The following is a 72,089-nucleotide window of genomic DNA, read 5'->3' as shown; positions in this document are numbered from 1 at the left end:
GATCGGTGTTTCCCAGAGAGCGCGGATCCGCTTTTACCAGCCTGGACAGACAGACTTATGAATGGCCTCCAGGCTCACTGCTGGAGTGACAGTGCGCTTAGCCACATATGTGAAATATGGTATGTCTTGTATGTGGCGGTCAGGTAGTGCAATTTCAACCCTGAATTTACTTTAGAATTGTTAATACTAGTTCGCAATATGGTAGTTCTGGAGATGTAGTTCCTAGCTAAAATAAGTCTTAAAAGAAAGCTATGACAATAGAAAGAAATGTGCATTACTGAAATGTACTGAAATGTTCTCATTCCGACGTTGTCCAGCTCATGTCTTTGGCACATATCACTATTTTAACCCACCACGTCATAGAGTCCCTCAGGCGGCAGATCTAGGAATTGATATCTTCTGTATCGCATAAAATATGATTAAATGGTGATTAAAACTTTCGGTATCAATATGTTTCTTTGTCTCATAGAATGTAAGGAAAACATAGAAATAGTTTTGTTCATACACTCTATTCCCCTAGGGTCAATTTACTTTCTGATCTTGGCTGTGGCTGATTGTGAACTATGGTTGACCTAACCATGCATGTAAACAGACAGTAAAATGTAAGTTACACTGGGTAACGTATATTTCACCAGAGTATCCCGCTATTCATGGACGCTTAAAGTAAACATCAATTTCATAATCTTTAAAATTATTAAATTCTTAAGGATGTTTAACTAGTATGAAGAATAGGTTAAGCAGATATACCCATGCTGCTATTATTTTACGCCTTGAATTCAAATGTAAACAATTTTGCTAAAAGCTATTTTGGAAATCGCGCTCAATAGCTACTGATACTTGTGCATACATGTTGTTGGCTTAATTGTGTGTATGTAGCATATAAATGTAACTCCAGATAAATTCCAGAGTATTTTGGGTAAAACATGAGAATACGTAAGATGGTAACGCACATTTCAATGTGCTTCAAGTAGATGGAGAGGATAATGAAGCTGAAATATCATTTTGGAGAAATGAGTGAGTTGGGTTTTACACCGCTTTTAGCAATATTCCAGCATTATCACGTCAGGGGACACCAAAAATGGGCTTCTACACAATGTACCCATGTAGGGGAATCGAACCACGGCTCTTCATGCGATGAGGGAACGATTTAACCACTGGCTACCCAACGCCCATTTTGGAGAAGAAGAAAGCAGTTTTTAGTACCTGAATGGGATAATGAGATATTGTTTCCAGCTTCTGATGTGTTGTGCAAGATAGGTGAACCTGTTCCTGTAGGCAAATCTCGAAGAATGCCGAAATTGATGCTGCTTTGAAGCACAGAGTGTTAGATGTATTTGCTGTTAGGGGATTTCAGTTAATCGAAAGTGTTTGCTTGTTTCTGAGTCAAACCTTACTGATTGTATGGAGGATTACACCATAGAGCCAGAGTCCGATAGTAGAATGTGTGTTTCTCATCTCGACCGACCCAAATGTTCCTCCGGCGGAACCACAAAAAATAACAACTTCATTTTACAAAATGTCGCCGCCGACAGCAATAATTTCAGCCCGACACGAAATATGTGTCTTAAAAGTCAACTTAAAAAAATATAAATATTTTGAAAAGTCTCTCAAGCATCTAAATGGGCAATCTTTTGAATTTATCTTCCCTTCACCAATCCGCTTTGAGCGCTTGATCCGACGGGTCCAACCTTTAAGCTGACAGCGATGTCTTATGCACGATGTGTGAGCTGGGCCCCGCCTCACATATCACACAATATACGAGCCGGTACAGGCCAAAGAGACGATGGCTGTGAAGGCCTATGAAAACCAACATTGACAATGTTATGTCATTTTCCATTGGTTGCCATTTTTAGACGGACGACTGTCCTTTCATCGGAAGATGTCCAAAACACATTTTGTATCGCTTTAAAAATCGGTCATGCAGGTGCTTGACAGACCTCTGAAAATATAAATTGTTCTTATTTCTTGAAACTTCTTTTCAAAACTTTCACTTTCTGTTATTTTAATGTGATTTGATGTCAATATTCACGAAATAATAATAAACAGTAAATATTCGCTTTATTTATGGAAAGGGATCGAGCCAATGATACAATTAAATCTCAGATTGCAAATATTCCAAACTTCCTCGCGAAATGACGTTAGAAAGGTATTTGTGTTTTAGAGCGGGTAGGTGCGCCAACATTAGCACAAAATCAATAGTTAGTTCAGAATATGAATTTATAATATTTTGTGGCAATATATATGTATTGAATTATTAACTTAGAAAATGCTGAAATTGTCCTGTAGACACTTTAGTACAGCAACAAGAAAACTTTTGATACAATGCATCAACACCGCGACAAACTCCTTGTTCATCAATTTTCACGAAATATTAAATCAACATGGGTGGGCTTTCTAAGCAGTGTGGTCTTGTCATCAATACAAAGTGGTTAAATGAAATTGAGCAATATAGATAAGGTGTGAAAAACGAACTGTACCTGTTAAAATGTAAACAATTCATCACAATTCAGATCTTACGCTGTGTAGCATTTAGATTCATGAACGCTTTGATAATTAGTTGGTTTGAACGCATTCTTTTATAGGAAATTGACAATGTTAATGTTGTATACAAAATCTCGTATCTTTAGACAAGTGCCAGCAGATCTAAATGTATTCTTCATCTGAACATAATGTAATAGTCGGAGGACCATAGATCCAATGCAATGTTCACTTTTCAGATCCTATGAAACTGTAAGCCACAAAATACTTCTGCATCCAGTGGTTGTATTATTTTCAGTAATTTTATTACATTTGAAGATATGGCTAAAGTACTGCCGTCAAAAGAAAAACTGTTTTTAGGCTGTCACTCTGTATCCCTAAAATTTACACAATTGCAAATAGCATATGTCGAAATAACCCACACTGGCCTAACTGGGTGTTCAGTGGGATGCAATAGGATATCCATAAAATCATGTTTACTCGTGAAAATCGACAAAACTTAGAAAAAATACTAATAGCTGCTGAAAACAATAGGTAAGACTATAGATGGCAATTAGGTCACTCAGCCAGGTATGAGGACAGACCGTTGACTCACCTGGCATGAAATGCATGTGCTGCCTACAGGCACAAGCCTCATTGTAGTCTTCCTTCCAGAGCAAGACATCATGTAACCTGTCTGTCAAGTATTAAACAAGATTGTAGACACACATCGTTTGTACCAATCTTACAGTACTGTTCTGTCATATCACCAGGAAACAGTTCCAACAGTTCAAAACAAACTTGATACTTTCAATGATCCATCTTTTAATCCATTACGATGATTACAGTTTGTTTACAGTCAAGTATGCAATGTACCAGGAATTGTTTGTTGAGTGTGGTAAAACTGAAATAATAACAAAATAACCTTTGATAAGTTATAATACCTTAATACAATGCAATTATGAATGCTACTTTAAACAGTGCTAGATAACATCAAGTGTTATTATTAGCTTATACCCAATTACAATGGAATTAAAGTAAAGTTATATGAACTATTTCCTTCCCCTAATATTGTCAGAGCCACGGAGCATCTCTATGGTGGATATTAGGCTTTATAAATACATTATTATGTTTTACAGATTAAAGATGAAAATGCAGCAGAGAGGGTTCGGGTGATCCTGGCACAGTCAGGCTGGTAAGGCTCATTATCAGCCTCAGGGCCCTTGCCCCTACAGGCAGCCCAGACAGCTTAATGGGACTTCTCCCAGGAAACGCTGCCTAGTCAAACCCACCAACAACTTTCTCCGAGAATATGAAGGCTCTCTCAACACTGCAGCCTTCTGCATTACCCAGAGTGTCAGAAGGGCTGTGCTCCCGGTGGAGAACCCGGGCACTCTCCTGATCTGCGCCAAGAGATCGGGAGGTACAAAACCAAGGGCACCGAGAACGATGGGGAGCCTGACGACAGTGTACTTGGGACGCAAGCAAGACATTTCAAAGGCGAGGTCCGCATATTTATCATGCTTTTCCTGAATCTTGCCATACACATTGTTGTCAATAGGGACAGAAAATTCAATGATATAAATAAATTCATTGCCTTTATCAAAAAGAACAAGAACAAGCAGGAATTCTTCTGAGGCTGTATATGGGCCTATTCAACAGAAGTTTGAGGGTCGCATTCATGATGGACCTCACAGAGCCAAAGCCATGCCATCATGTCTCCATTTCTTAAGATATGCTGTTTGTGCCAAGGAAGGGCATCCACTGACAAGGTGTTGGACAGTCTCTGTGAATTCATTACAGAGTCGACATTTCATATTGATACACTCAGTCAAAAAAGAAACTTCACACTCATAAATTTCTAAATATTTTCTTGAAACTAAATACAAGAGTTATTATTATTATTATTAGGGGTAAATGCGTTGTCAAAGACATCATGACACACAGCAACTCAGACGCGGCACAGGCATGCAGCACGCGGCGAAGCAACATCACGTAAAAAGCATTTTTCTCGCGGTTCCTAGTCATGTGACCTTTATGAGACACGCGCAATTGAGCCTGCTAGCACGGTAGAGTGACATCTCGGAAAACAAGTTCTTACAGTCAATTATCCGTTGATTTGCAATGCCACGACTGTCAAACATTCAACGTGAACGTGCCATTGGTATGCTGAATACGGGAACGTCGGTCACTGACACGTCTCCAACAAACTGGCACCACAGCAGACCGACCTCGTTCGGGTAGACCACGTGTGACGACACAAGCAGAAGACCGACAAATTGTCTTTAGGTTACTTTTGCGTAATCGCATTTCACTGCAACGCCCACTAGGAATCAATTGTTTAGAGGTCGCAGTGACTGCCCAAACAATACGTGAATCGCCTTCGCGCACTGCTCGCCCCCATGCACGCCGCCATATCGTGGACCAATTTTAAACCCAGTTACACCGACGGCCAACGGCTGATCTGGGCACAATGACATCTCAGATGGACTCGGGCGCGGATTGGAATTGGGTCGCTTTTAGTGACCTAATCCAGATTCAATTTGCACTTTGCTGATGGGAGAGTTAGAGTTTGAGGAGACGCTGGTGAACGCAACACCCAGTGTTGTGTGCAGGAAGTGGACCGCTTTGGGGAGTGTTATGGTTTGGGGTGCCTTTAATGGTCCTGCCCGTTCCAGACTGATTATCATTCAAGGAAACCTAACTGCTGCAGGATACAGGATCAAGTGCTTATTCCAGAGCTTTTGCCATTTAAGGCAGCTCATGGCCCAGGTCTGACATTCCAACACGATAATGCCAGACCTCATACGCCAATTTAACGCCGAATTTTCTTAGGAATGCTGGCATCAATGTCATGGAGGGCTCTCTGCTGTCTCCTCACCTTTAATCCCATAGAACATGTATGGGATGTGTTGGGCAGAAGACTCCTGTCAAGTAAGGAACCCTCCACAGAATGTGCCGGAACTTGGTGCCATGTTGGTACAATTATAGCGACACATCCCCCAAGCTGTGTTCAGACGCATCATTCAATCCATGTGGTGGGATTGCTATTCTGTTCCACACGCTACATGTACACACGATGCAATGGCTTCTCAGAAAGCTTCTCCACAAGACCGACTCTCACCTTGGTTTTCCACAAAGGACTTCACCTGGTTTACTCCCATCGCTGTACCACCCAGCAGTACATCGCCATCAGCAAAATCAACCTTAAATTTCAGATTCTGTCCAACAACCTTGGCACATTTAAAATAGCTGTGGAATTCCTTGCTTTCATCATGAGTCTTGACATGCATCACCAGAGGATCATCCGACAAATAAATATGTGCAAAAGTACACAATAAAATTCTATCATGAAGAGCCTCCACATTAATCAAACCCTGACCTCCTGAATTGATTGACATATATAAACGGTTGAGAGAGGAACGAGGGTGGTGGGCTCTGTTATCAGACATGATCCTTCTGGTCAGGCGGTCAAGACTTTGAATGTCTTGCTTTGTCCAATCAACTACTCCAAAGGAATAGGAGAGGACTGGCACAGCAAAAGTATTGGTGGCCATGACCTTGTTTCGAGCATTTAGCTCCAGATTTTTTTTGCCGTAGATTTGTACTTTCGGCCCCAAGTCAATCTTTTCAACAATTTCAGCATCTAGGTCAAGTTCATGCAATACAGTTACCCATTTTGGGTGTTTCTTGATCGCTCGCTTGCCATATTTTGTTTTTATCGAATATGCTTTCTTTCATCTACAGGGTCAAGGTCGTTGTTAATGGTCAAGGTCAATCAATAGAGTTAGCAATTTTAGGTGTTTCTTCGTATGGTTATCATACTCTTTCTCTTCACATAATAGAAATTTAAACAAATGGCGCTTCCATGGCAACAAGTTCTCGACTTAGAATGAAATTAGTGGTAGTGCTCTTTTCCGAGCAGAACTCTAAAACCGTTCACGATTTCTTCACCAAACTTGGCACAAACATAGATCTGGTGTGTAGTACTGGTGCCTTTGGTAGTTTTGGAATTTGAATAAAGCATTTTTTTGGCATTTCCATGGCAACAAGTACGACTTAGAATGAAATTGGTGGTAGTGCACTTTTCCGGAGCTGAACTCTAAAACCGCTTCACTATTTCTTCACCAAACTTGGCATAGATTGGTCTGGTGGTGTACTGGTGCCTTTGGTAGTTTTGGAATTTGAATAAAGCATTTTTGGCATTTCCATGGCAACAAGTTTTGACTTAGCCTGAAATTGGTGGTTGTGCTCTTTTCCGAGCAGAACTCTAAAACCGTTCACTATTTCTTCACCAAACTTGGTACATAGATTGGTCTGGTGGTGTACTGGTGCCTTTTGGTAGTTTTGGAATTCTGAATAAAGCATTTTTGGCATTTCCATGGCAACAAGTACGACTTAGCCTGAAATTGGTGGTTGTGCTCTTTTCCGGAGCAGAACTCTAAAACCGTTCACTATTTCTTCACTAAACTTGGCACATAGATTGGTCTGGTGGTGTACTGGTGCCTTTGGTAGTTTTGAAATTCTGAATAATATATTTTTAGGCGTTTCTGTGGCAACAAGTTTTGACTTAGCCTGAAATTGGTGGTAGTACACTTTTCCTCGAGCTGAACTCTAAAACCGTTCACTATTTCTTCACTAAACTTGGCACATAGATTGGTCTGGTGGTGTACTGGTGCCGTTTGGTAGTTTTGGAATTCTGAATAAAATATTTTTGGCATTTCCATGGCAACAAGTTTGACTTAGCCTGAAATTGGTGGTAGTGTTCTTTTCCGGAGCTGAACTCTTAAACCGTTCACTATTATAGAGTGAGCCATTTTAGGTGTTTCTTTATGCCTCGTCATATTTCCTCTTCACAGAATGGAAATTTCAACTGGGTCAAACTCAAGGTCAGGGTCAAGGTCAAGGTCCAGCAATAGAGTTAGCTATTTTGGGTGTTTCTGTCCACCTCCTTACCATATTATCCCCCGCAACGCGTTTTGCAGGGGGGTATTAAAATGGACTCCGTCCGTGCACATTTGTCTTTTCAGGAGCTGAACTCTAAAACCGTTCACTATTTCTTCACTAAACTTGGCACATAGATAGATATGGTGGAGTACTGGTGCCTTTGGTAGTTTTGGAATTCTGAATAAAATATTTTTGGCATTTCCATGGCAACAAGTACGACTTAGAATGAAATTGGTGGTAGTGCTCTTTTCCGGAGCAGAACTTTAAAAACCTTTTCACTACTCTCCTTCCACTTTTCTATATACACACCTAAATATTTGACATAATCATAACTCGGAGACATAATCATGAAGAGTATTTTGCCATTGAGGGGGATATTGATGACTTTGTCTTCTTGTATTATTTTTATCGAATAACCTTTTCATCTACAGGGTCGTTGACAGACTGACAGACAGACACACACAGACACAGACAGACACACACAAACACAGGCAGACACGCAGACACAGGCAGACACGCAGACACAGGCAAACACAAGCAGACACGAAGACACAGGAAGACACACGCCGATGCAGACACAGGCAGACAGACACACGCAGACCCAGGCAGACACACAGACAGACACATGCAGACGCAGACAGACACACGCAGACATTTACAGACACAGACAGACACACGCAGACACAGGCAGACACACGCACACACAGACACAGACAGAAACACACAGACCCAGACAGACACACACAGACCCAGGCAGACACACAGACAGACACATGCAGACCCATGCAGACACACGCAGACACATGCAGACACATGCAGACAGACATACACTTGCGGACAAAGACGGACACATGCAGAAACTCGCAGACACAGATAGACACACAGACACAGACAGACACACGCAGACATTCGCAGACACAGACAGACACAAGCAGACACGAAGACACAGACAGACACATGCAGACACAGACAGAAACACGCAGACCAAGGCAGACACACGCAGACCCAGGCAGACACATGCAGACACAGACAGACACATGCAGACACAGACAGAAACACGCAGACCAGGGCAGACCCACGCAGACACAGACAGACAAAGCCAGACAGACACAGCCAGACACAGGCAGACACACACAGACAGACACAGACAGAGACACGCAGACACAGACAGACACACCCAGACACAGGCACACACAGCCAAACACAGCCAGACGCACGCAGACACAGGCACACACAGCCAGACACATGCAGACACAGACAGACACATGCAGAAACTCGCAGACACAGATAGACACACGCAGACACATTGAGGGGGATATTGATGACTTTGTCTTGTTTTATTTTTATCGAATAACCTTTTCATCTACAGGGTCGTTGACAGACTGACAGACAGACACACACAGACACAGACAGACACACACAAACACAGGCAGACACAGACAGACAGACACGCAGACAGACGCAGGGACAGGCAGACACAGACAGAAACACGCAGACACAGACACACGCAGACACAGACATACACGCAGACAGGCAAATACAAGCAGACACAGCCAGACACAGGCAGACACACACATGCAGACACTTTCGCAGAGACACGCAGAACACAGACAGACAGACACAGGCACACACAGCCAAACACAGCCAGATGCACGCAGACACAGGCACACACAGCCAGACACATGCAGACACAGACAGACACATGCAGAAACTTCGCAGACACAGATAGACACACGCAGACACATTGAGGGGATATTGATGACTTTGTCTTGTTTTTTATTTTCATCAGAATAACCTTTTCATCTACAGGGTCGTTGACAGACTGACAGACAGACACACACAGACACAGACAGACACACACAAACACAGGCAGACACAGACAGACAGACACGCAGACAGACGCAGGGACAGGCAGACACAGACAGAAACACGCAGACACAGACACACGCAGACACACACAGACACGCACGCAGACAGGCAAATACAAGCTGACACGAAGACACAGGAAGACACACGCCGATGCAGACACAGGAAGACACACGCCGATGCAGACACAGGCAGACAGATGCAGACACACACAGACACATGCAGACAAACAGACACATGCAGACACACGCAGACACACGCACACACAGCCAGACACACGCAGACACAGACAGACACATGCAGACACATGCAGACACACAGACAGACACATGCAGACGCAGACAGAGACACGCAGACATTTGCAGACACATGCACACACAGCCAGACACACGCAGACACAGACAGACACACGCAGACACACGCAGACACAGACAGACACACGCAGACCCAGGCAGACACACAGACAGACACACGCACGACACACGCAGACACACACAGACAGACACATGCAGACAGACATACACTTGCAGGCACAGACGGACACATGCAGAAACTCGCAGACACAGATAGACACACGCAGACAGACACACGCAGACATTCCCAGACACAGCCAGACACACGCAGACACATGCAGACAGACATATACTTGCAGACACAGACGGACACATGCAGAAGCTCGCAGACACACGCAGACACTGGCAGACACAGGAAGACACACGCCGATGCAGACACAGGCAGACAGACGCAGACATACACAGACACATGGAGACAGACAGACAGACACGCAGACACACAGCACACACAGCCAGACACAGGCAGACACAGGCAGACACATGCAGACACACGCAGACACATGCAGACACAGACAGACACACGCAGACACAGACAGACACATGCAGACACAGACAGACACATGCAGACACACAGACAGACCAAGGCAGACACACAGACAGACCCAGGCAGACACATGCACACACAGCCAAACACAGCCAGACGCACGATTCACAGGCACACACAGCCAGACACAAGCACACACAGCTAGACACAGCCAGACACAGACAGACAGACACACGCAGACATTCCCAGACACAGACAGACACATGCAGACAGACATACACTTGCAGACACAGACGGACACATGCAGAAACTCGTAGACATGAACACGCAGACACTGGCAGACACAGGAAGACACACGCCGATGCAGACACAGGCAGACAGACAGACAGACACGCAGACACACGCACACACAGCCAGACACTGGCAGACACAGGAAGACACACGCCGATGCAGACACTGGCAGACACAGGAAGACACACGCCGATGCAGACACAGGCAGACAGACGCAGACATACACAGACACATGGAGACAGACAGACAGACACGCAGACACACGCAGACATTCGCAGACACTGGCAGACACAGGAAGACACACGCCGATGCAGACACAGGCAGACAGACGCAGACATACACAGACACATGGAGACAGACAGACAGACACGCAGACACACGCACACACAGCCAGACACACGCAGACACAGGCAGACACATGCAGACACAGACAGACACATGCAGACACACGCAGACCAAGACAGACACACGCAGACCCAGGCAGACACACAGACACATGCAGACACACAGACACAGCCAGACACAGACACACACAGACACACGCAGACACAGACACACGCAGACAGACACACACTCCCGCAGACACAGACAGACACATGCAGAAACTCGCAGACACAGACAGACACACACAGACAAACAGACACACGCAGACATTTGCAGACACAGACAGACACATGCAGAAACTCGCAGACACAGATAGACACACGCAGACACACGCAGACACACCAAGACACAGGCAGACACACGCAGACACAGCCAGACACACGCAGACACAGACAGACACACGCAGACACTGACAGACACGCAAACAGACATACAATCGCAGACAGACAGACACGTGCAAAAACTCGCAGACACAGACAGACACAGGCAGACACAGACAGACACACGAAGACACAGGCAGACACACGCACACTCAGCCAGACACACGCACACACAGATATAAACACGCAGACAAACGCAGACTCAGGCAGACACACGCAGACACATGCAGACACACGCAGACACATGCAGACATTCACAGACACAGCCAGACACAGACAGACACACAGACACAGACAGATGCAGGCAGACATACTCAGACACACACAGACAGAGACTCAGACGTCAACGTAATAAAAAGGTGTTTCTTTGCGTATCCTAACCATTTTTCCTTTTTCTCGAATACGCTTTTCATCTACAGGGTCAAGGTCGTTCTAATGGTGAAGGTCGATCAATAGAGTGAGCCATTTTATGTTTTTTGGTGTATCGTCGTCTTATTTTCTCTTCACAGAATAGAAACTTCAACAGGGTCAAGGTCAACGTCAACGTCAAAAGTGAAGGTCAAGGTCAACGTAACAAAAAGGGTTTTCTTTGCGTATCCTTACCATTTTTCCGTTACATTTTTAACATTTTCTCAACAGGGTCAAAGGTCAAGGTCGGGGTCTAGGTCAACGTCACCGAACAAAAAGGTTCCTTTTTCCGTTACATTTTTAACATTTTCTCAACAGGGTCAAAGGTCAAGGTCGGGGTGAAGGTCAACGTCAAAAGTGAAGGTCAACGTCAACGTCAACGTAACAAAAAGGTTCATTTTTCCGTTACATTTTTAACATTTTCTCAACAGGGTCAAAGGTCAAGGTCGGGGTGAAGGTCAACGTCAAAAAGTGAAGGTCAAGGTCAACGTCAACGTACCTTTGCGTATCCTTACCATTTTTCCGTTACATTTTTAACATTTTCTCAACAGGGTCAAAGGTCAAGGTCGGGGTGAAGGTCAAGGTCAACGTCAAAAGTGAAGGTCAAGGTCGACGTCAACGTAACAAAAAGGGTTTTCTTTGCGTATCCTTACCATTTTTCCGTTACATTTTTAACATTTTCTCAACAGGGTCAAAGGTCAAGGTCGGGGTGAAGGTCAAGGTCAACGTCAAAAGTGAAGGTCAACGTCAACGTCAACGTAACAAAAGGGTTTTCTTTATGCGATCCTTTACCATTTTTCCGTTACATTTTTAACATTTTCTCAACAGGGTCAAAGGTCAAGGTCGGGGTGAAGGTCAAGGTCAACGTCAAAAGTGAAGGTCAACGTCAACGTCAACGTAACAAAAAGGGTTTCCTTTGCGTATCCTTACCATTTTTCCGTTACATTTTAAACATTTTCTCAACAGGGTCAAAGGTCAAGGTCTGGGTCGGGGTCAACGTCAACGTAACAAAAAGGTTCCTTTTTCCGTTACATTTTTAACATTTTCTCAACAGGGTCAAAGGTCAAGGTCGGGGTGAAGGTCAAGGTCAACGTCAAAAGTGAAGGTCAACGTCGACGTCAACGTAACAAAAAGGGTTTTCTTTGCGTATCCTTACCATTTTTCCGTTACATTTTTAACATTTTCTCAACAGGGTCAAAGGTCAAGGTCGGGGTGAAGGTCAAGGTCAACGTCAAAAGTGAAGGTCAACGTCAACGTCAACGTAACAAAAAGGGTTTCCTTTGCGTATCCTTACCATTTTTCCGTTACATTTTAAACATTTTCTCAACAGGGTCAAAGGTCAAGGTCTGGGTCGGGGTCGAGGTCAACGTCAACGTAACAAAAAGGTTCCTTTTTCCGTTACATTTTTAACATTTTCTCAACAGGGTCAAAGGTCAAGGTCGGGGTGAAGGTCAAGGTCAACGTCAAAAGTGAAGGTCAACGTCAACGTCAACGTAACAAAAAGGTTCCTTTTTCCGTTACATTTTTAACATTTTCTCAACAGGGTCAAAGGTCAAGGTCGGGGTGAAGGTCAAGGTCAACGTCAAAAGTGAAGGTCAAGGTCAACGTCAACGTAACAAAAAGGTTCCTTTTTCCGTTACATTTTTAACATTTTCTCAACAGGGTCAAAGGTCAAGGTCGGGGTGAAGGTCAACGTCAAAAGTGAAGGTCAACGCCAACATAACAAAAGTTCCTTTTTCCGTTACATTATTAACATTTTCTCAACAGGGTCAAAGGTCGGGGTGAAGGTCAAGGTCAACGTCAAAAATTTTAACATGAAGGTCAACGTCGACGTCAACGTAACAAAAGGGTCTTCTTTAAGTGATCCTACCATTTTTCCGCTACATTTTAAACATTTTCAACAGGGTCAAAGGTCAAGGTCGTAGGGTGAAGGTCAAGGTCAACGTCAAAAGTGAAGGTCAAGGTCAACGTCAAAAGTGAAGGTCAAGGTCAACGTCAACGTAACAAAAAAGGGTTTTCTTTTGGCGTATCCTTACCATTTTTCCGCTACATTTTAAACATTTTCTCAACAGGGTCAAAGGTCAAGGTCGGGGTGAAGGTCAAGGTCAACGTCAAAAAGTGAAGGTCAAGGTCAACGTCAACGTAACAAAAAGGGTTTCCTTTGCGTATCCTTACCATTTTTCCGTTACATTTTAAACATTTTCTCAACAGGGTCAAAGGTCAAGGTCGGGGTGAAGGTCAAGGTCAACGTCAAAAGTGAAGGTCAAGGTCAACGTCAAAAGTGAAGGTCAAGGTCAACGTCGAAAGTGAAGGTCAAGGTCAACGTCAACGTAACAAAAGGGTTTTCTTTGGCGATCCTTACCATTTTTCCGTTACATTTTTAACATTTTCTCAACAGGGTCAAAGGTCAAGGTCGGGGTGAAGGTCAAGGTCAACGTCAAAAGCGAAGGTCAACGTCGACGCCAACGTAACAAAAGGGTTTTCTTTATGCGATCCTTACCATTTTTCCGCTACATTTTTAACATTTTCTCAACAGGGTCAAAGGTCGTCGGGGTGAAGGTCAAGGTCAACGTCAAAAGTGAAGGTCAAGGTCAACGTCAAAGTGAAGGTCAACGTCAACGTCAACGTAAGCAAAGGGGTTTCCTTTGCGTATCCTTCTACCATTTTTCCGTTACATTTTAAACATTTTCAACAGGGTCAAAGGTCAAGGTCGGGGTCTAGGTCAACGCCAACGTAATAAAAGGTTCCTTTTCCCCGCTACATTTTAACATTTTCTCAACAGGGTCAAAGGTCAAGGTCGGGGTGAAGGTCAAGGTCGGGGTGAAGGTCAAGGTCAACGTCAAAAGTGAAGGTCAAGGTCAAGGTCAACGTAACAAAAGGGTTTCCTTTGCGATCCTTACCATTTTTCCGCTACATTTTAAACATTTTCTCAACAGGGTCAAAGGTCAAGGTCGGGGTGAAGGTCAAGGTCAACGTCAAAAGTGAAGGTCAAGGTCAACGTCAACGTAACAAAAAGGGTTTCCTTTGCGTATCCTTACCATTTTTCCGTTACATTTTAAACATTTTCTCAACAGGGTCAAAGGTCAAGGTCGGGGTGAAGGTCAAGGTCAACGTCAAAAGTGAAGGTCAACGTCAACGTCAACGTAACAAAGGGTTTCCTTTATGTATCCTTACCATTTTTCCGCTACATTTTAAGCATTTTCTCAACAGGGTCAAAGGTCAAGGTCAACGTCAAAAGTGAAGGTCAACGTCAACGTCAACGTAACAAAAAGGGTTTTCTTTGCGTATCCTTACCATTTTTCCGTTACATTTTAAACATTTTCTCAACAGGGTCAAAGGTCAAGGTCGGGGTGAAGGTCAAGGTCAACGTCAAAAGTGAAGGTCAAGGTCAACGTCAACGTAACAAAAGGGTTTCTTTGCGTATCCTTACCATTTTTCCGTTACATTTTAAACATTTTCTCAACAGGGTCAAAGGTCAAGGTCTGGGTCGAGGTCAACGTCAACGTAACAAAAAGGTTCCTTTTTCCGTTACATTTTTAACATTTTCTCAACAGGGTCAAAGGTCAAGGTCGGGGTGAAGGTCAAGGTCAACGTCAAAAGTGAAGGTCAAGGTCAACGTCAACGTAACAAAAGGGTTTCTTTGTGTATCCTTGCCATTTTTCTGTTACATTTTAAACATTTTCTCAACAGGGTCAAAGGTCAAGGTCGGGGTGAAGGTCAAGGTCAACGTCAAAAGTGAAGGTCAACGTCGACGCCAACGTAATAAAAGGGTTTTCTTTGGCGATCCTTACCATTTTTCCGTCACATTTTAACATTTTCTCAACAGGGTCAAAGGTCAAGGTCGGGGTCAAGGTCAACGTCAAAAGTGAAGGTCAACGTCAACGTCAACGTAACAAAAAGGTTCCTTTTTCCGTTACATTTTTAACATTTTCTCAACAGGGTCAAAGGTCAAGGTCGGTGTGAAGGTCAAGGTCAACGTCAAAAGTGAAGGTCAAGGTCAACGTCAACGTAACAAAAAGGGTTTCCTTTGCGTATCCTTACCATTTTTCCGTTACATTTTAAACATTTTCTCAACAGGGTCAAAGGTCAAGGTCTGGGTCGAGGTCAACGTCAACGTAACAAAAAGGTTCCTTTTTCCGTTACATTTTTAACATTTTCTCAACAGGGTCAAAGGTCAAGGTCGGGGTGAAGGTCAAGGTCAACGTCAAAAGTGAAGGTCAAGGTCAACGTCAACGTAACAAAAGGGTTTCCTTTGCGTATCCTTACCATTTTTCCGTTACATTTTTAACATTTTCTCAACAGGGTCAAAGGTCAAGGTCGGGGTCAAGGTCAACGTCAAAAGTGAAGGTCAACGTCAACGTCAACGTAACAAAAAGGTTCCTTTTTCCGTTACATTTTTAACATTTTCAACAGGGTCAAAGGTCGGGGTGAAGGTCAAGGTCAACGTCAAAAGTGAAGGTCAACGTCGACGTCAACGTAACAAAAAAGGGTCTTCTTTGGCGTATCCTTACCATTTTTCCGCTACATTTTAAACATTTTCTCAACAGGGTCAAAGGTCAAGGTCGGGGTGAAGGTCAAGGTCAACGTCAAAAGTGAAGGTCAAGGTCAACGTCAAAAGTGAAGGTCAAGGTCAACGCCAACGTAACAAAAGGGGTTTCCTTTTGGCGTATCCTTACCATTTTTCCGTTACATGTTTAACATTTTCTCAACAGGGTCAAAGGTCAAGGTCGGGGTGAAGGTCAAGGTCAACGTCAAAAGTGAAGGTCAACGTCAACGTCAACGTAACAAAAAGGGGTTTCCTTTGCGTATCCTTACCATTTTTCCGTTGAATTTTTAACATTTTCTCTCTGGGCAGTGCCACAACACGATCAGTGCCCAAATGACCCACGTTTACTTCTTTGGCATTCAGTTTCCATTTGCACCATTTCAGGGTTTGCCGGCGACGTGGCAATGACGTGTGTTTAAGTATTATTTAGTCAGACTAAATTAACCACACAAACACACACACACATATCCGTTTACACACACTCCACCCATATAATTCAATCAGACTAGTTTAATCAGCTGTCGTGTCTTGCGTGGATGCTCATTCCGCTCTCTCATGTTCCCTCAAGAGCTTTCTTGGAGCATGTTTGTTTCAAATATCAACCTATGAAGCTTGCTATATCTGTTTCAATAGATGTTGCTCTGGAACAGAATGTTTGTTTGCTGTCAACACATGGCTTTAAACAATTGCAATGTTTTGTTTTAGACACTGGTATCAGATAACCAAAGCAGCATCATCTGAATCTCTATCATACAGAGTAACAAAAACATGGTCCATAAAGAAGCAGCAACAGGTTTACTGGATAAATCTGAGTGGGCTTAGAACAAATGAAGAAATGATTGTGATGTCCTGTGGTCAAAAATAATAATCTGACCTGTGACTAAACTAATTGTTTCACTTGGACATGCTAATGTGGTCCCAAGTACTATTAATATTAATAACAGTAGTGTCCCATTTACATTGTACTGACCCATGGCCAAAGTTCCTGTTGCCCTGTTGGGCGAGTTCTGGATGGTCTGATGCATGTCTTTGCCGCCAAACCGTTTCTGTGCTTGAAGCTGTAAAATAATATCAAGATTAACCCTTATCCGATGGAAGCCCAAATATTACATAAAGTCAAACCGTTAAAGGTCCGCAAATTGTAGTTCACGGGGTTTCTGGCGCCACATTTTACATCGGGAATCATGGAGGCTGCACTGCGATCAGCGTTTACTTCTGAGAGGTAAATATAACAATTTCACTATGTAATAAATTCACTATGCAATATAAACTCTTGACGTGCTTTATAGCAAATATATGGTTGACAGATCAATGTCTATTTCTTTCTTTCATAGTCTCAATTGCCCTGTTGGACTGGAACACATCGTGTTCCACATAGGGAAAAAGCGGAAGGATGTGTATCGAGCATTGTATGGTGCGCTTGTGGTAAGTATGTTAAACCATAAATAATTTCAGTTTCATCATTGTCGTTTTCATGTAGTACTTTTCATTCACTGATTTGTAAGACAAGAAACTGCAAAAAGTTATTCAGACACTGTAAACAGTTGGTTTTTTTATCTGTGTTGTATGGAGAGAAGCTGGCACACCGGGAAACGACCTTGGTCTATCCGACTGCTGTGCGGGAGGCAGTGAGGGGTCGTTTCCCGGAGGAAACTCCAGGAAAATACGATGACCAATACCTTACCAAGGTAAGTATGTATACATTTGCGTCTGCGCATGTAATCCATGTATGATATTGACATTGTTCAATAACTTAATTGATGTTTGATCTCTTTATTCGTGCGGGGGTGTGGGGTAACCTAATGGTTAAAGCGTTGGCTCGTCATGGGCACGATGTATGAAGCCCATTTCTGGTGTCCCCCGCCGTGATGTTGCTGGAATATTGCTAAAAGCGGCGTAAAACCACACTCAGTCAGTCTTTATTCGTACACGATATGTATAACACTGATTCACACAAAAATAACTTTATTTCTCACCTTATAAATAAAGGTCACACATCGGTACAATGTACTGTGTGAAGAAATAGGTACCAACAAATTCACTAACAAATGAATGGTTATATGTGAATGATTCTATTTGCAGGGTCGCCATGTCACATTGGCAGAGATAGCATCATTGAAATTGAGGGTCCCCAAAACCTGTGCCAAGTGTAGGGCAACAAGACCAGCCAAACCAGAAAGAACCAGATCTTCATCTGCCCCATACTGAGGATACTTGTGTTGAAGAACACTTTTTCTTACTACATACATTGTATTAAACTCAATTTCACAAAGAATGTGTTACTCAGTTACTAACTTTGCATTATGCAAACTAAATTAGAACAGAAAAACATTATTGATTACCGTGTATGACGTATCAGAACAGTTAAAAGTGTAACGAAATACAACATTGTTCAGTAGTGTCAACATTCACTATTGACTCGAGCCCATGTCTGAAACGAAAAATTGTTACTTTCAGCACTGAGTTATTACTGAGCGCAGTCATGACACACAAACCGTCCATGTTGTGGACATGTTGGTTTCATGCACTTGGTGCAGCATGTTTTCACCTTCCTATCACTGCTTCTGGGACAAGAATGACAGCGTCTTTTCTTTGCCGGTAGACTTGCTTCACTGCTTGTTGTACGTACTTCCAGCTGTGTACCCAGCATTTGCAAAGTCACATCGAAGTTGCTCCGGGTGTTTGATGCCATCCGCCTTTGAATGTTTGGTCCTGTTAGTGCCTCGCCCAGTTCAAAAGGAAATGTCGGCGCCTTGTTCTCTGTTTGTTCTGCCACAGTGGATTCTTTCCCAGCCAGATGATATAGGCAGCAATGGCAGCTATGTCGACCATATTCATGAAATACACAACAGGCCCATCTGTTGGTTTTCTCTTGACACTATATCGGTGTGCAAGCTGGTATAGGGAATCCACACCACTTTTGTTTCATTGTAGAACAGAATCATTTCAGGCTTGTGATTCTTGTCGACAATGACATCAGGAGAGCTATGCATGGTTGAGAGCAAAATGACAGCTTTGGACTTCTTTGGTACATACGACACCATAGTTGCAGTTTCCGAAAAGCCGAAAATGGATGATTCCACTTCTCGTGCACGCTTTTGGTAGAAATTCAGCTGGAACAAATGTTCTGTTTGAACGCACCGTTCAAACAAGAGTAAGTTGATCCTTCTGAAGGTTCAGAGCCAGATTCGGAGAAGTAAAATAGTTGTCCATTGTAATATTTCTTCCAGAACGGGCATAAGGTCGTGCCAGATCCATGACGACCTTTTCTCCAAGACCAACTTGCACTCTACGTGCCTCCTTTCCAATATAGGGGTACGCCTTCAGTGGGTAGAACGTTTTGGCATCAACGATCCAAAATATTTTGACTCCATATTTGTCTGGCTTTGAGGAAATATATTGCTTGAAGCCGCATCTTCCCCTAAAGGGCACCAATTGTTCATCTACTGTGAGATACGCACCTGGAGAATAAAAGCGTTGAGGTCGTGAATTGAATGCATCAAACACTTTACGAATCGGAGCCATTTTATCACGTTCTTGTCTCTGGGATCGTTCGGCTTTGTCATCAAATCTGAGATACGTCATCAGGTGTTGAAACCGCTTCCTGGACATGGTTGACCGTACTTGTGATAATCCATATTTGGTGCTCCACAGCATCTCTGTACTCTGATTGTTGTTGTGGCTAACACCGCGATAATCCATATCCCAATCAGTGCTGTGACTTCAATACCATCTGTTTGCTTCCACTGTGTGCCAAGCTTAGTTTCAGCGAACTGATTTGTCCATTTGACAACATCGTCAACAATTTCAGGACAGACATACAAACTGAAGGCTTCCATTGGATTTTGAAAATCTCCATTGACATTGGTGACCTTTCCATTCAGCTGGCGAATAATATTTCTCTCAGGCGTTCCAGCTAATGACATTGGGTGCTTGAACCACTGTGTTCCATCACGGCTGCAATAACTGTCAGGAGCTTGTCTTCGCACATCAGTCTCATTGTCTGAGCTGGAAGTACTCTCAATCTCTAAGTCACAGTCAGAATCTTGAAAGGGTTCAATGAATCCGATTGCCTTGAGCAATTCTGAATGCTGGTCAAAGATTTGTCAGTGGGGTCTGCACGGAACCCATCAGTCCCCAGTAGGGTATGTGCAATAACACATCTGATACTTTATAATGGAAATTGTTTCTGAATCTTAAACCTGATTTTAAGAAAGAAAAATGGTTAATTGAAGAATACCTAATGTCCCATTAAGATATTTTACCACTGACTGATTCTATCACAATATTTATAGTCTTGGGGTCCGTATGGACCCCGCTTCATCGGACTAGGGTTAATATGCTATCACTTGGCAACATACATTAACAAATTGTATTCCAGGAGTACATGCCACCAGTATTTTTCGTAAACATGCAAATTAAATACAGATCAATAAACCCATTGTCACTTATTCATGACATTGGTGGTTATGAAAAAACATATAAACAAAATTATAAGCGTACAATCGCAAATCGAAAGTGCAATATTGTGTACTTCGGTTTACTTCAAGAAACTTGGTGTTTACTTCCAAGCAACGCCAGCCGGGCTGGGTGTGAACTCAAGTGTAACATGTCATGTGTTCAAGTATCATACCTGCCTGACAGGGTTAGGTCTACTAATGCGTACAGTGAATAATGCCTACAGGGAATAATAGCTACAACGTTTGCAGTGACAGCGATACGCTTACCTGCACACAAGTAGATTGTTCCACTTAGTGTGCACTATTGCCTACAAAGAGATTAGGGGAGGCCAGCAAGGAGAGTAAAGAGTAAAATCAAGAGTATTAAATCGTTAGCTAGCTTATGTTTTGATAATTCCATACGCATTTAGTTCTCACACGAGAAGGAAATTGAAGAGTAAAGTAATTAATAGAGAGATTATTAAAGGGAGAAGGAAATGTATTGCTTTAAAATGCTTGTGATACAAAACCCAACCAGAGCGACGGACTTGTTGCCACACGCCTACAACGACGCACTGCGACTATTGACACCTAGTGCATCGCGACATGGCGATCTCAATATCAAAATGGGTCCTGTCCCAAGATCAAAATGGCAGGAAGTGGGTTTAGGTTACAACACCAAGTGCAACCCCGGCAGAGAAAAACTACTGTGTTACGCGCCGAGCTCCTAGCTGTGGTTACAGCATGTCGGTACTGGCATCCCTATGTCTTTGGCAGGCCAGTGACTGTGAGAACAAACACCTCTGCTGTATTCTGGGACAAGAGAATAAAGCGACCAGTGAACCAAATGGCCCGTTGGCTTAAAGAACTTGGTAATTATGATTCACCGGCCTGGCAGGAAACATTAGAATGCTGATGCTTTGAGCCGTCGTCCCTGTGAGCAATGCCCACAAGGTAGGAGAGTGGACGGACCGTGCAGTGTAGAGGTTCCTGACATCAAGGCTTTCTGTTCTGCTATCACCAGATCCCAATCTGCAAAACAAAATGATATGGGTTTCAGTTGTGAAGAGACGAGAGAGTTGCAGCTCCATGACCCAGATATAAGCCCAATGTTGCATAGGAGCTAGACAACAAGCTTCTCAATGGGAGGCGGGCAGTTTCTGCACTGGTCTGAAGCATGCAAAGCCCTATGGGGTCCAGTTCCACCGTTAGACAAGGTGTGTTGCATAGGAGATGGGAGAGCAATGATAGAAAAGGAGTGGCGATGGCAAATGGTTATACCCACCCATCAGGCGTAGAGCAATCCTTGAAAGTTGTCATAACTCACCTTCAGGAGGGCATCTTGGCATCCTGAAGATATTCGCCAAAGCTTTGCCTTCCCAAATATTGAAGCAAAGACAGTGGCCAAAAAAATTGTTGAGGAGTGGGTGTGTCGTTATGGTACTCCCAAATTCATACAAAGTGATCAACGTAGGCGGTATGAAGACAATTTGTTCCAGGAACTATGCAAATTGTTGGAAGTGGTGAAAACAAGAACCACATCTTTCCGACCTCAGGCAAATGGCCAGGTCGAGCGTTTCAATCGTACCCTAGCTGCCATAATAATGACCAAGTAAGCTGCCGTTACACTTCGCAACTATCTCCGGATCTGTGGATCTCTCTGGAACTATCTGTGGATCTCTCTGGAATTATCTCTGGATCTCTGACCTTTTGACCCGTTGAGAAAATGTTAAAATGTAACGGAAAAATGGTAAGGATACACAAAGAAAACCCTTTTGTTACGTTGAGGTTGACCTTTACCTTCACTTTTGACGTTGACCTTGACCTTCACCCCGACCTTGACCTTTGACCCTGTTGAGAAAATGTTAAAAATGTAACGGAAAAACGAACTTTTTTGTTACGTTGACGTTGACCTTGACCTTCACTTTCGACGTTGACCTTGACCTTCACTTTTGACGTTGACCTTGACCTTCACCCCGACCTTGACCTTTGACCCTGTTGAGAAAATGTTAAAAATGTAACAGAAAAACGCAACCTTTTGTTACGTTGACGTTGACCTTGACCTTCACTTTTGACGTTGACCTTGACCTTCACCCCGACCTTGACCTTTGACCCTGTTGAGAAAATGTTAAAATGTAACGGAAAAATGGTAAGGGATACGCAAAGAAAACCCTTTTGTTACGTTGACGTCGACCTTGACCTTCACTTTGACGTTGACCTTGACCCTTGACCTTGACTTTTGATGTTGACCTTCACCCCGACCTTGACCTTTGAGAAAATGTTAAAAATGTAACGGAAAACGAACCTTTTGTTACGTTGACGTTGACCTTGACCTTCTTTTGACTTTGACGTTGACGTTGACCTTCACTTTTTGACGTTGACCTTGACCTTCACCCCGACCTTGACCTTTGACCCTGTTGAGAAAATGTTAAAAATGTAACGGAAAAACGAACTTTTTTGTTACGTTGACGTTGACCTTGACCTTCACTTTTGACGTTGACCTTGACCTTCACTTTTGACGTTGACCTTGACCTTCACCCCGACCTTGACCTTTGACACTGTTGAGAAAATGTTAAAATGTTAAAATGTAACGGAAAAATGAACCTTTTGTTACGCTGACGTTGACCTTCACTTTTTGACGTTGACCTTGACCTTCACCTTCACTTTTGACGTTGACCTTGACCTTCACCCCGACCTTGACCTTTGACCCTGTTGAGAAAATGTTAAAAATGTAACGGAAAAACGAACCTTTTTGTTACGTTGACGTTGACCTTGACCTTCACTTTTGACGTTGACCTTGACCTTCACCCCGACCTTGACCTTTGACCGTGACGTTGAGAAAAAAATGTTAAAAAATGTAACGGAAAAAAGAACCTTTTGTGACGTTGACGTTTGACCTTCACTTTTGACGTTGACCTTGACCTTCACCCCGACCTTGACCTTTGACCGTGTTGAGAAAATGTTAAAATGTAACGGGAAAAATGGTAAGGATACGCAAAGAAAACCCTTTTTGTTACGTTGACGTCGACCTTGACCTTCACTTTTGACGTTGACCTTGACCTTCACCCCGACCTTGACCTTTGACCCTGTTGAGAAAATGTTAAAAATGTAACGGAAAAACGAACCTTTTTGTTACGTTGACGTTGACCTTGACCTTCACTTTTGACGTTGACCTTGACCTTCACCCCGACCTTGACCTTTGACCCTGTTGAGAAAATGTTAAAAATGTAACGGAAAAATGGTAAGGATACGCAAAGAAAACCCTTTTTGTTACGTTGAGGTTGACCTTGACCTTCACTTTTGACGTTGACCTTGACCTTCACCCCGACCTTGACCTTTGACCCTGTTGAGAAAATGTTAAAAATGTAACGGAAAAACGAACCTTTTTGTTACGTTGACGTTGACCTTGACCTTCACTTTTGACGTTGACCTTGACCTTCACCCCGACCTTGACCTTTGACACTGTTGAGAAAATGTTAAAAATGTAACGGAAAAATGAACCTTTTTGTTACGTTGACGTTGACCTTCACTTTTGACGTTGACCTTGACCTTCACCCCGACCTTGACCTTTGACCGTGTTGAGAAAATGTTAAAAATGTAACGGGAAAAATGGTAAGGATACGCAAAGAAAACCCTTTTTGTTACGTTGACGTCGACCTTGACCTTCACTTTTGACGTTGACCTTGACCTTCACCCCGACCTTGACCTTTGACCCTGTTGAGAAAATGTTAAAAATGTAACGGAAAAACGAACCTTTTTGTTACGTTGACGTTGACCTTGACCTTCACTTTTGACGTTGACCTTGACCTTCACTTTTGACGTTGACCTTGACCTTCACCCCGACCTTGACCTTTGACACTGTTGAGAAAATGTTAAAAATGTAACGGAAAAATGGTAAGGATACGCAAAGAAAACCCTTTTGTTACGTTGACGTTGACCTTGACCTTCACTTTTGACGTTGACCTTCACCCCGACCTTGACCTTTGACCCTGTTGAGAAAATGTTAAAAATGTAACGGAAAAACGAACCTTTTTGTTACGTTGACGTTGACCTTGACCTTCACTTTTGACGTTGACCTTGACCTTCACCCCGACCTTGACCTTTGACACTGTTGAGAAAATGTTAAAAATGTAACGGAAAAAGGAACCTTTTGTGTTGACGTTGACGTTGACCTTCACTTTTGACGTTGACCTTGACCTTCACCCCGACCTTGACCTTTGACCGTGTTGAGAAAATGTTAAAATGTAACGGGAAAAATGGTAAGGATACGCAAAGAAAACCCTTTTGTTACGTTGACGTCGACCTTGACCTTCACTTTGACGTTGACCTTGACCTTCACCCCGACCTTGACCTTTGACCCTGTTGAGAAAATGTTAAAATGTAACGGAAAACGAACCTTTTTGTTACGTTGACCTTGACCTTCACTTTTTGACGTTGACCTTGACCTTCACCCCGACCTTGACCTTTGACCCTGTTGAGAAAAATGTTAAAATGTAACGGAAAAATGGTAAGGATTCGCAAAGAAAACCCTTTTGTTACGTTGACGTTGACGACCTGACCTTGACCTTCCTTCCCCCGACCTTGACCTTTGACCCTGTTGAGAAAATGTTAAAAATGTAACGGAAAACGAACCTTTTGTTACGTTGACGTTGACCTTGACCTTCACTTTCGACGTTGACCTTGACCTTCACTTTTGACGTTGACCTTGACCCCGACCTTGACCTTTGACCCTGTTGAGAAAATGTTAAAAATGTAACGGAAAAATGAACCTTTTTGTTACGTTGACGTTGACCTTCACTTTTGACGTTGACCTTGACCTTCACCTCGACCTTGACCTTTGACCCTGTTGAGAAAATGTTAAAAATGTAACGGAAAAACGAACCTTTTTGTTACGTTGACGTTGACCTTGACCTTCACTTTTGACGTTGACCTTGACCTTCACTTTTGACGTTGACCTTGACCTTCACCCCGACCTTGACCTTTGACCCTGTTGAGAAAATGTTAAAAATGTAACGGAAAAATGGTAAGGATACGCAAAGAAAACCCTTTTTGTTACGTTGACGTTGACCTTGACCTTCACTTTTGACGTTGACCTTGACCTTCACCCCGACCTTGACCTTTGACCCTGTTGAGAAAATGTTAAAATGTAACGGAAAAATGGTAAGGATACGCAAAGAAAACCCTTTTTTTACGTTGACGTTGACGTTGACCTTCACTTTTGACGTTGACCTTGACCTTCACCCCGACCTTGACCTTTGACCCTGTTGAGAAAATGTTAAAAATGTAACGGAAAAACGAACCTTTTTGTTACGTTGACGTTGACCTTGACCTTCACTTTCGACGTTGACCTTGACCTTCACTTTTGACGTTGACCTTGACCCTCACCCCGACCTTGACCTTTGACCCTGTTGAGAAAATGTTAAAATGTAACGGAAAAACGAACTTTTTTGTTACGTTGACGTTGACCTTGACCTTCACTTTTGACGTTGACCTTGACCTTCACTTTTGACGTTGACCTTGACCTTCACCCCGACCTTGACCTTTGACCCTGTTGAGAAAATGTTAAAAATGTAACGGAAAAACGAACCTTTTTGTTACGTTGACGTTGACGTTGACCTTCACTTTTGACGTTGACCTTGACCTTCACCCCGACCTTGACCTTTGACCGTGTTGAGAAAATGTTAAAAATGTAACGGGAAAAATGGTAAGGATACGCAAAGAAAACCCTTTTTGTTACGTTGACGTCGACCTTGACCTTCACTTTTGACGTTGACCTTGACCTTCACCCCGACCTTGACCTTTGACACTGTTGAGAAAATGTTAAAAATGTAACGGAAAAACGAACCTTTTTGTTACGTTGACGTTGACGTTGACCTTCACTTTTGACGTTGACCTTGACCTTCACCCCGACCTTGACCTTTGACCGTGTTGAGAAAATGTTAAAAATGTAACGGGAAAAATGGTAAGGATACGCAAAGAAAACCCTTTTTGTTACGTTGACGTCGACCTTGACCTTCACTTTTGACGTTGACCTTGACCTTCACCCCGACCTTGACCTTTGACCCTGTTGAGAAAATGTTAAAAATGTAACGGAAAAACGAACCTTTTTGTTACGTTGACGTTGACCTTGACCTTCACTTTCGACGTTGACCTTGACCTTCACTTTGACGTTGACCTTGACCTTCACCTTCACCCCGACCTTGACCTTTGACCCTGTTGAGAAAATGTTAAAAATGTAACGGAAAAAGGAACCTTTTTGTTACGTTGACGTTGACCTTGACCTTCACTTTTGACGTTGACCTTGACCTTCACCCCGACCTTGACCTTTGACCCTGTTGAGAAAATGTTAAAATGTAACGGAAAAACGAACCTTTTTGTTACGTTGACGTTGACCTTGACCTTCACTTTTGACGTTGACCTTGACCTTCACCCCGACCTTGACCTTTGACACTGTTGAGAATGTTTAAAAATGTTAAAAATGTAACGGAAAAATGAACCTTTTGTGACGTTGACGTTGACCTTCACTTTTGACGTTGACCTTGACCTTCACCCCGACCTTGACCTTTGACCCTGTTGAGAAAATGTTAAAATGTAACGGAAAAATGGTAAGGATACGCAAAGAAAACCCTTTTTGTTACGTTGACGTCGACCTTGACCTTCACTTTTGACGTTGACCTTGACCTTCACCCCGACCTTGACCTTTGACCCTGTTGAGAAAATGTTAAAAATGTAACGGAAAAACGAACCTTTTTGTTACGTTGACGTTGACGTTGACCTTGACCTTCACTTTCGACGTTGACCTTGACCTTCACTTTTGACGTTGACCTTGACCTTCACCCCGACCTTGACCTTTGACCCTGTTGAGAAAATGTTAAAATGTAACGGAAAAACGAACCTTTTTGTTACGTTGACGTTGACCTTGACCTTCACTTTTGACGTTGACCTTGACCTTCACCCCGACCTTGACCTTTGACCCTGTTGAGAAAATGTTAAAAATGTAACGGAAAAATGAACCTTTTTGTTACGTTGACGTTGACCTTCACTTTTGACGTTGACCTTGACCCCGACCTTGACCTTTGACCGTGTTGAGAAAATGTTAAAAATGTAACGGGAAAAATGGTAAGGATACGCAAAGAAAACCCTTTTTGTTACGTTGACGTCGACCTTGACCTTCACTTTTGACGTTGACCTTGACCTTCACCCCGACCTTGACCTTTGACCCTGTTGAGAAAATGTTAAAAATGTAACGGAAAAACGAACCTTTTTGTTACGTTGACGTTGACCTTGACCTTCACTTTTGACGTTGACCTTGACCTTCACCCCGACCTTGACCTTTGACCGTGTTGAGAAAATGTTAAAAATGTAACGGGAAAAATGGTAAGGATACGCAAAGAAAACCCTTTTTGTTACGTTGACGTCGACCTTGACCTTCACTTTTGACGTTGACCTTGACCTTCACCCCGACCTTGACCTTTGACCCTGTTGAGAAAATGTTAAAAATGTAACGGAAAAACGAACCTTTTTGTTACGTTGACGGTTGACCTTGACCTTCACTTTTGACGTTGACCTTGACCTTCACTTTGACGTTGACCTTGACCTTCACCCCGACCTTGACCTTTGACACTGTTGAGAAAATGTTAAAAATGTAACGGAAAAATGAACCTTTTTGTTACGTTGACGTTGACCTTCACTTTTGACGTTGACCTTGACCTTCACCCCGACCTTGACCTTTGACCGTGTTGAGAAAATGTTAAAAATGTAACGGAAAAATGGTAAGGATACGCAAAGAAAACCCTTTTTGTTACGTTGACGTCGACCTTGACCTTCACTTTTGACGTTGACCTTGACCTTCACCCCGACCTTGACCTTTGACCCTGTTGAGAAAATGTTAAAAATGTAACGGAAAAATGGTAAGGATACGCAAAGAAAACCCTTTTTGTTACGTTGACGTCGACCTTGACCTTCACTTTTGACGTTGACCTTGACCTTCACCCCGACCTTGACCTTTGACCGTGTTGAGAAAATGTTAAAAATGTAACGGAAAAACGAACCTTTTTGTTACGTTGACGTTGACCTTGACCTTCACTTTTGACGTTAACCTTGACGACCTTCCCCGACCTTTGACCTTCCCTGTTGAGAAAATGTTAAAAATGTAACGGAAAAAATGGTAAGGATACCAAAGAAAACCCTCTTTTACGTTGACCGTTGACCTTCACTTTTGACGTTGACCTTGACCTTCACCCCGACCTTGACCTTTGACCCTGTTGAGAAAATGTTAAAAATGTAACGGAAAAACGGACCTTTTTGTTACGTTGACGTTGACCTTGACCTTGACTTTTGACGTTGACCTTGACCTTCACCCCGACCTTGACCTTTGACACTGTTGAGAAAATGTTAAAAATGTAACGGAAAAATGGTAAGGATACGCAAAGAAAACCCTTTTTGTTACGTTGACGTCGACCTTGACCTTCACTTTTGACGTTGACCTTGACCATGACCTTTGACCCTGTTGAGAAAATGGTAAGGATTGTAATGGAAAAATGGTAAGGATACGCAAAGAAAAATTCTATTTTTTTCCACTTTGACCTTCACTTTTGACGTTGACGTTGACCTTGACCTTTGACCCTGTTGAAAAAAAATGGTAAAGATTGTAATCGAGAAATGGTAAGGATATTCAAAGAAACACCTTTTTTTCACTTTTGACGTTGACCTTGACCCTGTCTGCGTGTGTCTGTCTGTGTCTGCATGTGTCTGTCTGCATCTGCGTGTGTCTGCCTGTGTGTTTGTGTCGGCATGTGTCTGTGTCTGCATGTCTGTGTCTGTTTGCGTCTGCGTGTCTGTCTGTGTCTGCGTGTGTCAGTTGTGTCTGTCTTTGTCTGCGTGTGTCTGTCTTTGTCTGCGTGCAGTCTGTCTGTGTCTGTCTGTGTCTGTGTCATGTGTCTGTGTCTGCATGCTGTGTGTTCCGCTGTGTCTGTGTTTGTGTGTGTCTGCGTGTTTCTGCCTGTGTCTGCCTCGCGCCTGCGTGTCTGCCTTCTTTGTCAGCGTGTCTGTCTGTGTCTGGGTGTGTCTCTGCTTCTGCGTCATGCGTGTGTCTGTCTCATGCGTGTCTGTTTGTGTCCACGCAGTCTGTCTGCATCTGTGTGTCTACATGTGTGTCTGTGTCGGCTGCGTGTCTGTCTGTGTCTGCTAATGTCTGTCTGTGTCTGCGCGTGTCAGTTGTGTCGGCGCGGTGTGTGTTGTCTGTTTGTCTTCGTGTGTCTGCGTGTCTCATGTTCTGTGTTTGTGTGTGTCTGTCTGTGTCTGTGTTCGTGTGTCAGCCCAACGACCTTCTGACAGTTCTGTCTGATGAAAAAGGTTATTCGAGTGTCTGTCTGTGTTTGGGTGTATAAACGACCTTGACCCTGTAGATGAAAAAAGGTTATTCAAAATATCCCCATCAATATGTCCCTCATGTCCTGTGTGTCTGTGTCTGCGTGTGTCAGTTGTGTCTGCGGTGTCTGTCTGTGTCTGTGTCTGCATGTGTCTATCTCCGCATGTCTGCATGTGTCTGCCTGTGTTTGTTTGTGACTGCGTGTGTGTCTGCCTGTGTGTGTTTGTGCCTGTGTCTGTCTGTGTCGTTTCTCTGCGTGTGTCTGTCTGTGTCTGTGTGTACATGTTTCTGCCTGTGTCTGTCTGCGTCTCTGCCTTTGTCTCTGTGTTGTGTGTCTTTGTGTGTCTGCATGTATGTTTGTGTCTTCGTGTGTCTGTCTGTGTCAGTGTTTGTCTGCATGTGTCTGCCTGTCTGCCTGCGCCTGAGTGTCTGCCTTTGTCTGGCGCGTCTGTGTTTGTCTGCGTGTGTCTGTCTGCATCTGCGCGGTCTGCCTTTGTCTGCGCGCGGCGTCTGTCTGTGTCTGCGTCTGTCTCTGCGGCCTCATGCGGTGTCTGTCTGGCGCGTGTGTCTGTCTGTGTCTACGCAGTGTCTGTCTGCATCTGCATGTGTCTGCCTGTGTGTCTGTGTCGGCGTGTGTCTGTTTGCGTCTTCGTGTGTCTGTCTGTGTCTGCATGTGTCTGTGTCTGCATGTGTCTGTGTCTGCATGTGTCTGTGTCTCTGCGTGTGTTTGTGTCTGCATGTGTCTGTCTGTTTGCGTGTGTCTGTCTGTGTCTGCGTGTCAGTTGTGTCTGCCTGTGTCTGTCTGTGTCTGTGTCTCTGCATGTCTGCATGTGTCTGCCTGTGTGTGTTTGTGTCTGCGTGTGTGTGTGTCTGCCTGTGTTTGTGCTGTGTCTGGGTGTGTCTGCGTGTGTCTGTCTGAGTTTGGGTGTGTCTGTGTCTGTCAGTCAATGACCTTGACCCTGTAGATGAAAAGGTTATTCGATAAATATAAAACAAGAAGACAAAGTCATCAATATCCCCCTCAATGGCAAAATACTCTTCATGATTATGTCTACGAGTTATGATTGTGTCAAATATTTAGGTGTGTATATAGAAAAGTGGAAGGAGAGTATTGAAAGGTTTTTAAAGTTCTGCTCCCGAAAAGGGCACTACCACCAATTTCAGGCTAAGTCGAACTTGTTGCCATGGAAACACCAAAACTGTTTTATTCAGAATTCCAAAACTACCAAAAGGCACCAGTACTCCACCAGATCTATCTATGTGCCAAGTTTGGTGAAGAAATATTGAACAGTTTTAGAGTTCTGCTCGGGAAAAGAATAATGTGCACGCACGGACGCACGCACGCATGGACGGAGTCCATGTTAATACCCCCCCACAAAACGCGTTGCGGGGGATAATATGGTAAGGAGGTGGACCGAAACACCCAAAATAGCTAACTCTATTGCTTGACCTTGACCCAGTTGAAGTTTCTATTCTGTGAAGAGAAAATATGACGAGGCATAAAGGAACACCTAAAATGGCTCACTCTATCATAGTGAACAGTTTTAGAGTTCAGCTCCGGAAAAGAGCACAACCACCAATTTCAGGCTAAGTCAAAACTTGTTGCCACGGAAACGCCAAAAATATATTATTCAGAATTCCAAAACTACCAAACGGCACCAGTACACCACCAGATCTATCTATGTGCCAAGTTTGGTGAAGAAATAGTGAACGGTATTAGAGTTCAGCTCCGGAAAAGTGCACTACCACCAATTTCAGGCTAAGTCAAACATATTGCCATGGAAATGCCAAAAATGCTTTATTCAGAATTCCAAAACTACCAAAAGGCACCAGTACACCACCAGACCAATCTATGTGCCAAGTTTGGTGAAGAAATAGTGAACGGTATTAGAGTTCAGCTCCGGAAAAGTGTACTACCACCAATTTCAGGCTAAGTCAAATCTTGTTGCCAGGGAAATGCCAAAAATGCTTTATTTAGAATTCCAAAACTACCAAAAGGCACCAGTACACCACCAGATCTATGTATCTGCCAAGTCTGGTGAATAAATAGAGAACGGTTTTAGAGTTCTGCTCCGGAAAAGAGCACTACCACTAATTTCATTCTAAGTTGAACTTGTTGCCATGGAAACGCCAAAAATGCTTTATTAAGAATTCCAAAACTACCAAAAGGCCCCAGTTCACCACCAGACCAATCTATGTGCCAAGTTTGGTGAAGAAATAGTGAACGGTTTTAGAGTTCTGCTCTCGAAAAGAGCACTACCACTAATTTCAACATAAGTCGAACTTGTTGCCATGGAAATGCCAAAATGCTTTATTCAGAATTCCAAAACTACCAAAAGGCACCAGTACACCACCAGACCAATCTATGTGCCAAGTTTGGTGAAGAAATAGTGAACGGTTTTAGAGTTCAGCTCCGGAAAAGAGCACTACCACCAATTTCAGGCTAAGTCGAACTTGTTGCCATGGAAACGCCAAAAATGTTTTATTCAGAATTCCAAAACTACCAAAAGGCACCAGTACACCACCAGATCTATGTATGTGCCAAGTTTGGTGAAGAAATAGTGAACGGTATTAGAGTTCTGCTCCGGAAAAGAGCACTACCACTAATTTCAGTCTAAAAGTTGAACTTGTTGCCATGGAAACGCCAAAAATGCTTTATTAAGAATTCCAAAACTACCAAAAGGCCCCAGTTCACCACCAGACCAATCTATGTGCCAAGTTTGGTGAAGAAATAGTGAACGGTTTTAGAGTTCTGCTCCGAAAAGAGCACTACCACTAATTTCAACATAAGTCGAACTTGTTGCCATGGAAACGCCAAAAATGTTTTATTCAGAATTCCAAAACTACCAAAAGGCACCAGTACACCACCAGATCTATCTATGTGCCAAGTTTGGTGAAGAAATAGTGAACGGTTTTAGAGTTCTGCTCCGGAAAAGAGCACTACCACTAATTTCATTCTAAGTCGAACTTGTTGCCATGGAAACGCCAAAAATGCTTTATTCAGAATTCCAAAACTACCAAAAGGCACCAGTTCACCACCAGACCAATCTATGTGCCAAGTTTGGTGAAGAAATAGTGAACGGTTTTAGAGTTCTGCTCCGAAAAGAGCACTACCACTAATTTCACATTCTAAGTCGAACTTGTTGCCATGGAAATGCCAAAAATGCTTTATTCAGAATTCCAAAACTACCAAAAGGCACCAGTACACCACCAGACCAATCTATGTGCCAAGTTTGGTGAAGAAATAGTGAACGGTTTTAGAGTTCAGCTCCGAAAAAGGGCACTACCACTAATTTCAGGCTAAGTCAAAACTTGTTGCCATGGAAATGCCAAAATGCTTTATTCAGAATTCCAAAACTACCAAAAGGCACCAGTACACCACCAGACCAATCTATGTGCCAAGTTTGGTGAAGAAATAGTGAACGGTTTTAGAGTTCAGCTCCGGAAAAGAGCACTACCACCAATTTCAGGCTAAGTCGAAACTTGTTGCCATGGAAACGCCAAAAATGTTTTATTCAGAATTCCAAAACTACCAAAAGGCACCAGTACACCACCAGATCTATCTATGTGCCAAGTTTGGTGAAGAAATAGTGAACAATTTAGATTTCAGCTCCAGAAAAGTGTACTACCACCAATTTCAGGCTAAGTCAAACTTATTGCCATGGAAACGCCAAAAATGTTTTATTCAAGAAATTCCAAAACTACCAAAAGGCACCAGTACACCACCAGATCTATGTATGTGCCAAGTTTGGTGAAGAAATAGTGAACGGTATTAGAGTTCTGCTCCGGAAAAGAGCACTACCACTAATTTCATTCTAAGTTGAACTTGTTGCCATGGAAACGCCAAAAATGCTTTATTAAGAATTCCAAAACTACCAAAAGGCCCCAGTTCACCACCAGACCAATCTATGTGCCAAGTTTGGTGAAGAAATAGTGAACGGTTTTAGAGTTCTGCTCCGGAAAAGAGCACTACCACTAATTTCAACATAAGTCGAACTTGTTGCCATGGAAATGCCAAAAATGCTTTATTCAGAATTCCAAAACTACCAAAAGGCACCAGTACACCACCAGACCAATCTATGTGCCAAGTTTGGTGAAGAAATAGTGAACGGTTTTAGAGTTCAGCTCCGGAAAAGAGCACTACCACCAATTTCAGGCTAAGTCGAACTTGTTGCCATGGAAATGCCAAAAATGTTTTATTCAGAATTCCAAAACTACCAAAAGGCACCAGTACACCACCAGATCTATGTATGTGCCAAGTTTGGTGAAGAAATAGTGAACGGTATTAGAGTTCTGCTCCGGAAAAGAGCACTACCACTAATTTCATTCTAAGTTGAACTTGTTGCCATGGAAACGCCAAAAATGCTTTATTAAGAATTCCAAAACTACCAAAAGGCACCAGTTCACCACCAGACCAATCTATGTGCCAAGTTTGGTGAAGAAATAGTGAACGGTTTTAGAGTTCTGCTCCGGAAAAGAGCACTACCACTAATTTCAACATAAGTCGAACTTGTTGCCATGGAAATGCCAAAAATGCTTTATTCAGAATTCCAAAACTACCAAAAGGCACCAGTACACCACCAGACCAATCTATGTGCCAAGTTTGGTGATGAAATAGTGAACGGTTTTAGAGTTCAGCTCCGGAAAAGAGCACTACCACCAATTTCAGGCTAAGTCGAACTTGTTGCCATGGAAACGCCAAAAATGTTTTATTCAGAATTCCAAAACTACCAAAAGGCACCAGTACACCACCAGATCTATCTATGTGCCAAGTTTGGTGAAGAAATAGTGAACGGTTTTAGAGTTCTGCTCCGGAAAAGAGCACTACCACTAATTTCAACATAAGTCGAACTTGTTGCCATGGAAATGCCAAAAAATGCTTTATTCAGAAATCCAAAACTACCAAAAGGCACCAGTACACCACTAGATCTATCTATGTGCCAAGTTTGGTGATGAAATAGTGAACGGTTTTAGAGTTCAGCTCCGGAAAAGAGCACTACCACCAATTTCAGGCTAAGTCGAACTTGTTGCCATGGAAACGCCAAAAATGTTTTATTCAGAATTCCAAAACTACCAAAAGGCACCAGTACACCACCAGATCTATGTATGTGCCAAGTTTGGTGAAGAAATAGTGAACGGTATTAGAGTTCTGCTCCGGAAAAGAGCACTACCACTAATTTCATTCTAAGTCGAACTTGTTGCCATGGAAATGCCAAAAATGCTTTATTAAGAATTCCAAAACTACCAAAAGGCACCAGTACACCACCAGACCAATCTATGTGCCAAGTTTGGTGAAGAAATAGTGAACGGTTTTAGAGTTCTGCTCGAAAAGAGCACTACCACTAATTTCAACATAAGTCGAACTTGTTGCCATGGAAATGCCAAAAATGCTTTATTCAGAATTCCAAAACTACCAAAAGGCACCAGTACACCACCAGACCAATCTATGTGCCAAGTTTGGTGATGAAATAGTGAACGGTTTTAGAGTTCAGCTCCGGAAAAGAGCACTACCACCAATTTCAGGGTAAGTTGAACTTGTTGCCAATGGAAATGCCAAAAATGCTTTATTAAGAATTCCAAAACTACCAAAAGGCACCAGTTCACCACCAGACCAATCTATGTGCCAAGTTTGGTGAAGAAATAGTGAACGGTTTTAGAGTTCTGCTCCGGAAAAGAGCACTACCACCAATTTCAGGCTAAGTCGAACTTGTTGCCATGGAAACGCCAAAAATGTTTTATTCAGAATTCCAAAACTACCAAAAGGCACCAGTACTCCGCCAGATCTATCTATGTGCCAAGTTTGGTGAAGAAATAGTGAACAGTTTAGATTTCAGCTCCAGAAAAGTGTGTACTACCACCAATTTCAGGCTAAGTCAAACATATTGCAATGGAAATGCCAAAAATATATTATTCAGAATTCCAAAACTACCAAAAGGCACCAGTACTCCGCCAGATCTATCTATGTGCCAAGTTTGGTGAAGAAATAGTGAACGGTATTAGAGTTCTGCTCCGGAAAAGAGCACTACCACTAATTTCATTCTAAGTCGAACTTGTTGCCATGGAAATGCCAAAAATGCTTTATTAAGAATTCCAAAACTACCAAAAGGCACCAGTACACCACCAGACCAATCTATGTGCCAAGTTTGGTGAAGAAATAGTGAACGGTTTAGAGTTCAGCTCCGGAAAAGTGTACTACCACCAATTTCAGGCTAAGTCAAAACTTGTTGCCATGGAAATGCCAAAAATGCTTTATTCAGAATTCCAAAACTATCAAAAGGCACCAGTACACCACCAGACCAATCTATGTGCCAAGTTTGGTGAAGAAATAGTGAACGGTTTTAGAGTTCAGCTCCGGAAAAGTGTACTACCACCAATTTCAGGCTAAGTCAAAACTTGTTGCCATGGAAATGCAGAAAAATGCTTTATTCAGAAATCCAAAACTACCAAAAGGCACCAGTACACCACCAGACCAATCTATGTGCCAAGTTTGGTGAAGAAATAGTGAACGGTTTAGAGTTCAGCTCCGAAAAGTGTACTACCACCAATTTCAGGCTAAGTCGAACTTGTTGCCATGGAAACGCCAAAAATGTTTTATTCAGAATTCCAAAACTACCAAAAGGCACCAGTACTCCATGCCAGATCTATCTATGTGCCAAGTTTGGTGAAGAAATAGTGAACGGTTTTAGAGTTCTGCTCCGAAAAGAGCACTACCACTAATTTCAACATAAGTCGAACTTGTTGCCATGGAAATGCCAAAATGCTTTATTCAGAAATCCAAAACTACCAAAAGGCACCAGTACACCACTAGATCTATGTATGTGCCAAGTTTGGTGATGAAATAGTGAACGGTTTTAGAGTTCAGCTCGGAAAAGAGCACTACCACCAATTTCAGGGTAAGTCGAACTTGTTGCCATGGAAACGCCAAAAAATGTTTTATTCAGAATTCCAAAACTACCAAAAGGCACCAGTACACCACTAGATCTATGTATGTGCCAAGTTTGGTGAAGAAATAGTGAACGGTATTAGAGTTCTGCTCGGAAAAGAGCACTACCACTAATTTCATTCTAAAGTTGAACTTGTTGCCATGGAAATGCCAAAAATGCTTTTATTAAGAATTCCAAAACTACCAAAAGGCACCAGTACACCACCAGACCAATCTATGTGCCAAGTTTGGTGAAGAAATAGTGAACGGTTTTAGAGTTCTGCTCCGGAAAAGAGCACTACCACTAATTTCAACATAAGTCGAACTTGTTGCCATGGAAATGCCAAAAATGCTTTATTCAGGAATCCAAAACTACCAAAAGGCACCAGTACACCACCAGACCAATCCAATCTATGTGCCAAGTTTGGTGATGAAATAGTGAACGGTTTTAGAGTTCAGCTCCGGGAAAAGAGCACTACCACCAATTTCAGGGTAAGTTGAACTTGTTGCCACGGAAACGCCAAAAATGCTTTATTAAGAATTCCAAACTACCAAAGGCCCCAGTTCACCACCAGACCAATCTATGTGCCAAGTTTGGTGAAGAAATAGTGAACGGTTTTAGAGTTCTGCTCCGAAAAGAGCACTACCACCAATTTCAGGCTAAGTCGAACTTGTTGCCATGGAAACGCCAAAAATGTTTTATTCAGAATTCCAAACTACCAAAAGGCACCAGTACTCCGCCAGATCTATCTATGTGCCAAGTTTGGTGAAGAAATAGTGAACAGTTTAGATTTCAGCTCCAGAAAAGTGTACTACCACCAATTTCAGGCTAAGTCAAACATATTGCAATGGAAATGCCAAAAATATATTATTCAGAATTCCAAAACTACCAAAAGGCACCAGTACACCACCAGATCTATGTATGTGCCAAGTTTGGTGAAGAAATAGTGAACGGTTTTAGAGTTCTGCTCTGGAAAAGAGCACTACCACTAATTTCATTCTAAGTCGAACTTGTTGCCATGGAAATGCCAAAATGCTTTATTAAGAATTCCAAAACTACCAAAAGGCACCAGTACACCACCAGACCAATCTATGTGCCAAGTTTGGTGAAGAAATAGTGAACGGTTTAGAGTTCAGCTCGGAAAAGTGTACTACCACCAATTTCAGGCTAAGTCAAAACTTGTTGCCATGGAAATGCCAAAAATGCTTTATTCAGAATTCCAAAACTACCAAAAGGCACCAGTACACCACCAGACCAATCTATGTGCCAAGTTTGGTGAAGAAATAGTGAACGGTTTTAGAGTTCAGCTCCGGAAAAGAGCACTACCACCAATTTCAGGCTAAGTCGAACTTGTTGCCATGGAAACGCCAAAAATGTTTTATTCAGAATTCCAAAACTACCAAAAGGCACCAGTACTCCACCAGATCTATCTATGTGCCAAGTTTGGTGAAGAAATAGTGAACGGTTTTAGAGTTCTGCTCCGGAAAGAGCACTACCACTAATTTCAACATAAGTCGAACTTGTTGCCATGGAAATGCCAAAAATGCTTTATTCAGAAATCCAAAACTACCAAAAGGCACCAGTACACCACTAGATCTATGTATGTGCCAAGTTTGGTGATGAAATAGTGAACGGTTTTAGAGTTCAGCTCGAGAAAAGAGCACTACCACCAATTTCAGGGTAAGTCGAACTTGTTGCCATGGAAACGCCAAAAATGTTTTATTCAGAATTCCAAAACTACCAAAAGGCACCAGTACACCACTAGATCTATGTATGTGCCAAGTTTGGTGAAGAAATAGTGAACGGTATTAGAGTTCTGCTCGAAAAGAGCACTACCACTAATTTCATTCTAAGTTGAACTTGTTGCCATGGAAATGCCAAAAATGCTTTATTAAGAATTCCAAAACTACCAAAAGGCACCAGTACACCACCAGACCAATCTATGTGCCAAGTTTGGTGAAGAAATAGTGAACGGTTTTAGAGTTCTGCTCGGAAAAGAGCACTACCACTAATTTCAACATAAGTCGAACTTGTTGCCATGGAAATGCCAAAAATGCTTTATTCAGAATCCAAAACTACCAAAAGGCACCAGTACACCACCAGACCAATCTATGTGCCAAGTTTGGTGATGAAATAGTGAACGGTTTTAGAGTTCAGCTCCGAAAAGAGCACTACCACCAATTTCAGGGTAAGTTGAACTTGTTGCCATGGAAACGCCAAAAATGCTTTATTAAGAATTCCAAAACTACCAAAAGGCCCCAGTTCACCACCAGACCAATCTATGTGCCAAGTTTGGTGAAGAAATAGTGAACGGTTTTAGAGTTCTGCTCGGAAAAGAGCACTACCACCAATTTCAGGCTAAGTCGAACTTGTTGCCATGGAAACGCCAAAAATGTTTTATTCAGAATTCCAAAACTACCAAAAGGCACCAGTACACCACCAGATCTATCTATGTGCCAAGTTTGGTGAAGAAATAGTGAACAGTTTAGATTTCAGCTCCAGAAAAGTGTACTACCACCAATTTCAGGCTAAGTCAAACATATTGCAATGGAAATGCCAAAAATATATTATTCAGAATTCCAAAACTACCAAAAGGCACCAGTACACCACCAGATCTATGTATGTGCCAAGTTTGGTGAAGAAATAGTGAACGGTATTAGAGTTCTGCTCTGAAAAGAGCACTACCACTAATTTCATTCTAAGTCGAACTTGTTGCCATGGAAATGCCAAAAATGCTTTATTAAGAATTCCAAACTACCAAAAGGCACCAGTACACCACCAGACCAATCTATGTGCCAAGTTTGGTGAAGAAATAGTGAACGGTTTTAGAGTTCAGCTCCGAAAAGTGTACTACCACCAATTTCAGGCTAAGTCAAAACTTGTTGCCATGGAAATGCCAAAATGCTTTATTCAGAATTCCAAAACTACCAAAAGGCACCAGTACACCACCAGACCAATCTATGTGCCAAGTTTGGTGAAGAAATAGTGAACGGTTTTAGAGTTCAGCTCCGAAAAAGTGTACTACCACCAATTTCAGGCTAAGTCAAAACTTGTTGCCATGGAAATGCAGAAAATGCTTTATTCAGAAATCCAAAACTACCAAAAGGCACCAGTACACCACCAGACCAATCTATGTGCCAAGTTTGGTGAAGAAATAGTGAACGGTTTAGAGTTCAGCTCCGGAAAAGTGTACTACCACCAATTTCAGGCTAAGTCGAACTTGTTGCCATGGAAACGCCAAAAATGTTTTATTCAGAATTCCAAAACTACCAAAAGGCACCAGTACACCACCAGATCTATCTATGTGCCAAGTTTGGTGAAGAAATAGTGAACGGTTTTAGAGTTCTGCTCGAAAAGAGCACTACCACTAATTTCAACATAAGTCGAACTTGTTGCCATGGAAATGCCAAAAATGCTTTATTCAGAAATCCAAAACTACCAAAAGGCACCAGTACACCACCAGATCTATCTATGTGCCAAGTTTGGTGAAGAAATAGTGAACGGTTTTAGAGTTCAGCTCGGAAAAGAGCACTACCACCAATTTCAGGCTAAGTCGAACTTGTTGCCATGGAAACGCCAAAAATGCTTTATTCAGAATTCCAAAACTACCAAAAGGCACCAGTACACCACACTAGATCTATGTATGTGCCAAGTTTGGTGAAGAAATAGTGAACGGTTTTAGAGTTCTGCTCGGAAAAGAGCACTACCACTAATTTCATTCTAAGTTGAACTTGTTGCCATGGAAATGCCAAAAATGCTTTTATTCAGAATTCCAAAACTACCAAAAGGCACCAGTACACCACCAGACCAATCTATGTGCCAAGTTTGGTGAAGAAATAGTGAACGGTTTTAGAGTTCTGCTCTGAAAAGAGCACTACCACTAATTTCAACATAAGTCGAACTTGTTGCCATGGAAATGCCAAAATGCTTTATTCAGGAATCCAAAACTACCAAAAGGCACCAGTACACCACCAGACCAATCTATGTGCCAAGTTTGGTGATGAAATAGTGAACGGTTTTAGAGTTCAGCTCCGAAAAGAGCACTACCACCAATTTCAGGGTAAGTTGAACTTGTTGCCACGGAAACGCCAAAAAATGCTTTATTCAGAATTCCAAAACTACCAAAGGCCCCAGTTCACCACCAGACCAATCTATGTGCCAAGTTTGGTGAAGAAATAGTGAACGGTTTTAGAGTTCTGCTCGAAAAGAGCACTACCACCAATTTCAGGCTAAGTCGAACTTGTTGCCATGGAAACGCCAAAATGTTTTATTCAGAATTCCAAAACTACCAAAAGGCACCAGTACTCCGCCAGATCTATCTATGTGCCAAGTTTGGTGAAGAAATAGTGAACAGTTTAGATTTCAGCTCCAGAAAAGTGTACTACCACCAATTTCAGGCTAAGTCAAACATATTGCAATGGAAATGCCAAAAATATATTATTCAGAATTCCAAAACTACCAAAAGGCACCAGTACACCACCAGATCTATCTATGTGCCAAGTTTGGTGAAGAAATAGTGAACGGTATTAGAGTTCTGCTCCGGAAAAGAGCACTACCACTAATTTCATTCTAAGTCGAACTTGTTGCCATGGAAATGCCAAAAATGCTTTATTAAGAATTCCAAAACTACCAAAAGGCACCAGTACACCACCAGACCAATCTATGTGCCAAGTTTGGTGAAGAAATAGTGAACGGTTTTAGAGTTCAGCTCCGGAAAAGTGTACTACCACCAATTTCAGGCTAAGTCAAAACTTGTTGCCATGGAAATGCCAAAAATGCTTTATTCAGAATTCCAAAACTACCAAAAGGCACCAGTACACCACCAGACCAATCTATGTGCCAAGTTTGGTGAAGAAATAGTGAACGGTTTAGAGTTCAGCTCCGGAAAAGTGTACTACCACCAATTTCAGGCTAAGTCAAAACTTGTTGCCATGGAAATGCAGAAAAATGCTTTATTCAGAATTCCAAAACTACCAAAAGGCACCAGTACACCACCAGACCAATCTATGTGCCAAGTTTGGTGAAGAAATAGTGAACGGTTTAGAGTTCAGCTCCGGAAAAGTGTACTACCACCAATTTCAGGCTAAGTCAAATCTTGTTGCCACGGAAACGCCAAAAATATATTATTCAGAACTCCAAAACTACCAAAAGGCACCAGTACACCACCAGATCTATGTATGTGCCAAGTTTGGTGAAGAAATAGTGAACGGTTTTAGAGTTCTGCTCCGGAAAAGAGCACTACCACTAATTTCAACATAAGTCGAACTTGTTGCCATGGAAATGCCAAAAATGCTTTATTCAGAATTCCAAAACTACCAAAAGGCACCAGTACACCACCAGACCAATCTATGTGCCAAGTTTGGTGAAGAAATAGTGAACGGTTTAGAGTTCAGCTCCGGAAAAGTGTACTACCACCAATTTCAGGCTAAGTCAAAACTTGTTGCCATGGAAATGCAGAAAAATGCTTTATTCAGAAATCCAAAACTACCAAAAGGCACCAGTACACCACCAGACCAATCTATGTGCCAAGTTTGGTGAAGAAATAGTGAACGGTTTAGAGTTCAGCTCCGGAAAAGTGTACTACCACCAATTTCAGGCTAAGTCAAATCTTGTTGCCACGGAAATGCCAAAAATATTTTATTCAGAATTCCAAAACTACCAAAAGGCACCAGTACACCACCAGATCTATGTATGTACCAAGCCTATTCGTCTCCCGTCGCCGCCATCTTTGACGATTTGTATGCCGTTTCGGGATGCTATGACTGCCGTGTTGGGATGCTATGAATGCCGTTTTGTACGCTCGGCGACCGCTCTTGTAGCTGATACGCGAGTTTTGTTTCCATTTCAAACAATTTGTCTTCCATTACAGATGTATTGTTTCGGTTTTAGAGGATATTGTTGCAGTTTTGGTGTTTTTTTGTTCTGTTTTGGTGTATATGAGATCAGTTTTGATGATTTGTTCACCGTTTGTATGGTAGGCCTGAAAAATATTTGTGAGAAAAGTTGAAAACTGTTGTGAACATTTTGTCAAGTGGAATAGTATGTCATGTGTTTCATTACTATCATTTATTTCTGTACTGTACTGTTTACTACAGATCCAACATTGTATTGTAAATATTATCCCCGTTTACAGCCGTGCGTTTAAGTTCAGCCTTTTCTGCGTGGACAACTTGCTATCTTTTGTATGGTGTCAGCTTACAGGAATGTTCCCAGATACTTTATCAGGTCAGAGCAGGAACCAGGGCATTCAAAATCGGACTCTGTACACAGCAGGCGGGAAGTTCCATCACATTGCTGGATGTAGAAGACGGTACATTTTACTCTAGTGACAAGACGACAGTTTTCTAAAAGGAGGTATGTATATTCACATTATTGTTCTTCAGTCAAATTCTATATCTTGCCTTGTGAACGTTCATCCTTTGTTTGTAACTGTACGTATTCCTATGATGTTTTCTCAATATATGTGATAGACATTACTTGTGGCATACAATCTTTGTGACGTAGTGTTAGAATGAGTGTTTACTACATGAGCATCAATGTTCACAAGATCAAAATCAATACTACAAGCAAAATGAGATAGCCTGTTTATATATGTTTGCAGAGTGGTAAATTAATAAATGCACATTCATATCCAAACTATGTCACAGTGTATCTGTGTTTGCAAATAATGCAATGTAGAGTGCATGGTGATATCAATTAAATTACAAAGAAACATCGACTATTAACATAACTATATATAATATTACCATTTATTAAATGACCAAAGTATAGATATGTGTTCAAATATAGGAATTTTCTCTGTTTCTTCTGTCCCGTATCCAATCTGCCGACACAGATTTGATCACGTAGACACTCTTGCTTATCAGCGATGTACAGGAAATCGGGGGATAATATTACATTTGAGTCCGTGACTCCAGCTCGTTATTTTATAGCAAACAATATGTCACTTCCCTAACAACCCGACCATGATTCCTCACAACAAATGTCAGCCCCCTCATAAGTAAATGTAGTATGCGACTTTTATACAAGAGATGAAGATGTGTCATGAAGAAATATTTTAAAATAAATGTTCATCCTGCCATTAAAATGCAACTTATCATTTATAACTTGGGCCAAATGTAAGAAATACACAATATTCAGTTCCGTAAAACTATTGTGAGTAACAAGTTCCTTTTGTAAATGATGCCCGTTATTTTGGGGAAAGTATCATACAATATAATCAGATGAAATCACTTGCACAATTTGACAAATTGTATTAATTTTGTTGGTAATAAATTCCTATTGTATATGATTACTGGTCTACTGAGGTTGATTGATGTGTATTTATTTTGTAAGTTTTTGATAAATACTGGTGGGAATTTGTACTCTTCAACATAGTTTCATGACACAGAAACATTATTGTCATTTAGCGTTGTTTCGCTAAATGGGTTTATGGGCAGCATTTACAGTTCAGCACATAACTTTAAACCCTAGTACTTGCCTTGGCTTATAGTATCCATCCAGCGTCGCAGTACAGGAGGCGGTGTATTATTTCAGCATTTATTAATAGCAGCAGTAGGGCATTTAGAAGTAAATTGGTAAACATGTTCATAGCCAGTATTTACAATACTTGTGCACAACTTTAAACCCTAGCTTTCGCTTATAGGAACTAACCAGCACAGCAACGCACATGGCAGTGTTGTTCTTCCGCATCCCATAATAGCAGTTACGTCACTTCCAGAGTGACGTCACATCTGCAAGCATACGTCATATCCGTCCTTTCTATCCTTCATGCTCTCCGGTCAAGTCGTACATTTTGCCTCTGCTAAATAATTCTCTCTAATCGCGTCGGGCTGTCAACTTAATTCGGAATTCTTTATCAAATACTAGTAATTGCGTTTGGCTTCCATTTGGCTTCTTTTTTGTCCTCTTTTCATTCAACTTTTTTGACAAGTTTTAGTTGTAGATCACCACGTGTTATCACCATGCCTCCAAAGCGCAAGGCAGTACTCAACCACTCCGCCGTGAAGGGACGTGCTAGAGCTGCGAAACGACAGGCAACGGGGGTACGTGCATCTGGAGCACTGCCCCCGAGGCCTGTCAGGCCCAACAACCGGAGGCATCCCCTGCGGCGACCACCACCACACCTCCGCTAGAGTCGACCCCGCTCCGTCAGTCAACGCACAAGGTATGTCTCCCTTTGATCATGTGAACATATTGCCCGAATTATTGATTCCTCGTGGCGATCAGGCACCAGTTGGTATACAGCCAGCTCAAGTAGCAGCTCCCTCCACACCTCCGACGGGGTGTTTCAGCCAACCCCTCACAAACAACATATTCGTGAATGCAGACATGCTGCCACATCAGCAGCTTAGCTTTAGGGCTGAGACCATTGGTTTCCACCTAAAGCAGGCGGTAAGGGAAAAAATACACCGGGGGGAGTTTGTTGATATGAAATCCCTCTTACCAGCAGAAAACCAATCAGCTCAGGAGTGTCAGAATTTTACGATGGAGCTTGACCCTTCAGGCCAGGTAACATTTAGACCCAGGCAGCAGTCCACTCGTCAACTAAGCATTGGGTCTTGGACGTCAGCCTTTTTGACTTACATCAGTGTAGTCATTGAGCGTCAAACTGACGTAAATTACATACAGCAAATGTTGTCATACATGGAGAGAATCCGTGGTGCTGTCGCTAAGTTCGGCGGTGACTGCTGGTCCCAATATGACACACAGTTTCGGCAGAAAATGGAGAAGAAACCCATCACGCTCGTGGGGCACAATTGATGGACAACTGTGGCTGCAGCTGATGCTTCCTAGCAATAAACAGCAGACACACACACCTTCTGCCAGATACCCCAGCTACCCGCAACAGCGCACGCCTATTGAGGTTTGTAGGAACTTCACTCGTGACATGTGTGATAGGGGACAGTCATGTCGTTATGCACACAAATGCTTGGCATGCAACATAGGCGGCCATGGGGCATCGTCCTGTTTTCGTGCCAAAAAGCACACCACAGTCCCCGCACAAACCCCTAAGCGACCTACTGCCCTGCCAGCCAGGAATGCTTCGCATGGCCCCATCTCCAGTTAATGTTGTTTACTTGCGTCAGTGGCTGGAGCACTATCATTCAATCAACCCATTAGCAGCTGAGTTACTGGAACAGGGTTTTAGTCAGGGCTTTAGTTTAAAATATTCAGGGCCAAGGGTTGCTCGGGATGCGGTCAACCTTAAATCTGCGATCGAGCAGCCACTACTGGTGGAGCAGAAACTATGTAAAGAAATTCAGTTGGGTCGCATAGCGGGCCCATTCTTACACAGACCAGTTGATTCCCTGATAGTTTCCCCAATTGGCTTGGTGCCTAAGAAAGCGGATTCATCTGTCCAGGGTGAGGCTGCCTTCCGCCTCATCCATCACTTGTCATATCCTGTAGGTTCATCGGTGAACGACTATATACCGCAGGAAGCATGCACAGTGCAGTACACCACCTTTGATCAGGCGGTAGCTATGATCCAAAATCTCGGCAGTGGGGCAACACCACCTTTGATCAGGCGGTAGCTATGATCCAAAATCTCGGCAGTGGGGCATACATGTCCAAATTTCATATCAAATCAGCCTTTCGTCTCCTGCCGGTTGCACCGTCGGACTCTCAGCTGCTCGGTATGAAGTTTCAGGGAAAATTTTTCATTGATAAATGTCTCCCCTTCGGCAGTTCCATTTCTTGTGCTCTATTCGAGTCATTTAGCACTTTCATCGAATGGGCCATTAAGGCCGAAACGTGCAGCCAGGATATAGCTCATTATCTGGATGATTTTATCCTGGCTGCGGCAGATTTGAACACCTGCTCGCACATACTCCAGACTTCCCTTCAATTCGCCAATCGCCTGGGTGTGCCAATTGCACACCAAAAAAAAGTGCAACCCACAACTTGTCTTACATTCCTTGGTCTCACCATAGACACGGTGAGGGGGAAAATTAGGTTACCACAGGACAAGATAGCGCAACTGACTCATCAGTTATCTCAGCTGGTAGCGTCTCCATCCAAGAAGGTCACTCTGCATTCCCTGCAATCAATAGTAGGTAAGCTGAATTTTGTATGCACGGCAATTCCCATGGGCTGTCCTTTCCTGCGGCGTCTAAAAGATGCTCAAAAAGGGGCAAGCAAACCGCATCACAGAATACGCGTATCAGCGGGCATGCGACAGGACCTCGCACTATGGCTTCAGTTCCTTGCCGAGCATAACGGCACAACCTTATTCTTGGAACAAGGATGGGTTTCTACCCCATTTCTACAACTTTACACAGATGCAGCAGGAAGCCAGGGTTGTGGTGCATACTTCCAAGGCCATTCGGCCAATGCCAAGTGGCCAGACCTATGGCTACAACAAGGATGGGTGAAAGACTTGACATTCTTGGAGCTTTTCCCGATAGTCATGGCGTTGCGGATCTGGGGCAGCAGTTTGGCCAACAAAAGAGTGCTAATGTTTTGCGACAACCAGGCGGTGGTGAGTATTATCAATAGGCACACAGCAAAAGGGGAAAGGGTCGTGAAACTGCTCAGGCATATGGTCCTGATTTGCTTGCGAAACAACATCCACTTCAAGGCACGTTATATACCCTCACAGGATAACATAATAGCAGACGCTCTTTCGAGATTTCAGTGGTCATGGTTCCGAGCTGCAGCCCCCTCAGGCGGATCAACAGGCCTCCGGAATCCCAGCTGACATCTGGCTCATCTAACAGCAGAAGTAAGCAGTCTGGTAGCCAACTCAATGGCGGCAAACACCTGGAGGGCATATGAGTCGGCAGTGCAGTCACTGCGGGGTTTTCGGGCAGTGTACTCCCTGCCGGACCTATGGCCAGTCCCCTTAGTTCATATGCTTCATTTTATAGCCTATCTCTCGTTATCAGGTAGGTCACCGAGCACGGCCCGCTCCTACGTTTCAGCCTTGTCATCCATCCATAAGCTCCACTCCTTGCAGTGCATAACTAATCATTTTCTAGTGCAGAAATTGCAGTGATGTCCAGGTTGTCGGGGTATCCGGACAGGAGACAGCCTATTACAGTGGATCTGTTGACGTGCATTCTGCAACTCCTTCCCACGGTTTGTAGGTCTTCATATGAAGCCACGCTGTTTGCTGCAGCATATCTACTGACATTTTTCGTTTTTTTCAGGGTAAGCGAGGTAGCGGCAGGTTCGAGTAACGACTCATCACAGTGCGCAGTGTTGCTAACGGATGTATCTTTTGCTAGCAATCAATCCTACCTGGAGGTGGTACTACGGGCGTCCAAAACGGACCAACAAGGCTGGGGCACACGCATTGCCATCCAGGCAGTTCCGGTATCTATGCTATGCCCTGTCAAAGCCCTCACACGCTTTTTATCAGTGCGTCCACGAGCGGACGGGTACTTATTTGTCCACACAAACTCCGCCCCATTAACAAGATTTCAGTTTCAGGCAGTGCTGAAAAGGACTCTTCAAGCAGCAAAGAAACCCATTAATGTTAATCTGTATTCGTCGCATTTGTTTCGCATAGGGGCAGCAACCACGGCAGCATTGCAAGGCATACAGTCAGAGCAAATACAGGAATTTGGCTGTTGGAGATTTAACTCATACCAGTCATATATTTGCATTCCTCGCCTGAGCGCACAAAGATAATTTGTGCATTGATGGGTTGCAGGGCCAGCTTGGGTGATCGGCTCTAGCTACATGGCGAGGCTGCAGAAACATCTGGGTCCGCAACGGAGCAACCTTGGCCTCGCCGGGGGTGTGATCTGGTCGGCAAAGGGGGGTCTCAAGTGAGCCGGCCTCAGAGGCAGGTTTGAGAGTCTCATTAGCGAGAGGGGCCCATGCAGGTCATTCATTGTCATCCATCTCGGGTGTGGGGTTCCCTCCAAGACTCTTTTTGACGTGATGTACGAGGACCTACTCTACATCCGTCTGCGCTGCCCAGCTGCCACTATAGTCTGGTTGCCGATGCTGCCTCGGGTCGAGTGGCTCGGAGCCAACAACGTCCGTGCCCTCGATCTGAAGCGGAAGAAGCTGAATCGGCGGCTGAGGAATGTAGTACAGGGGCAGCTGGGCGGCCGAGTTGTCTCATTCAACCCAGACCCCTACCACTACCTAGATGGGGTCCACCTCACCAATGCGGGCATGTCAGCTCAGCACCGGGCTGTGCTAGCAGCACTTAGAGGCTGAAGCCTGCGCAAAGTGTTTGGGTCTGTTGCCATGGTGCCGACGGGACTAAGCAGCAGCGCTGCTACAACTAGGGATACTTGGCATCTGCTTTCACAGCGGCAGCCCAAACCTTCCTGCCTGCTGGCTTCCGCGTGAGGAAGTACCAAAGTTTCCCATGCTTTACCCGTCTGCTTTGCCACGGCGGAGGGCCGCAATTAGCTATCATACGCATTCGGTCCCGTCGGCGCCATCCACACCGCACTCTTTGTCATCCACACATCTGTCTTGTTTAGTCTGTTCACTGGATTCCTTTATTCTTATCTATTTCCGACCATATCATAATATCAATTGGAAGGTCTGCATATAAGTAGCAGTAATTTAGCATCATCAAGAGTAAAGTGACAGTAAATATTTATAGAATTTCTTTGTGTTTATTTCAGAAGCCAACACAGATGCAAGAAAAGCCTGATGGCAAAGATGATTGATTATCTTCCATATGTATTGATGAAATGAAGTATTCTTTAAAACATATCATTGGTTTGTTTTCATTTTCACTAATAATAACGGATGACATGAGTAACAAATTTACCTACGTGTATGTATTTTATTTGGACGGGAGTCAAAACACTTGGTGTTGGTAAACTAGCCTTGCAACGATATCAGAAGATTATATCGTTTCTGATATCTCTACAATCGCAAAAAGGTTCAACCCAAATGTTTCTGAAACGTTTTAAAAAGCCCATGGAAAAACATTTTCAAAATGTTTTTAGAAGGTTTCTAATGTTTCTCGCCAACGTTTCGTCAAAACGTTTTTAAAACGTAAAAAAACCTCCGAAAAATTAGGTTTTAAAAACGTTTTTTGGAACGTTTTTAAAACCATACAGAAACGTTTCAAAACGTTTCTGTGTTAGCTGGGTTACGCTTGCTTAACGATAATGGTTCTCAAACAGCCTACGATCAAACTTGATTTCAACGTGCAGGATATGGGCTTAGGGATGGCGATGGCCACCAAGGACATTCTCATGAAACAAGGAATTATACCGGAAAATATTTCTCAGTAATATTACAATATTTTAAAAAAGAAATGGCTACGATCGCTATGATGGTCGGTGATGCATTAGTCAACGCCCTCGCAGTTTCCGGCAGCAATTATCTCTTCTCCAAATTATGAACGTCGAACGCGACCGAAGTGGAAGCGGAACGTAAACTTCACGAACGTCGAAGATGCCATGCGAGAATACTACCTGCTCACCGGCAAACGACTTGAACCTCTTGGCGACGAACCCCCTACCCTCTCGCAGTTTTACACGCCTTCCCCGAAACAGAAAGACTGGGAACTGATTTTCATGGCGCTGGGTCTAGCGACTACCGAGTTGATCGCCAAACAATTAGACTAAAAATATATTTATGTGTATATACATAAAGATGGGAAGACGCACACCGTATAACTGCAAATACAGGCTACTAGGAAAAACCGAAACCTGTGGCAAAAAATGCACCACCAAATATTGCGGCATACACATGATGTCCATATGAAAGGGTTTCGTGAATTACACGTGGGAACTGTGCGGCGTGGGCGTGAAATGCCATTATCGTCATTGCTAAGCCCACAGAGCTGACATGGTACGAGGCCATCTCATCTACTTGACAAAAAGAGACTACCTCAACAAACGCAACCGACTGCTCAGAATACAAATCTAACGTGCATGTTGAAAGTTTCACATTTAACAGCGAGACCACACTAACAAACTACTACAGATTTTGACTCGCAGCCGAACATAGCGATGAAAATCCTATTAGAGATTTGACTTCACCCCTGACTATAGCGAACAACCTATTAGAGATTTGATTTTGCATCTGACTATAGCGAACAACCTATTAGAGATTTGATTTCGAATCTGAATATAATTATGTTTTCATTTAGAAAAAGGTTATCAGACATTGATATAGCAACGATGATTACTGTTCGAGAACTAAAAAGGATTGCCAAAAACGTGGAGTGAACGGTTACTCCCGTTTGAGGAAATCTCAGCTGTTGGAATTGCTCAACATCGTCGACGAACCCACGGTGAAACAACTCAAACTCCGAGCAAAAGAACATGGGCTCAGAGGCTATTCACGCATGAGGAAAGCCGAGCTCCTTGAACTACTGGAGGAACACAAACCCGTCGAACTACGGTTCGTGTGGACGAAGCACGCCGTAGATAAGTATCTGAGAGGCTGGAGATGGACGGCGACAAAAACATGGACGTCTACGACATCAAACCCATGAAGGCCGACAAAGTGGACGAGGAACTGAACAATCTGGGAAGCAAGAAATTGCGACTCAACCCGAATCCGTCGACACGTCCATCGACACCTCGTTTTAAAAAATACGAGTATCCCTGGAACGCTTTACGAACATGGGCTCGGGCTGGGTCGTTGACACGATCGACATGGTCTACCTGGACATAGCGAACTAAGTGCCGTTCAAAGGAGGGTCGTACCTGGACCTGCCACCGTACTACAAGAAAAAACAAGCCATGGTCAACGTCAAAAACAAAGGCGACAACTTTCCAGCTATCCCTCCATCGAGGAATACGCCCTCGACTTTATGGGGATACTACTCATCTCACAAATCGCTCGAGTGGAAAAACAAAACCATCTGGCTATTGTCGTCTTCGGACACGAAGGGAACTATTGTGCACAGGATAAGCCCTAGATAAAACCGCGCGAAGGACCAATTTATTTCTGATTGAAAAAAAGGACAAGTATCACTACGCAACGATTGAAAGTTTCTGCAGACTGTTTTACGATCAATCGAAGCACGTCAGGAAAAAACACGTTTGTGAACGGTGTCTGCACGGCTATACGCGAGCCGACCTGCAGGAATCACACCGGGAGGATTGCCGAGGGGTGGGACAGACGGCCATCCAAATCGACATGCTCGACGAAAACGACAACGCCTTGAAATTCATCAACCACAAGCATCAAATGTCCGTGCCTTACGTCATCTACACCGACTTCGAAGCCCTCATCAAAAATGTTGACACCGTCGCTCCCAGACAAAAGTTTCACGTACAAAACTCAAGAGCACGAAGCCTGCGTGCTTGGTTACGTGGTTGTTCGATGCGACGGACAAATGAACACTCCCGTGGTCTAATGAGATCCCGACACGGCCTAAACATTTCTCACGTTCTTACCACACGAAGAGATCAAAATCAGGAAAGATTTGTCAGATCCTGCTCTCATGCGCATGACGTCAAAGGATAAACTCGCTCACAAGAACGCTAAGAATTGCCACGTGTGCGACGAACCCCTGTGCGGTCATTCCGTGAGAGACCACCCCCACATCACCGGCAAGTACAGAGGCACCGGTCCCAACGCGTGCAACCTGAAGCTCAAAATCGACCCCAAAACCATCAAAATCCCGGTTATGTTTCACAACCTTCGCGGCTGCGATTCTCACCTGATCATGCAGGCCATCGCGAAGGTCGATGGCAACATAACGTGCATCCCCAACAACATGGAAAAATACATCTCGTTTCGTTAGATGGTCTGAGATTTATCGATAGCGTTCAGTTCCTGCTGTCGTCTCTATACAGTCTGGTGAAGGCCAACAACCCAGACAACTTCAACATCACCAATCGATACACCAATGCCGAGACTCGACCCCTGCTGCTGAGGAAGGGCGTCTACCCCTCGAGGACGATTGGTCCAAGTTTGATGAGACGCGATTACCTCCCATCAACCAATTTTACAGCAACTTGACCGACTCGGCCATCATCCCGGACGATTATGCGCACGTGATTAATGTGTTGGACAAACTGGGCTGCAAGAATTTGGGCGATTACCACGACCTGTACTTGAAAACGGACGTGCTGCTGCTGGCCGACGTGTTCGAGATATTCAGAAAAACGTGCTCGAAACAGTACGGTCTGGACCCCACGTGGTATTTTTCATCCCCTGGTCTCTTTTGGGACGCCTTGTTGAAAAAGAGCAGAGTTAAATTGGCGGGATTTCCATGGCCTCCAAACGATACACCAAAGCCAACAACAAGTACGTTCCCGGTCACGACCCCGGCAAACAGACCAAACACATACTCTATCTCGACGCCAACAGCCTGTAAGGCCTGGCCATGAGTCAGTATCTCCCCACCGGATGATACGAATGGGTCTCTTCACCAGAGATAATCGATGTGAATAGCATTGCGCTGGATTCGAACAAAGGCTACGTGCTCGAAGTGGACTTGGACTATCCCCGCAGGACTACACGAATCACACAACAGCTATCCGCTAGCTCTCGAACGATTGACGGTGAACCCGGACTGGATGTCCGAATATCAACGAAACTTGGGAGACAATAAGCCGGCTAAAGTTGAAAAACTCGTGCTGAACTTGATGAACAAGTCATAACACATCGTTCACTATCGCAGTCTGCAGCTGTACTTGTCGCTGGGAATGAAATTCACAAAAATACACAAGGCGCTCGAGTTCGATCAAAGTCTGTGGATGGAGCCTTACATCCGAATGAACACGGACTTGCGAATGTTGGCCAACGGCGATTTCGAGAAAAACTTCTTCAAGACGATGGAGAATTTGAGAAAACGCGTTAACGTGAAATTAGTCAGATCCAGCGAGGAAGGAAACTCATAGCCAGCCCGGCGTTCAACCAAAGCAATATATTCGACAACGACTTGGCATCGCTGCACATGAACAAAAGCCACATCAAATTCAATCTGCACGTTTACGTGGGGACGAGCATCCTCGACTTATCCAAACACTTGATGTACGATTTCTACTACAACGAGCAGTATGGCGATAGGTGCGAAGTGCTGTACACGGACATGGATTCCCTGCTCATGGAAATTCCTAACGAGGACGTATACGAGGACATTAAGAAATGCATGCATCTGTACGACACCAGCAACTACCCCAAAGATCACCCTATGCACAGCCAAGTCAACAAAAAAGAGCTCGGCAAGATGAAGGATGAATGCGGGGGCACAATCTCCATTGGAGATATCATTTGATCTCACACAAGCAATATTTCCAGTGAAACACAGTTTTGGATGATAAATGATGATCCCTCGAACATTCATTTCATATTCACTCAAAGAAGCAGTGTCAAGTGATCTTCATATTTAAAGTAATGCTTCTGAAAAGGATATCGCATCTGTTGTGTACATGAAATGTGTGGACTCCAATGGGAAAACCGACTTTGGATTCATCATCAGGAAAGCTAAAGTAGCCCATCTCATGGAAACACAGTGCCCACACTAGAGTTATGCACTGCAGTCTTATCAGTAGAATTTTACAAGGTAAGTGATCAATTTGTTATGAATTTCAATGCAGTCAAGTTCTACACTGACAGCAAGGTTTTACTTGGATGCATCTGCAACGAAACGAAGCATTTTACACTTATGTATCCAATCACATTGAGAAAATGAGACGTCGTCTCCAGAACAGTCGGGTTATGTGCATACAGCAACAAGTCAAGGCTAACATTTGGTTGACTGGACCAAATTGTGTGAAGGACTCAAGCTGTGATCAGACTTCCCATTAACTGATCCCAGTTCTGACTAGTTGAGACCATTATGATGAAGAAGACCGAAGTTGTCAACAGACCTGACACTCTTGGTATTCATAGATTTTCAGCATATTCATGTTGGAGAAAGTTAGTCAATGCTAATCACAGAACATTAAGTATTGCCAGTACACAAGTACCAACTATGTGGACACTTATGGAGAGACAGAGAAATTCATCATCAAACTTACTCTGAAAAACCTATTCTACAGAAATAGACTGTATTGAGAGAGGGAAACCCATTCTTAAGGAAAATTTAATTTCAAAATTGGAGCCATATGTGGATTCCAAAAGGCCTTCTTCACATTGGAGGACACTTAGGTTTCACCTTCACAGTCCGAATCCTCCCATCATCACAAGGGATGATACACATACTCTACCGAGCTCCCAGTTTCCACGCGGTTGGTTGTCAACAACAACCAACACAAGATCCCAAACAGATAATGCTCCGTTATCACGACATCATCTATGTCGAACAGTGAGTTCTGGGAGGTACTCTTTCAGCCATCTTCTGTATGTGTGATTTGCAATAACTTGAGCTTGTTGCCAATTCATTCTGCTATTCATCTCTTGATCTGTGCACAAAACTGGAGGAAGTTGGTTATCTTGCCTACCAAGCAGAAAATGATTCGGTTTGATTGGGGTATAATCCCGAAGGTGTTGACTGTTGTGGGTCAAAGGTCGGCTATTCAAAACAGCCTCTATTTCTACCAAAGCAGTCCAAAGTACAGATTCTGAAACATAGGTATTTTTCAGAGTAGCTCCGAGAGCAATCTTTGTTGAATGTACCAGTCTCTCCTAAGCACTATCATGAAATAATAATTCATACAAAATTCATTATTCATTATTACCACTACAAGCAATATATTAGGATTCAGATATTAGGAAAATATAAATATTGAATATTAGTTTCATCATGATCAGTAATAGCTTAGATAAAAAGACTCCAGTCAAAAGTAGTAAAACTCATCTCACAGACATACTATTGAAAAAGGTATACATTACGACTGCACAGTTTCCAGATAAATCCTAGCATAAGGTTTTAAGGACTCAACTGTTAGTCACACCTTTCAGTAAGACAAAGCTTGGTCTACACTGTTGAATAATTGCTCTGATATATTTATGTTATAAAGTAAACATGTCATCACATATAATTGACACATCTAGCCCTGGGTAAGCATCCAAGCATCCAGTAAATGTGTCCACAAGATTAGTGCCAGTTGAAATAGGATTAGCAGGATTAAGTACTCCCCTCTGTCTGGTCATTTCAGTAGTTATTGTAGGACACACCCCATTCATTAATAGTATTTTAACTTTCTGCATTCATGCCTGGTATGGCAATCTTCTTCTTACACAGAAAAACAAACTTCACAAAATTGTAAACATATCCAGCAAAATTTGCGGCTTCAATTTTGAACCTCTACCTTTTCAGTATGAGTCAAAAGTTCAGAAGAAAGCTCTGGCCATTCAATCGGATCCATCACTTTTTAAATGAATGTTATGCCTTCTGGCCGCTGTTTCAAATTCATGTATTACAAAACTAATAGAACTTCAAAATCATTTGTCCCATACAGTATAAAACTTCTAAATCTTCCTCCAAAATTGTAATAGTGAAATCTACGATGAGGCACGAGTGATTATTATATGATGAACTTTGATTATGTTATATTTCAACATTATATTCTGATTAGCTTGGCATTGTGTATATATATATTTTAAAATAATTGTTGTTATATGCTTGTGTTATGGCCAAAATTATGAGTTGGAATTATTTTTATGTCAAAACTTTAATTTTTGTGCAAAACTAAATTGGTCTACATTTTGGGACAGTTAGCTCCAGCCAGGGGCCAAGGGAAGTGATTCTATGAGTTGAGACAGGACTAGAGATGTGAGCACATGGTCAGAGGGACTCCATGTAATGGTGTTAGGTGTGGATTTGGATTTGGAGTGTTGGCTCTATATGTTTAAGGATTTGAGGACCTGCATCATCATATATATTAATGTCAATCATTCAAGGACTGATGAAGAATAAAAGTCAAGTCAACTGTATTGAAGGTATTGGCATGTTTTGTTGAAGAAGTGCATGACATGTGACTTTGAAGTTGAACTGAATTTGAATTGAGTATAGACTCATTAGAGAGGAGCAAAGGATTTGGAAACTACAGCTTGTATTGGCTCTTTGAATGCAAGACAAATTTCCCTTGCGGGACAATAAAGTTTATCTTATCTTATCTTATTTTGTATCATTCAACGAATTGTAATCTTTTTATTGTTTCAATTTGAGATAAATAGTGAGGAATTCCAAATGCTTGTAAGGAGGGTTTAGACTCCCAACACAGGTCAGCTCTAGCCCTCAGCCCAGAGAGTTGTACAGACTCTCTGTGGCCACCCCATAAGACATGATGGTCGATGGTGGGAGTCATGCTCAAGTCGCTCTCCGAGTTTTTGTGAATATAGAGAAAACGATACTACCCTGAACTGTTCTGGTGAAAGAATATACACTTAGGTACAGCAGTAGCCATTGTTACCCAAAGATATCCACCTCAGAAACCCCATAATATGAAGTTTGTGAAGTTGAAAGTAGTCAGCCGAGTGACTGTTGTCAACCCGGATCAACAACACAGAGTAATGGAGGTACACTAGACTCTGAACCAGCAAAACGTGAGTTCCTATCATTATTTACTGATGGAAATGTTGGTGATATTTCTAAAGGAGACTTTATCACAAAACTCTTGAACTTTTGAATAACGATTCTCATGACCTTGAGACTTATCGTATTGACCTTTTCAACAAATGTTGTGAAAAGAGTGATTTTCCTTGCAAAGAAGGAATGTTAAGAAAACATTTAGTGCAAAGAAATGGTGAATCTTTGGTGAAGAAATTAGCAAAACACTTATTTGTTCAGAGCATGCGATGGTGAATATTGTGATGAGTTGTGGGATATTATTTACTACCCCAAGAGACTGGTGTAGAAACTGAATCTGTTTTCAATCAACCACAAAGCATGTGCAGCCCAGATAAGTGTACAGAAGTCTATTGTTGTTAATTTGCACCAAGATCTCTTCCCTCTTAGAGGCGAATATGCTCAAGATGTTGATGAAAGTAAAGCCTATCAAGATGAAATACATGAATTGAAAAGACTGATTAAACAACAAACCAAATCCACTGAAAACCCTACATCACAACCCAACCATGTAAAAACCCACCAGAAACAAATGTCATTAGTGGTACGGCGGGCTACTCAAACAGATCAATCAAGCTATGACATAACAGTGTGCAGTGGATTCACATTTAGACCAATCAACCTCACGTGAAATCTACCATTAGACCTAGCTGCTTCTGGCTTGACATGCCAATGTTCGGATGTAAGTCACAACAGCAATGAGAGCCTCTTGTCATGCATAACGGTTCTACCGTATCTCAGCATCATGAAACAGAAAGAGAGAGTATTAATTTTCTTGGTGATCCATTACCAAACCTACATGAAATCACTCATGAATCTCCAGTAAATGCACAAAATGACAAACATGGATTTGTGAACAAGAACAGACAACACAATAATATCTCTGTCCGACTCGATGGGCAGCATCCCAACACCAGATCTGTTACAGACAACAACCAGAACCGTTACTCAAGGACCCATGATTGAGAAGCAAGATTGTACATCGGTAATATAATTGAAAACACAAGTGAGAATGACATCCGTGAGTTTCCAACAGAGAGGAATACATGCCACATACATTCAGTTGAAGCATAACCCCTATAATGGCACAGCCTGGGCACAACGTCCCTTTCACATAAAAAGATGCTGTTGGCGATTCTAAATTCTGGCCAGAGAGAAATATTGTGATGAAATGGATACCACACAAAAGCAAACAACAAAGATGGTATTAATGAATGTGATGACCTGGAATTGCCGAGGTACCAAAAGCAGTATCCCATACCTCTCTCAAACAATAACCAAACTTGAGATTGATATTTGTGGTTTGACTGAAGATAAACTCTATGCCAGTGCATTAGCACTATATTGTATTCTGTTAGTTAAGACGTACAGAGTTATGTCCCTTTATCCATCTGTGGAGACGTATAGAGTTACGTCCCTTAGTTCACTCTTGCTCCTGTGACCGCGTCTCTCTCGAGCGGCGTGCGTTGTGTATGGTCCTGAATAAAATTGTTTGAGAAGACATTCGGTGTCCTGTGGATGTGAGAAGTGCAATACACAAAGGTGACGTTTCTACCTTAGTGGCGTGGTGGCAGCGGCGACTAGAACCTTCGTTTAACGAATCTAACAAACGTTTACGTCATTTTTTGTGTTGTATCTCTCTCGAGGTCAAACTGGTCAGATCGCCATATTGAATCTGGATAACACCGTTTCACTCCAATTCAAGCAAACGTGACTAGTACACAGCGTGCCCCCAAACAGTGGTCACTCAGGACAAAAACAATAAATTCCTTCGAAAACTGGCGATAAAATTTATTATACACCTTATCTTTGGACACCAAATTCACTCCTTACCTCGCCGAAGGTGTGTCATGGGAGAAGAAGGGCAGAAATGCACCTTTGAGGGTCTTTCTTAACGACAATGATGATGTCGAAGAGGCAGTTAGACTTACCGCAAGGCAGAAGGTGAACCAGTTGGAGTTAATGCTTGGACAAATTGCAAACTTCTGTCCCATCATTTCCCGTAACACAATAATAAAATCAAGCACCTCGTTGAACTTTATATGGCACGCCATACGTTTACACTTTGGGTTCCAGTCAACTGGCACTCATTTCATTGATTTTGTTGATTTCAAGCTTGAGTGTGATGAAAGACCAGACGATTTGTACCGATGTTTAATGGCGTTTGCAGAAGACAACTTGTTAAAGCACGAAGGTGGCATCACTCATAGGACAGCTCCCCGATGAAGATGAAGAATTATCCCCTTCCTTGGAAAATTTTATCATTCTAACATGGCTGAGACTTATTCACCAAGATCTACCAAAACTTGTAAAGCAAAGATACGCAACTGATCTTCGTACAAGAACCATCTCCTCTTTGAAACCGGAGATATGTCAAGCCCTTGACTCACTCCTCGTCGGAGGATGCAAAAATCATGCGCTCCACACCAACTACACGTCAGCACCTAGTGAACAGACAGAAAAAACAACAACTGTGCCCTCTTTGTTTGGCAGCAGGTCATCCTGAGAAAGCTCACTTCCTTAGCCACTACAGATTTCTTCCTGAACAGGACAAGAAGTACATGGCTAAAGCAAGACAGATTGCCAACATACTTGACGAAGATGAGGTGGAGGACCGATGTGATGAGGCTATCACTGAGACAGAAAGTGCGTGTGGAAATATATCATTTTCCACCAAGCGTGTGCAGGTACGTCAATACCCATACATGAATACCTTCAGTGACTATAAGACTGTATGCCTTACACTTGACAGTGGTGCAGAGGGTAATATGATGCGATTATCTACAGCAACTGACCTTGGCGTGGACATCAAGCCCAGCACACAGTCCGCTCACCAAGCAGATGGTATTTCGCCAATGAAGGTTGTTGGTGAAGTTGACATTAACCTCAGTCGAGATGGTAGAGATTTCTCTTTCAATGGACTTGTTGTAGAAGACCTTGATGTCGAAGTGTTGGCAGGTATTCCCTTTATGGAGGTCAATGACGTGACTATACGACCAGCAAAATGTCAAATTATCCTTTCTGATGGAACTATCTATACCTACCCAGCAAAGCGCAATTCTATCCCCAACAAGCCGTCCATCAGACACACATGTATTTTATGAGCCCCAAACCAGAGCACTACCATATGGCCATGCGATTTCATAGAATTGTGTGTCCCTGAAGACTACTCTAAAGAAGAACCGCTGTTGAACCACTAACTGACACTAGATCCGATCATTCTACATTGTCGCCTGACTGGCAAAAAAAGCTAGATATCATCTCCAGTGTAAATGGAAGAATCAGGGTACCCAACCTGACAGACATTCCACAAGTCTTAAAGAAGCATGAACATTTCTGTCAGATTCGCACGGTTCAAGCACATGACATCACTCCCAACATAGACCCTGTCAATGTCCCAAAGTCTACTCCGACATCCGTCAGTGGCCCACACTCATCACCAGTGTCAGTTGACCCTGACCACATCTTACCTGAAAGTCCATGTTTGAGTCTGTGAATAGGGAATATGATGACTGACTGACTGAGTTTGGTTTTACGCCGCTTTTAGCAATATTCCAGCAACATCACGGCGGGGGACACCAGAAATGGGCTTCACACATTGGGAATATGATGAAGTCTTTGACCCCAATATCACAGGCTACAATGGAGCAGCCGAACCCTTCCAAGCACAGGTCAACATGGGAAAGGTAAAGCCTCCACAACGCAAGTGTAGAGTTTCCCAGTACAGCAGAGACAAACTTGTTGAGCTACAACAAAAGTTTGACGAACTTGAAGATTTGAGCGTATTTGTCCGACCCGAAGATGCCAATGTTCAGGTTGAATACTTGAAACCATCTTTCCTGGTGAGAAAACCAAATGGAACGTTCCTCCTCGTCACAGCCTTCTCAGATGTAGGCCGTTACAGTAAACCACAACCCTCTTTGATGCCAGATGTAAACTCTACTCTGAGACAAATAGCCCAGTGGAAATACCTGATAACCACATATCTGAGTAGTGCCTTCTACCAGATCCCCTTAGCAAAGGACTCTATGAAATATTGGGGCGTCATAACCCCTTTTAAGGGAGTTAGAGTATATGCAAGATCAGCAATGGGTATGCCTGGTTCGGATGAGTCGTATCTTCGGTGACTTATTGCAGGAGGGATCCATAGTGAAGTTAGCAGATGATCTGTACTGTGGAGCCGACAACCTAGACGATTTACTAGTTGTCTGGAAAAAAGTATTACAGGTACTCCAATACAATGGACTCAAGTTATCTGCAAAGAAGACATACATTGCCCCAAGATCAGCCACTATTTTAGGTTGGCATTGGACACAAGGTACCATAAAAGCGAGTCCTCACCGTGTCACCACTCTGGCCACTTGCTCACCGCCAGACACAGTCTTTGGCCTACGGTCGTTCATTGGAGCCTACAAAGTTTTGGCGAGAGTGATCCCTGGTTGTTCAAACCATCTGGCACCTTTAGATGAGGCCATCAGCGGTGGTTCCTCCAAAGACAAACTGACATGGACTGATTCCCTATTGGACGCCTTCAAACAGGCTCAGAAAGGACTTTCAACAACAAAGGCTATAGTTTTGCCACGTCAAAATGATCAACTCTGGATCGTAACAGATGGAGCCGTCAAGAAACCAGGCATTGGCGCAACTTTATCACCCGAGACAAAACCCTTCATGTCACAGACTTCTTTAGTGCAAAGCTTCGCAAACAACAAGTGAACTGGATACCATGCGAAGTAGAAGCCCTATCGATAGCCACAGCAACCAAAAGCTTTAGCCCTTTTATCATTGAGTCAAAACACAAGGCATGCATTCTTACTGACAGTCGTCCATGCATGCCAGCATTTGAAAAACTCTGCCGAGGAGAGTTCTCTGCCAGCCCTCGCATCTCTACATTCTTGTCTACAGTCAGCCATTATCAAGCTACAGTACAGCATTTAGCTGGAGTAGCCAATACACTGTCTGACTTTGCGAGTCGCAACCCTCCTGAGTGCAGCAATCATTCATGTCAAGTTTGCTCATTTATTCAGCAAACTGAAGACTGTGTTGTGAGACAGTTTTCCATACAAGATGTCATACAAGGAAGCTCCAGACTTCCATTCACTAACAGATCAGTGTGGCGCACTGCCCAGGAAGAATGTGCCGTCCTCAGAAGGACATGAGCTCATCTACTTCAAGGGACGAGACCCTCAAAAAAACTCACAAACATCAAGGATGTGAAGAGATGCCTGAATACTGTGACTATTGCCAAAGATGACCTGCTGGTTGAACAATGGTCAGAACCATTATGCCCCATCAAAGAACGTATTGTGGTCCCAAGATCACTGACCCATGGACTGTTGACAGCTCTACATATCAAACTTGACCACCCCACTCCATACCAGATGAAGCAGCTGTGTCAAAGAAACCTGTTTGCTCTTGATCTGGATAAGTGTATCGAAGGAACATGTTCATCTTGCCACCAATGTCAGGCGCTGAAGAATACTCCACATCATGCAGTTGAACAGACCACCTCTGACCCCCCTGTAGGAGTTGGATATTCGTTCTCTGCTGACATCATGCTCAGGGAGCGTCAAATGATCCTTGTCGTAAGAGAATGTGTCACCTCTTACACGATGGCTTCAATCATAACAGATGAAAAGGGTCCAACCCTCAGAGACACACTTATCAGTCTTTGCCCTCTTGATGTCCCCCTGCTGTCGTTCGAACAGACCCTGCTCCAGGCTTCCTCTCCATTCAGAATGACAAAGTCCTTCACAAGAACAGGTTCTCGGTTGAGATACGGAGGGTGAAGAACATCAATAAAAATCCGGTTGCTGAAAGGGCCATCCAGGAACTAGAAGGTGAGATACTGCGTCAAAACCCTGTTCGTGGCCCTGTCTCTACAACTACATTAGCTGTAGCCATGGCTAGATTAAATACCCACATCCGGTCCAGTGGCATGTCTGCTAGAGAAATGTTGATGCAGCGAGATCAGTTCACCAACAAACAACTCCCATTGCTAGACCGCCAGCTACTTACCAACCAACATGAAAGTAGAAGTGCTAACCATGGTCCAAGCAAGCTTTCCAAAGCACCAGGACGACAATGTTTACCCCCTGCAAGTCTTAAGGTGGGCGACATTGTCTATTTACATGGCGACAGGAACAAAACCTGTGCTAGAAACCGGTACATCGTGGTATCCATTGAAGGGAACTGGTGTAACGTCCGCACGTTTGTTGGGTCCCAACTTCGCAACACATCATATCACGTGAAAATATCAGAGTGTTACAAAGTACCCTCATCCATAGTGCCTCCTGACAACCACAGTGATGACATAAGCGATGTCGAAGCACACTATCAGCCAGGAACACCAACCTCCAGTACAGTTCAAGGAGATGCATACATTGACCCACTGTGTGCACTCGAGATCCCCGAGGAAATTGCTACACCTCCGCCTGTGGTCTCTCCAAATGTGGTCTCACCACAGAGCGACAGTCAGAGAACTCTTTCTGATGATCATGTGAATGAGTCTCCAGTTAATATGCCGGAGGTTAGTGAACGTCCAAAACGGAAACGACAACCTCCACTGAGACTCGCGGACTATGTCACAGATTTCTAGTTCTACATCAAACCAAGTGTGTTTAAGTGTAAATGTGCAAGCAAAAGGCAGAATAATCCCTTTTGAACCTGAGGATAGTCTCCTGAGGATGGTTCATTCACTCCAATTGTTGTTCAGGGTTCAAGTTCATATTATTGACTCCCAGTTGAACTATTTAGTGTGTTTTATAATCCTGTCATTCATGACTGTCATTTCCTCTTGTAAATCATGTTGTGTTGAGGTGTAAATGTGCAAAACAAGGTCAGAATAATCCCTTTTGAGCCTGAGGGCAGTCTACCTGATGATGGTTCAATCCATTAAGTTGTTTCAGATTTCAGGTTCCTGTTAATGACTTTTATTTGCCCATTTCAATGGGCTTTACAGTTATACCAATGGGCTTTACAGTTGTATCATCATATGCCCTTATAATCCCATCTGGACCAGAGGACAGTTACAAGATTATAGTTTATCGTTCCTGAAATTGATTGTGTTAGGATTGCTGAAATGATTTACACGAGAATTGAGGTTCTGTTCCCTACGATGTGTTTTACCTCTTAAAAAGAAAAGAAAAGGAAGTCACGCCAGTGCATTAGCACTATATTGTATTCTGTTAGTTAAGACGTACAGAGTTACGTCCCTTTATCCATCTGTGGAGACGTATAGAGTTACGTCCCTTAGTTCACTCTTGCTCCTGTGACCGTGTCTCTCTCGATCGGCGTGCATTGTGTACGGTCCTGAATAAAATTGTTTGAGAAGACATTCGGTGTCCTGTGGATGTTGAGAAGTGCAAAACACAAAGGTGACGTTTCTACCTTAGTGGCGCTACCCCCACAACCTTGCTGTGTTAGACAGCATATCGCTGTCCCACACGGCTTATACAAAGTGCTTTGGAGATGGACAAATATTTAATGTGCATAGACGTCCAGCACGAGCTGCTGTATCTCTGCTGGTCACCAAACACTTGGTCCCCTATATTTGTAAGCAATTTTGTTTTACTTCCCTCAAAGCATGTGCTCTGCTGCTTACGAAAGATTCCCTTGTGTGTATGGTTTTGTGGTCAGGGGTCAAAGGCCAACATAATAGTCTCGGCTGCACAGCCAGCCGAGCCCAGGCAAACGTCCGCACACAAAGCATCCTGCCAACGACGCCACCCACTCCTCACCCTCTACGATCATGATCAGACCAGACCACAACTTTTGTTACATCACACCCCTCCTCAATAGAGACTACCTCCAGGAGTCTTGGCTGTTCTCAGATTGGTGGTGCTGAAGAATCAGGTGGAGATAGGCCTGTACTTCTTTCACTCAAAAGGCACAGTATGGTCCTAGACCGAATGATAGGAATATCAGGATATCTCGCCGCAGAATGCGTCAGATCACCACAAACAAGGTCTATTCCCACAGCTGGAACAATGTCCACATGATTGTTCATAGATCAACCACACAAATCTGACTCACAGAGTCCAACGGACAGCGACAAGCACCATTATCCAACATGGTCAAAATATATCACATGGGTAATATAGCCAGTTGTATCATAGTACTAGATTCCAATGCCAGCTCAACAACTGGCCCAGGAGTAAGTCACGAGACACAAGTTCGCACAGACAAATTTCTGATTCTAGGAATTCATACATTTATGAATATTGGTCCTTTAAAGATCACAGGCATATTCATAGGATAAGTCACAGTATTGTACTCATAAATCATTCAACAATATGCATACAAACAATAATAACAGTGTCAGTCACTTTCTAAAATACCACAAACACACTTGCCTCTAAGAGTTGCTTACAATACAAGCAAAATTGTTTTTTGTTTTAAAAAAATTTCTTATACCCATATGGCAAAACATTACATATACAACCAGTGCAGGAAATATCAGTGACACACGTGGGCTTTGACTATAAAGAATTTGGAATTGCAAAAGAGAGAAAATTTATGTTTACATTAAATTTATATAGAACAAGCATTGTCACTAAGGTGACATAATCCCCCACCGCAAATTATCAAATCAAACATAAAAAGTAATGAAAGTGAAGGTCATAATTTAAGATGAAGTTAAATGTCAACCAAAACATGACCAGTCAACCTCTCTTGATATCTTGCTCTGTAGTTGTTCAAACACACAAATATTTTCAAGACTCACTTTGACCTTGACATGAATGTCTTAGTGTATGAAATATGCAAAAATAGTAATAAAGAAATTGCTTATTGAAAAACATTCAAGGGAAGTCTTGAAAGTCTATGAAGAAAATCCAGTGAACTGTCCTTGAGATATCTCGCTGACAATCTTAACATGCAGTTTAACATGCTGAAATCTTCAAAGTGTCGCCGTGACCTTGAAAATTATGTGAAGGTCACCAAAATCAACTGAGCTCTGCGCCTTCCCTAGATAAAGCTTGGTGTTGAATATGAAGAAAATCCAGAGAACGGTTCTTGAGATATCTTGCTGACAAGCGTAAAATGTTAAAGTCCCCTTATGACCTTGAAATGAAGGTCAAGGTCACCAAACCTGACTGGGACCTTACTTCTATTGTGATGAACCTAGGTCCCAAATATGAAAAGAGTCCAGTCTATGGTTCTTAAGATATACCAATTAGAAATGCGCATGCGTGCGGACAGGAGAACCTAATACTATTTAGCCAGCCAGCTAAGCGCGGTGGGGATAATAAAGAAGACACCATACAGCCCAGACTAGGAAACAAAAAAAACAAAAACAAACAAAAAAAACAAAAAAAACAACCCAATTAAACTATCCCTCCCGTTATAAACCTAAAACCTTAATAATCAAATATTGTTTACACCTGACCATTTTTGTAACTAACTATTGTATACACTTAGGGGTTTCACAAACTTTAAAGATTTTTAAGTCCTCTGACCACACACGTTGCCAAACTAAAAATATGAGCCGTAAGCCAGTACCAAGCCGAACCCAAATTTCTCTAAGTAACTGTATCAAACTGTAGTGTATGTATCAAAACACACTTTTTAATCCAATACAAATTTCTCCTCAAATCCAACTCAAGGGAACCCTATAATCAAACCAAGTTGAATCCAAGACACAATCGCAAAGGTCACGATTTCCAACGCATAAGTAAAACCTGCTTATCATATTTCAAACAAAGTATATATAAACAAGATCGGCATATCAAATTTCAAACGAAACACATCCAAGCAAAATAGTGTCTACCCCAAAAATACTCTGCTCTTGATCATCAAATAGGCCAGATAAAATACCAAATTACAAAATCGCAAGACAGCAAAATTCAGGGCTGAATCACTCTTACACACCAGATCACACATTCACACTTACACCCTTGGGCGTCCCCATTCTTTCACACTCAGATCCGAGCACAGAAATCTGCCACTTATGACACGATACAAAACACATACTACTATCTGTACCTATAACTTAGTGAACAAAATCTTGAAACTGAGGATTTGGACGCACCTGCCGGCCACACCATGTCACTACCCCAGTATCAGGCACTGCTGATGCCCCCAATGATTATCTCCGAACAGAACTACAAGCTAATTCAATAGCTTCCCACTCTGTAGCAAATGCTACTGCATCATCTAGGTTACTAAAACACTGATGCCTCATCCTCAAATGCAAATCCCTCTGTTCCAGCTTACTAACAAACTCATTGATACACAATGCCTGCCTAGAAACAGAATCAACTTGAGGAAAAGCAATCCCACATAGTCTGAGTAACTCTCTACCACAAAATCAAGAAAAGACTCACTTTCGACCGTCTAACTCTAGTCTGAAATTCAATCAAACCTAACACCTGGTACCCTTAGGTCTCTAAACTTGCTGGCCAAAGCTTCCTTGACTGCCAAATAACTATCGAACTTCTGCTGACATATCAAATAAAATCTTGCGAGCCCTGTCACTAAGTCGCACTCCTATCACACTTGCCATATACGCATCTGTCCAATTGTTCAACCGAGCAAACATCTCAAAGATTTTACACACTTGCAATATACGCATCTGTCCAATTGTTCAACCGAGCAAACATTTCAAAGATTTTAATCCAATATGGCCAGTCATCTACATTCTCACCAGTGAAAACCTCTGGAAGCAAAGCACTATCCATGGTCACAGACTCACACCCAAATCTCCCGAACCTACCACTTTCTGACGGAGAGTATGATTTCTTGGAGTAGATGGAGTGAAATCCTGAGATTTCCAACTCACAACCCTTTCTACTGACGCAACTGGAGACTGTATCATGGAATAATAACTCATACGAAAATTCATTATTAATTATAACCACTACAACCGATATATTAGGATTCAGATATTAGGAAAATATAAATATAGAATATTAGTTTCATCAGGTATCAGTAATAGCTTAGACAAAAAGACTCCAGTCAAAAGTAGTAAAACTCATCTCACAGACATACTATTGAAAAATGTTACGACAACACAATTTCACAGATGTTCTAGATAAATCCTAGCCTAAGGTATTAAGGACTCAACTGTTAGACAAACCTTTCAGTAAGACAAAAAGCTATGTCGAGACGGTTTAATTAACTGCTTTGATAAAGTAAATGTCAGTAAAATAACATTGTGCAAACACTTCAAATTAGGGTCATTAAGCCATGGCTCAGAGTAAGCACATCTATTGTAATACCATAATTATCCATGCAACATGTCAACACAATTAGTGCCAGTTAAATTAGGAAGCATTCAGGACATGTATCAATTAGTGCCAGTTGAAGTAGGATTAGCAGGATTAAGTACTCCCCCTGTCTGATCATTTCACTTGTAGGACACACCCCATCTTGTATATTCTGTATTTCATTGGTCATTGTAGGTCACATCCATTTTTGTATCAGTCAACCAATCATAATCTCTTGTTTTAATTCTAGCTAAATAGTTTGAAAAAATCAAATGTTTGACAGCAGGTGAGGTGAGGTGAGGTGAAATTGGGTTTAACGTCGTACTTGAGAATATTTCGCTCATATGACGATGTGCATGTGTGTGTATGTGTATGTGTGCGGCTGCTTGTACTAACCCAGACTGAAGCTGGTTTTATAGTGATAGCCCACTGAGATACCATGCCGCAGTGAAGCATGAATACCCCACTCAGACACATTATACTGACTCCGAGCCGACCAGTCCTTGTTGTACCCATTAATGCCGAGCGCCAGGCAGGGACCAACAAGTACCATATTTTAACGTCTTTTGGTATGACGCGGTCGGGGATCAAACCCGCGACCTTCCGCTCTCCGGGCGGACGCTCTAACCACTACACCATGGAGGCGGTCTTGTCAGCAGGGTTTAGACTCCCAACACAGGTCATCTCTAGCCCTCAGCCCAGAGGGTTGTACAGACTCTCTGTGGCTATGCCATGTTATTCTGTTTCTTGTTAATAAATTTGTAATTAGCTTCTTGTGACTTCGGACTCTTTGCTGAGCTAATTCCCCATAAGCAGACCAGCACGCCAGTTAGATAAGGGCTTTCACCCGGAACCATCAACTGGGACCCAAGACCTATATTATAATAACTGAACCGAAGAAGACATTAACTGGAGTGGATGTAAAGGTACATACTGACATAAGTGGAGCGTGCGTATCTGTATCTTAATGAATGCAACTTGTTCCTGCTTAAGACTCATGTTGAAAGAAAAATTACTATAACCCCTTTTATTTTCTAAACACACAGACTATAACTACTAAAACTACTAACACCTTTAACTAACCAACCTTAATGAAAGAAATCAATTAAAAAAAACAAAACCCAAGAAATTGTATACTACTCCACCACCCTAACGCAAATATCAAACTCCCACCAAACCTTACCACAACTTATTACTCTAACCTAAAACAAAAGGCTAATGCATACATACCCCAACACCTATCTAATCCCTATAACAATTAATGACATTTAGCATTAGTTGCTAAATGGGTTTATAGGCAGCATTTACATTCGCACAGCTCTAACACTTCTCTGGCAAGTGAAATATACTTGGATATGTAACGTTTAACTTCACCTTGAATTATGTCATTTCTAATCATCTTCGTTTCGGCATGCAGCTAACACACAGTCGGCAGTGTAGTTCGAGAAATATCTGTCTTAACCTTTAGGTACTAAGGCGGCATATTTTGATAAAATGGGGGATGGGTAGAATATACAATTCTTTGCATAGTATTCATACACTTAGCTTATGATAAGTATCCAGTGTAGCAACGCACGTGGCAGTGTATTATTTCCGCATTCCATAATAGTAGCTACGTCACTTCCGGAGTGATGTCACATCCGCAGGCATACGTCACGTCCGTTTCCTTTCTATTCTGCATGCTGTCCTGACAGGTTCACCATCTTGCTTCATCACTAATAATTTTTCGATTCTCGCTCAAATTTCGGTATCTCGTCAAAATTCTGTATTAACTTAATACTTAATTCGCATCCGCTATCGCTTTCCGTCCTTTTCATCTGCATTCTTGATTGTTTTTAATAATTGTACAACTTTCTTTCCGAGTTCATCATGCCACCAAAGCGTAAGGCAGCCATTAACCACGCTGTGGTCAGGGGACGCCCTAAGGTTGCCAGGCGCCAGGCAAAGGGGGCACGCGCTTCTGGTGTTGTCCCTGGGAGCGCTGCCCCTCAGGCCAACCAACCCGCACCACCCTCTGTGTCCACACCACGTGAGGTTCCCCCGACAACCTATGTGACACCCCCGCTGGAGCCAAGCTTCATCACCCCGATGGCTCCGTCATCCACCAATCAAGGTAGGTCTCACTTTGGGCATATTAATATTTCGCCGGAGTTGTTGATTTCAAGCTGTGATAGGCCTGATATAGAGTTACAGCCACCGCAGGTCCCCACCGCTATGCCAAACTTCTGTATACAGGGGCAACCCTTCTCTAATCCGGAGTCACTGATTAATGCAGAGACACTGTCAAATCAACAGCTGAACTTCAGGGCGGAGACTATAAGTTTCCATGTAAAGCAAGCAGTGAGGGAAAAGATCCATCATGGGGAATTTGTAGACATGAGGTCCCTATTGCCACCAGAGAACCAGGCAGCACAGGAGAGTTCCAACTTCACAATGGAGCTTGACATTTCAGGACAGGTAGTTTTTAAACCCAAGCAGCAGTCTGTCCGTCAGTTAAACATTGGGGCTTGGACATCTGCTTTCTTGACCTTTATCAGTGTGGCAATAGAGCGTCAGGCGGATGTAAACAAGATACAACAATTGCTTTCGTACATGGAGACGATCCGCGGTGCCGCCTCACGATTTGGTGGTGACTGCTGGTCTCAGTACGATGTCCAGTTTAGGCAAAAAATGGAGAGGGACCCATCTCGGTCATGGGGTGCCATCGACGGACAGCTGTGGCTGCAGTTAATGCTCCCCAGCCACAAGCAGCAGGCATTTGCCTACCCAGCCAGATCCTCCACCTACACTCAGCAGCGCACGGAGGTATGTAGAAACTTCAATCGCGGCACTTGCGAGAGGGGTCAGATGTGCCGTTATGCACACAGGTGCTCGGCATGTAACATAGGTGGGCATGGCGCCATGTCTTGTTTTCGTGGCAAAAAGAACACAGTTACCACCGCGCAATCTCTTAAGCGTCAACCTACCCTGCCAGGCAGAGCTATTTCACACGGCCCCAACTCCAATTAACATCGCTTGCTTGGAACAATGGTTGCGGCAATATAAATTGAGCAATCCAGCAGCAGCTCAGTTACTACAGGAGGGTTTCAGTAAGGGTTTCAGCTTAAACTATGAAGGGCCACGGGTCATTCGGGACGCTGTCAACCTTAAATCTGCCAGGGAACAGCCACTAATAGTGGAACAAAAGCTGCAAAAAGAAATTCTGTTGGGTCGCATGGCAGGCCCATTTTCGTACAGACCAGTGCACTCTCTTATAGTTTCCCCGATCGGCTTGGTGCCCAAGAAAGTTGATTCATCAGTTCATGGTGAGGCTGCCTTCCGCCTCATCCATCATTTATCGCATCCTCAAGGCTCATCAATCAATGATTTTATACCACAGGAAGCATGTACAGTGCAGTACACCAGTTTCGACCAGGCTGTAGCCATGATTCAAAGCTTGGGCAGGTGCGTACATGTCCAAATTTGACGTCAAATCAGCCTTTAAGCCTCCTGCCTGTGGTACCATCTGATTTTCAGCTACTCGGCATTAAGTTTCAGGAACAATTTTACATTGATAAATGTCTTCCCTTTGGCTGTTCCATTTCTTGTGCCCTATTTGAGTCATTCAGCACTTTCATTGAATGGGCTATT

General features: G+C 42.9%; 2 long non-coding RNA genes across 2 annotated transcripts; both read left to right on the top strand.

The window, feature by feature from the left end:
- The first annotated feature begins 17,508 nt into the window (after positions 1 to 17,508).
- LOC124285585 lies at positions 17,509 to 18,391 on the top strand. Its single transcript, XR_006900843.1, has 2 exons — positions 17,509 to 17,804; positions 18,199 to 18,391. It is a non-coding gene; the product is annotated as an uncharacterized LOC124285585 (long non-coding RNA).
- Positions 18,392 to 42,851: 24,460 nt separating this feature from the next.
- LOC124285587 lies at positions 42,852 to 49,533 on the top strand. Its single transcript, XR_006900844.1, has 3 exons — positions 42,852 to 43,202; positions 44,782 to 45,015; positions 49,445 to 49,533. It is a non-coding gene; the product is annotated as an uncharacterized LOC124285587 (long non-coding RNA).
- The last annotated feature ends 22,556 nt before the right edge of the window (positions 49,534 to 72,089 follow it).

Source organism: Haliotis rubra, unplaced genomic scaffold (genome assembly GCF_003918875.1).
Source record: "Haliotis rubra isolate DU_JTF1 unplaced genomic scaffold, ASM391887v1 Scf363, whole genome shotgun sequence".
NCBI lineage: Eukaryota > Metazoa > Mollusca > Gastropoda > Lepetellida > Haliotidae > Haliotis > Haliotis rubra.
The sequence above is the reverse complement of the archived record's forward strand: the minus strand, read 5'-3'. Positions and strand labels throughout refer to the sequence as shown.